The sequence below is a fragment of the Diabrotica undecimpunctata genome, chromosome 5 (genome assembly GCF_040954645.1).
Source record: "Diabrotica undecimpunctata isolate CICGRU chromosome 5, icDiaUnde3, whole genome shotgun sequence".
Lineage (NCBI taxonomy): Eukaryota > Metazoa > Arthropoda > Insecta > Coleoptera > Chrysomelidae > Diabrotica > Diabrotica undecimpunctata.
The window spans coordinates 122,163,564-122,235,652 of NC_092807.1; the positions used below are offsets into that span (position 1 = coordinate 122,163,564).

The window sequence follows — 72,089 nt, forward strand, 5'->3', positions numbered from 1 at the left end:
ACGTTTTAGCACTGATAATAACTTAAAAGAAATAAATATTTGTAGACAAGCTTTTATGTCTATTCATGGAATAAAGAAAAAAAATAGAGATATTACAAAATTCACAAAAATGACTGCAGTCGCCCCTAAAGATAAAAGGGGAGAAAATAAAAACCATCCTAGAAAATTGGAATCCCACGTTCTTGCAGCAATATACGAACATATAAAGTCATTTAAAGGCAGGAAAAGCCATTATAGTGTGAATGATAGTAAAAAATTATACTTACCTGAAGAGTTAAACATAAAAAAGATGTTCAAAATGTTTTGCGAGTTGAACCCTTCTATGAAAATATCTTACGAGTCTTACAGAACAGTATTTAAAACAAAATTTAACATAGCCTTTGGATATCCCAGAACTGATACATGTAGTTCCTGTGATGAGTTTCTTATAAAAATAAAATCTCTTCAGTCTGATGTTTTAAACAGTTTCGATCTTGCTCAAAATGAACGATTGCAAAAAGAAATTACGAAAAGAAAGCTTACAATAAAAAATGATGTACACAAAAGAAAGGTTGAGGTATTTTACCGTAGAGAAAGGGATGCGAAGAAAAAAAGTCGAACCTGTGTGATTCAAAACGCTATTTGTCTCGATTTTGGAAAAAAAATCTGTGTTCCAAACATAACAACAAACGATGTTTACTATAAGAGCCAGCTAAACGTCTATGCCTTTAATGTCCACATTCTATCTACAGCAAAAAGTGTGTTTTAAATTTACCCGGAAACACTTGCGGAAGCGACGATGTATGCTCAATGCTGAATGAATTTCTATGAAATTTTCTCGATATACAAGTAAGATCGCTTGAAATATTCTGTGGGGGGCAAAATAAAAATTTCACCATGTTTCGTTTTGTGCATTATATTGTCCACAATACACGTAGACTTGATTATGTTAAAGTTACTTTCCCTATTCGTGGGCATTCGTACATGGACCGGACAAAAATATGGGCTTAATAAACTTTAAACAACGAGCTAAGATTCCTTCAGATTGGGCTGAAATTTTTAGAAGTGCTCGTGCAAAACCATCGCCACTTGACGTTGTGAAAATAGATCAATCCTACTTTCGAGCATAGACAAATTTTTTTAATACTAAAACAGATTATTTGAAAAAATGTCCTTTCAGTTCCCGTCCAATTCGAAAATTAAAAATACGTCAAGAACATCATAGACTAATATATCACCGGGAGTCCTATAATGGAGCATAGGAGTTAGCAATAGTGAAGAAAAAAGAAAGTAAGCGAAAGGGACCTGTGCTACTACAAAATGAATTTGAACTTTCTCCGTATTCTTATTCAGGTATAAAAAAATATTAATATCTTGGAATAATATTATTAAACAACATTATTTTTAGGTTTGATACCAATCTCGGCTAAAAAATTTAAATGCCTACAACATTTGAAACGATTCTGTGGTGACGAAGCAAAACAATTTTTTGATAACCTGCCGCAAAAAAGAATTAGAATTATTTCATATTAATAACTTTTGTCTACTTGTCATTTTAACTTTTTTTTTGGACTTGGTCCCTTTAGACCAATAATGTTTGATGGTTTGACCAATTAAAGCTTATGTTCTATTTTGCATGATATCAATATAAGTGAAAAGATGGAGCAAGCGATAAAAGGCAAAATCGGGGAGGATCAGGCAGGCTTCACGACAGGAAGATCATGCATAGACCACATATATACACTTGAACAACTCTTAGAAAAGAAAAAAGCAAAAAATAGAAATTTACTTTTGGCATTTGTGGACCTGAGAAAGGCGTCTGACTCTGTACCAAGGTCAGAACTATGGGAGGCAATGTACAAATTAAAAATACAAACGGAACTCATAGAAGCTACAAAAGCTCTGTATAAAGAAAATAAAGTGTCATCATAGGAGACTTCACCACAACAAAAGGGCTCCTGCAGGGTTGTTCCACATCTCCAGCCCTATTCAAAATATACTTAGAGAAAGCCTTGACTACATGGAAAAGAAAATGCGAAGGCATGGGAGTACCGGTACGGAACGGATACCTATATACATTAAGCTTTGCAGACGATCAAGTAGTTATTGCACAAGACCAAGACGACCTCAGCTACATGATGAAGAAACTACAAGAAGAATATACCAAGGCTGGCCTAGATATTAACCTGGCGACAACAGAGTACCTATCTACAAGTGAAGAAGACATAGAAGATCTACAGATTGATGACAACGTAACAATCAAACGAAAGGATAAATTCAAATACTTGGGGTTTATAATCACGAAAAAGGCAACAACAGAGGAAGAAATTACACAGATTAGGACAAACAAGAACAGCAATCCGCGAAGTATTATGACATGAGGCTGAAAATTGGATCATAAACAAGAAAAACAGCAGTAAGATAGTAGCAACAAAGATGGAATGCCTGCGAAAATGCTTCAGAGTAACAAAAATGGATAGAAGTAATGACGAAATAAAGCACAGAACATCAATAGAAACAGATATACTATATAGAACAAAAAAGACTTAAGTGGTATGAACATGTAAGAAGAACTAGCGACAGCAGATGGATAAAGAGAATAACCGAATGGAGCCCCATAGGAAGGATCAAAACAGAGTAAGACGAGTAGACGACGCCATGAGTAAGAGAGGCCTAAACGATGGAGAATGGGACAACAGAGAGAGATGTAAACGGTTGAGCGAGGGAAGGCAGTAGAATCCCTGAATATATATATATATATATATATATATATATATATATATATATATATATATATATATATATATATATATATATTAGGCTTAATATCTTGTTTACTTTAAATTGTCCCTTAAGGTGTTTTTATCACATTTTCATATTTAATAAATTCAAATAAAAGAAAAAATAAAATAAAATAAATTATTCTTTTCTTATTAACTTAGATTCATCAACTTACATTTTATTAACTATTTGGTCAATATCACTTTTACATACTTAAAGTAATTGTTCCTTTTGATAACTTGTTTGGTAAAATTTTAAATTGAAATTGATTCATAGAATCTTTTTCATTCACAGTTCCAAATGCTATGAACCTTATAAATATTATAATATATGATATTTTGGATTGACCTCGCATGCTTTGTTCTTTGTTAACAAATCAATCACTGGGGGGAAAATGGTGATCTTAACCACCTTTTCCTTTCATTTTTTTTGGCTTTTTAACGACAAGTTGTCAACCAAATTTATCACATTCTATGAATGTACCGCTCTATTGTATTAGAGGTTGGTATTTTGCCTTGCTGTTCTGACATTTTGACCTCAAGGCCATATCTATTCACGTTGTTTGCGTGGGTGTTAAACCTATAAATTCATTAACCTGCGAGATTCAGTAAGCTTAAGACTGGTAACTTCATTTTTTATCTTTATTACTATATTAATCTTAAATAATTCAATAATGTTACCTAAAGTCAAAATTAAAATTTACCTAATTATAAATAAATTTTTGGAAGTGCATTCTCATGATCTTTCTAGTTCTTTACACATCAAAAAAAAACCTTAATGTTTTTTACATAAGTTTTTATAATAACTTTTTTATATACATGTATGATTATCACATGTTCTTTTGCTGTGCTAATTTTGTTAATTTGTAAACTATACCTAGTTTCAATTAATTGTTTTATACAACTTTAACTTTAAATGTCCAGTTTCGTAAGCTTTTTCATATTTTTAACATCATTGACTGCTGCATGTCTTTGTAAGGTAACACACATTTTTTAACTTATCTATGGATGTTTGGTTTCATATTGTTCTTTTTAGATGAACTGATGATGCTTTCTGAGCAGAAAGCGAAACGTCTTCAATAAATAGATGAAGTAGCCACCTTCTTTGTCTTTTATTTCTCCACTTTGACCGAAAAACCCACCACTCTTCGAGTGTACCTTAGTTTATATATATATATATATATATATATATATATATATATATATATATATATATATATATATACATATATAAAGTTTAATTTCTTGTGTGTGTCTCATTAATTATCCAAGTAACTGATCTAATCAACAGGGTGCATGATAACTATCAATAATTTATTAATAACTGGTTTTAAAATTTAACCTTCGTTCATAAACATTTGGTGACTTAGTTCTTACTTACCATTCATCGGGGAGACTTGTGAAGACTCGAACTGAACAGAAAGTCTGTTATTTATTTGGCAATTATTGAAACACAATATACCAGCGTGCGCGAGTAGCGACCTCTATATGGAGAAACCTGAAGTCAAGAGACTTCTCATCGATGGCAATTTATGTAACTTGCAAATCCAAGCTTTTAAGTAAACATCATTTTCAATTCAAAGTTGATTTTTATTTTAACTTTTTTGATTATTAACAATAACAATATTGAAGTGATTTACATATATCTTAATAAAAGCTTTACAATTTTAATAACCATAATTGCACATTTTATTTTGTATTAAATTGACTATAATTAGATAATTATTGCATTTTGATAAGTCATATTGCAAAACTAAAATAAAACAAATTTTATTCAGCTGGTTATATAAACTTCTGTCACAAATGACGAATTAGATGTTTGTCATTTTTAAAATTTATTCTATATACTACCGCTAATCCAGATTACTACAATTCTAGTTATATAAATAATTAAAACATTTATTCAGTGTTGGGTAATCCGTTTTGAATCGGAAAAACGTACACATACGTGTCACTCAGCCACTGCGGAGTCCTTCAGTTCCCAACAACTAGTTTAAGCTGTATATAAATGAGATATAAATGTGATATTTCAGTCTAGTGTAGCAAAATAGCAACGTTGCATTTACTTAACCTCACACCAGTTTATTGTCATACGTGAACGGTCGTCTTAGCTACAATAAACGACATTGCAAAGAGCAAATAAACTACAAATTATTAATAAAACTATTAAACTATAATTAACGAGTAAAATTTATTGACGTTAATGTTTTACAAGTAGGATATACAAATATTAACAATAATGTATAGTATTTTTGCAAATTACAATCTAGTGCTTTTAGTGCTCATATACAACCCATACTTTTATATGGATTCAAAAATACCGATCAGTAATTAACTTTTTATATTTTAGACATGAGGCTTACGTTCTTTTACTGAACCATATCCCACACGGCGCGTCCCAGTAGCTAATAGAACACGTTTTATGTATATATAGATTCGATTTTAATCGATTCGATCCCAATCGATAAGATTCGATTCCAATCGATTCAATTTTATTGTATTTTATTAATAAATACACATGGGATTGCATTTACTACTGCAGGTAGTGTGTGATCGCTCGATTTGTCGTTACAGTCGGTTTTATTTTTTCACACCTCCGCGATCCACCGCTATTTATAATTTAATTTATTATTTATAGTTTAATTTGTTCCGTATATAACTAATAAGTCGTAAAAGACGTAGAGTAATGCCAACTAGATACGAGAGTGTATACGGCACAATCATATCCGGAGCGAATAGATATTTATTGAAAAATTATTTTACGATACTGAAATTATAATTGTCTAATGTTTGCTTTTATAACCACAGTAAGTATAATAACCACGTTTGATTGCGGTAATATTTACTATATTATTATACTATATAATTGGATACAAGTCCCTAAGTGCCAAAATATATAGCCGATGTGGTTAAAACTGGAGAATTTCTGTTATGCACATTTAAAATAAATGAGTTCTTCACGACGTCATTTGCCAAAAGCGTTTACACAACCAGCTGCAAAAAAGTTTGTATAAAAAAATTTTAGCCTTTACTAAAATAAGCACACTGGAATAATTAACCAATATAATAATTAACAATTTTAGTATGGTGAAATGAGTCATTAAAAAGTAAATATTTTCGATTTACAAATTATACATTAGCAGTGTCAGAATAAATGTATATCTATATTTTTTATGTTTTTAGATGTAACTACAGATATAGAGCTTTTCTGTTAAAGAACAACAATACTTCGTTTGGCAAATCATGTTTTAAAGAGTTGGTACACAGCTCCAACTTACTACGTGTGTCAGTAAGTTACCGTTTTGTTTAAGAATAAAATAGAGACAAATCTATAACTTCATTACGATACACAAATACCGGTATGCTACTCAAGGAATAGAAATGTGTACTCCGACGCGCATGACGTCACCTGCGAAGCAACAATGCAGGGTACTACGGTGTTTTCGAGATGTAGGATTCCCTGCACCGGTAAATGTATTTGTGCATCTTGCGGTAGATGAATTGTTTTTACAAAACCTCCAAAAGATAGTTACTGGAAATAAGTTCTAATTTTTCAGTTATTTAATGATTGGCTTGATCTATTAAATTTTCGATGTAAGTTCGTTGCCAATTCTCTAACACGAAATGCATATGGTACAAATTTACGAAATGCATATGGTACAAATTTAGATAAGCAGTGACGTCTACTGGATGAAATGTCAGAAATGGTCAATTCAATGCGGGTTGGTAAACATAAAGGACTGCACTTAATAATTTCACAAATAATATATACCTCAGCACAGAGGTTAATGCTTCTATCATACTAACAAACTTTGAACTATGAGCTTACAATAAAATTTAATCTAGGCCATTATTGCAACACTTAGAAAGTTCAATTAGAAAAATATTATTTGCAAATTTATTAAGTGCAGGTTTGCAGGTGAATGGACTTTAATTATTAAAATATTACTCGATATAGTTTTACAATGTCTCAATTATACACGGTGAAACTATAAAAGGTTAAGAAGTTAAGAATAATGTGAGGTTACAAATTAAGGGAATAATTTGTGATTGAACACTTATTCCATTTCAAAAAGGGATCGTGCTTACTAATAGATCTCTTAAAGAGTTACTTCCTTTCCTACAATCAAAATACAACGTTGACTATGTTTTAACTTTGAGGTTGAATCAAGACGTGCTAGAACTTTTTCCTTATATTCGAGGAATGGGTGGTGCAAATGAATCATCCTCCCCAATAGATTTTAATTATAGATTAAGGTGGTATATTTTGGGAAAACATTCGGCGGCGATCTTTATAGAATGTCGCAATACGATTGAAACTAGTGAATTCTGCGTAAGTAACAGCTCGATAGAAAGTCAATTGCCAAGCGATATTTCGGTGTCAGAAGATATTTGCTTGAAACAAAAAATGCTGTCTAATTTGGTAGAAAAAACTGAAGGTTCGAAAGAATCTCAGTCTGAAGAGGATAAAATACTTCAAAATACATTTATAGAAGCTCACTACTTGGAGGAGGATCATATAATTGACGATGACATTTTGAAAGTCGCAGACAATTATGAGGTGAAAGAAAAAATTCATCGGGACTCTTTGAAGTATGTTGCTGGTTTTGTTGAATACAAATTCAAACATAAATATAGTTTAGGAAACCCTACAAAAACTTATGAGGTATATATGGAACCAGATTGGCTACAGACAGGGTCTAGAGGTTCTCTTTTGTACCCAAACGAAGAATTATGGCAAGATACACTAACAATGGAGTCATTGCTTTGTACAATCCATGGAAGCTCTTTATAAAAAAAAAAAAACTAAAATATATCAACAGCTGGCACATAAAAGTTTAGCTCAGCTTGAGAATACCACGATACCATTTGAGGTACTCCTATGTTTCAGAAGGACACGCACATACATAAGATTAAGAGAAATGAACAGACAGATTAGTTTCAGTAACTATCAAACAAAAAACTCGACACAAAAATGTCAAAGTTTATGAATTGTCTTCCAGATTCATATTATATCACAATAATGTAGTATAAATTATTCAATAAATGTTTATTATGAATTGTCTTCCAGATACATTACTGGAACATTGTAAATGAATCTAATTTTGGAAAATGCAAGTCAAAGTTCGAAGATATTTTGTAACATTCATTTAAAACAATTTTCTCTAATTTTAAATGTTACGTAAGTGATTCAGAAAGTTTTTAATATTTAACCATTCTACATACTTTGTTCAAAATACACGATTTTGGAAATATTCCAGTAATGAATGCGACCATCGAAATATGTATAAAATATAATTAATTTTTATGCTTATTAATTGAAAAGCCATTATTATATTCCTACATTAATATAAATAGGTATACACACTTTATGTAGCGAAACGATGATAAATGTTTTTTTATTTTTCAATAATCAGAAAATCTATATCCAAAAAAAATTGTAACATTGTAAACTACATCTGTAAACAACTTATTATATAAAGTGCCAAATATTCATGCTTATGTAAAAGTGCTTATATATATATATATATATATATATATATATATATATATATATATATATATATATATATATATACATATATATATATATATATATATATATATATATATACATATATATATATATATATATATATATATATACATATATATATATATATATATATATATATATATATATATATATATATATTTTTGATTGCCTATATATTTGATATTAACCTGCTAACAGGGCAAGCGTCAGTGTTCTAATAGAAACTTTGTTTCGCAGGTGACGTCATACAGTGCGAGAGAGATAGAGCTAGCGTTCGCAATAGCATACCGGTATTTGTGTATCGTGTAACTTAATGAGGAAAGGAGATATGAAGATCTCATATTCATAGAAGGTTGTCTTCCTTGTTTGGAAATAAGTTTCATTCAATAATGCAGGTTCATAGATTCTATGTACTAATCATAAAACATAAACCCATAAAAGTTTTTTGTTTACTATAAAACACTTTTTCTTGTTCAAATCTAGCCTTGATGTGGACTCAACTTGAAAGTGATTAAATGTATTGTTGTTATTAGCGTGTTTTTACACACACAATACAAAAAAAATCATGTACCCATTAAATTGCATACGATTAAATTGATTTTAAAAATTAACTGAATGTATAAAGTCTTTTTGTGTTCAGGTAACTATAATTGCGCCAAACTAACTATATTCTGAACTTAATTTAATAAACTTTAGAGTAACTAAATCAAGGCATCTGTTTATAGATTTTATGATGTAGTAACATAATTGTTAAATATGACGATAGGGTGCCATTTTGTAGGATAACTTTAAATCAAATCATATGGCAAGTAGTATATCATTTAAAAGTTCTATGTCACTCAATATAGTTCTAGATTTTTGTGTTATTATTTCGCCCATTTCAAAATGACGACTGTTATATGTTGGATAGCGATAGAGTAGAAAAAACTATGGATATGAATAATTTGATAGCATTTGATAACAGCTTCTATTGTAAACGCTTGAGATCAATTTATTTTTCCTGCTTGATCTGTCAAAATAAGACGTCATCGATACTTTCCTTAAAAGATGATATACGGCATATGATACACTATTTTAAAGCTCTTTTGTAACTCAGTATGGCCACTGTGGCCTCAAATGGCCACTGTTGAATTGTTAAAAGTATCTTAAATTGACTTCCAATGAAAGAGTATTTTTTTCTTGTTTGTAGGACATAACTACTGAGTAAAACAACAACTTTCCAAGTCTTGTATTACATGCCATACATTTACATTTAACAAATATATCGATAGTCATATTTTGACAGACATCAATAAAAAAACAAATTAATCCTAATATATTGTGAGAAACTGTAATAATAAATAAACCATTTTTGTATACATAAAAGACTATCAGAGATTATTAGTAGTAGTTCACGCTTTTTCCACGAAATCGCAATTGAACATTGAAATCCATTATGAAAACACATAACAAAACCACACAAAGATCTAAAAACATATTGAGTATCACAAGGATTGTATTTTTAAAATATTCACCTGCACATCACATACAATTCCAGCAGGCTAACATTATGGTATACAAATATAATATAATATAATTAAGCTAATATACAATTTTGTTTTATTTAATACATTCACCATACTAACGAATAATAACACAATACAAGGAACAAAATTAACCAAAAAATTTTTATTTTGGTATGACAACTACTTAATAAAAATGTCCAATAATGTATATTCAAAAATCAAAGAAAACAATAATATATTTTATTCAAATAAGACTAATTCGGTTCTTCGGAATGAACAAACTCTTTTCACTAGTAAGAATTTATTAAAAAATCAATTTAAAAATGGAAAAACTGATTTTCACACATGTTTCCAGCTATAAACAAATAGTCTACAATAGTTATAGCTCTGATATTGTCAGTTTACATTGAGTTTGCATTTTACAGAATTGTTTTACAAGAAATCGTATCAATTTTTCTATTTTATAATGTTATATTTACTAATACGTTCTTTGATCAAAAGCCAAAAATGTTAAATAAAAATAATTTACAATAAAACCATCGATGTGGTCCATTTGAGTGAACTTTGATAGGTCTTTGCAGTTAATTTTATTTTGCGAATATAAAACCGAAACCGAAATACCGAAAGTATTGGAAAAATCTGTCCTGTTGTAATCTTTCAACAAATCTCAAGTCACGATTATCATCACGATCCTGCACGTTCTCATGTCAAAACCACTCAAATGACGAGTTCTAAAATAAATTAAGACCATAGATAAACTAATTTCTTATAACCTCCATTCTAGATGGTTGAAAGATACTTCAATTAGACGTTTCCACATAAAATCAAGCCCTCTAGGCAGTTCTTAAAAAATACCATGCATATTCAGCTTATTATACAGGGTAAGATGGATGGTAACAAAAGTCCAGATCGTTGTAGAACTTATTGGATGAAGAACTTATGATAGTGGTACGGAACCAGCCCAACCTGTTAGTTAGACATGCTATAGCTATCGAGGATAACAAAACAAGAACAACTGATATAACTAGCAACTAAAATAAATTATAATCATTGAAAATCGAAACATTTTTTGATTATAATACATTATGTATTAGTTGTTTTTCGTAATAAAATTTAATTCAATTTAACCTTGTTCCAACATATACTTAGTAGAGTCATCGATAAAATAGTCAAAATATGACTAGCCGAAATTGGACATGTCGCTTTTGTATGATCAATGCTGTCGATTGCGATGTTTATGTGCTTGGGACAAGAGGCCACTTTTCAACACATAGGGCCGGTTGTTCGAACGCTAATCAAAACTTGATTGTAATCAAATATTTAATTAAAATCAAATACGTCACATTTTGAAGTTATGTTGATTGATTTATTTTATTCAATTTTATTATTTTGCGTTTTAATTTAAAATAAACCATAATTAAATTCTTTCTATGTTAATTTCATGTTTTTATTTATAAATCAATAATAATAAGCAATTTTTAATAATTTTGACAGTTACTGTGACGTATTTGCTTATAATTAAATATTTGATTACAATCAAGTTTTGATTAGCGTTCGAACAACCGGCCCTCAACGTACAATATACTGTTACGAACATACTTTTGGCATGGCCCAGGTAACGGTTGCATTGCATCTCTAATACTCTCGAACTTTCGCGGCGTATCGAGTGCGAGAGAGAATAACCGGTCACGTAGGTGAATTAGAGGTGGGACAACGCCAGAATATTCTCGAAACCAGTAACTGTAGTATATATAGGTAACAATGTTAGAAGTAGAGTTAGTTGATAAGAGAGTACCGAACTGTAAACTTATAAATAAATATATGTATATAAATTCGAACCGCTCGTTTTATTTAATCACGCTACAGTGGTGTCACGGTGTGAGGATAATTGATTTGTTTAAAAATAAATTCAGCAGTGACTTTTGAAAAAGACTTTTGAACATTTTAAAAAGTACGCGTGCCTGACCAAAGATGCTGCTAGTACAACTCTCAGTAAAACAGTTGCGTGAGCAACTAGAAGAACGCGATGAAGATTGCAGCGGGTCCAAGAAGATCCTCCAAGAACGACTGAAGAATGTTCTTAACAAGAATGGAGATGACCCAGAGACATTCCAGTTTCAGTCAGCGGAAGAAGCAGTTTTAATGAAGATAGAAGAAACTTCTAAAAAAATTGAAGAAACTTCTAAAAAAACTGATGATAAATTCGAGACTGTTTCCAAAAGATTCGATGAAACGTCTCAAATGATAGAAGAATCTTCTCGAAAGAATGACGAAAGATTTAATGAAACGTCTCAAATGATAGAAGAATCTTCTAAAAAAAATGATGATAAATTAGAGAACGTTTCCAAAAGATTCGATGAGAAATTCGAAAATGTATCTCGAAGATTCGACGAGAAATTTGAAAATGTTTCTCAAATAATGGAAGAAACTTCTAAAAAGAACAATGAAAAATTTGAAGAAGTTTCTAAAACATTTGATAAAGTAGAAGAGAAGATCAAACAGTTAGAGAGCATGATAACTGATACAAAAGTGCTACCACCAGTTAATACAATAGCCTTAGATCCGGTAGTGAAAGAAGAATCACCTAGAGACGAAACGACACATAATATGAGATTCAAATTGCCACCATTTGATGGAAAGTCCTCTTGGTCCATATACCTTAGACAATTTGAAGCTATTTCGACAGCCAATCATTGGACAGAACAAGAAAAAGCTGTTTCCTTGACTGCTGCTTTACGAGGTGATGCTGCAGATATCCTAAGATCGATTCCTAAGGGTCAAGAAAAATGTTACCAGACCTTGTTCACTCGACTAGACAAACGTTATGGAGATGCCCATCTACAACAAGTCTACAAGGCGCAACTAAGAAGTAGAATTCAACGAGCAAGTGAAAATTTGCAAGAGTTTGAAGCAGATGTTGCTCGTATAGTGCGGTTGGCTTATCCGGAGGTACCAGACATTATTTTAGAAGAAATTGCTGTAGATACCTTCGTCAATGGGTTAAAAGAAAGTGAATTACAGAAAGCTTTACGACTAGCAAGACCGAAAGTTCTAGATGAAGCGCTCGCTATTGCCTTGGAACATGAAACAGCTAGTCAAACTTCACGGAGTCATCGGGTAAGAACCATTGAAGAAGGCGACGAACCAAACGATGAACGTCTGGAAGAAATGGTACGAAAAGTAGTTCGTAACACGATGCCGAAGAGACGCGAGCCCAGATGTTGGAATTGCGGTGACGTAGGTCATATTCGCCGTAATTGCAAGAAAATGATACAACAGTCGGAAAACTAGAACGGGTCGACAACAAGGGGCAACTGCCGACCTCGAGAAACACAGCCCCCACAGTAACTGTGAACATTACGTCCTCAGGTGGAATTCATAGCTTGTACATAGAGGGTCGTATCAATAATAAATGTAGATCGTTTTTGGTAGATACAGGTGCAACGAGAACTATTGCACGGCCAGAAGTAGTACGAGGCCATCTCAAATTATCGCCTGCAACAGTAAAGCTTAGAACAGCAACTGGTGAGATAATTAATACATATGGCGAGGCTAATATGTCAGTATCCATTGGCCAGACCACAGTGAAACATACAGTATTAATTGCAGAGATCTCCGATGAGTTCATATTGGGAATGGATTTACTAAGGAAAGTTGGGGCTGTATTGAATGTCAAAGATGGAGTTCTCGAGATCAGTGGTGAAGAGTTGCCGTTTCATGAAGACAAAGAAGATGTTATCAGCTTAATAACTACTTGTGACGTAACAATACCCGGTAATAGTGAGAAAATTTTGATGACCAGACCTGATGGTTACTGCCGAGAGGGAAGTTTAAGGATGGTCGAAGATGTGAATAATGCCGAGTTCCTAACGGCAAAAGCTTTGGTGAGAATTCGAGATGTCGTTCCTGTAAGAGTTATGAATTTAAAGGGAACTGCTATTAAGTTAAGTAAAAGAACTTTGATCGGACAGTGTGTTCCCGTGGCTTCGATTTGTTCCATGAATACTAATGAGAAACCGTCGAAATCTAAGTATCCAAAGGAGCTTGTTGAGACGATGATTAAAACGTGCCAAGATCTTGATGATGAACGAACTAAAAAAGTGAAGTCTATGCTGATAGAATTTCAAGATGTTTTTGCCATGGATAAGAAGGATAATGGCAAAACAAGCATAGTAAAGCATAAAATTAATACCGGAGACGCTCAGCCAATCAGACAACAACCTAGACGACTTCCATTTGCGAAAAGAGATGAAGCCGAAGACATCATCAAAGATATGAACAAACAAGGGGTAATTGAACCATCAAACAGTCCATGGACATCACCAGTAGTGCTAGTAAAGAAGAAAGATGGTTCAACACGTTTTTGTATTGACTACCGACAGCTCAATGCAGTAACTAAAAAAGATAGTTATCCTTTGCCCAGAATAGACGATACTTTGGATACACTTTCTGGTTCTCGTTGGTTCTCCACACTCGATCTGAAAAGTGGATATTGGCAAGTAGACATGGAGCCAGCTGATCGTGAAAAAACCGCATTCTCGATAGGATCAGGGCTTTGGCAGTTCACAGTTATGCCCTTTGGTTTATGTAATGCCCCGGCCACATTTGAAAGATTAATGGAGGCAGTTTTAAGAGGTCTAACATGGAAAACATGCCTGGTTTATTTGGATGATGTAATTGTGGTTGGAAGATCCTTCGATGAACATGCCAATAATCTGACAGAAGTCTTTCAACGATTGAGGGCAGCGAATTTAAAGTTAAGTCCAAAGAAATGTCACTTGTTTCGACGAGAAGTGAAGTACTTGGGACATATTATAGCAAGTAATGGTGTAACAGCTGATCCTGAAAAACTTTCAGCAATTAAGGATTGGCCTGTACCAAGAGATAAACACGAAATTAGAAGTTTTCTTGGCCTATGTACATATTACCGACGTTTTGTCAAAGGATTTGCCAACATCTCCAAGCCATTAACAAAGTTGACAGAAGAAGGCAAAGAATATACATGGAGCGAAGAGTGTCAAAGAGCTTTCGAAAACTTACAAATGGCTCTAACCAGCGCACCGATTTTAAGCTACCCTAGACAGGCAGGAAAATTTGTGTTGGACACCGATGCAAGCAACAGTGCAATAGGAGCTGTTCTCTCACAAATCCAAGATGGACAGGAGAAAGTCATCGCTTACTTTAGCAAAGTCTTGTCAAAACCAGAAAGAAACTATTGCGTTACTAGGAGAGAATTGCTAGGCGTAGTAAAGGCTTGCGAGCATTTCCATAAATACTTGTATGGCAGAAAGTTTCTTCTTCGCACGGATCACGCTGCTCTAAAATGGCTTCTACAATTCCGTAATCCAGAGGGCCAGATGGCAAGATGGTTAGAACGATTGCAAGAATATGATTACGAGATCGAACACAGGGCTGGCAGAGTTCATTCAAATGCTGATGCCCTTTCGAGACGGCCGTGCAGTGCAAACTGTAATCACTGTCTTAAATTAGAAGAACGACTTTGCCCCGTGAGACGAACCACCGTCATTAATGATCAATGGCAGCCTCAACAGCTACAAGACGCTCAAGCAGATGATCCATGTATAAAAAGAGTATTGGATTGGATGCGTCGAAGTGAAAGACCTTCTTGGCAAGACATTAGTGCATGTAGTCCAGAAGTCAAGTGTTACTGGAGCCAATGGAATTGTCTAGTGCTGAAAGATGATCTTCTGTATAGAACCTTTGAGAACGATGATGGCACAGAAACTAAGCTTCAGTTGATTGTACCTAAAAGTAAAGTGTCAGAAGTATTGCGTCAGTTGCATGACGGAGCATCAGGTGGACACTTTGGTATCACGAAGACTCTGCAAAAGGTTCGAGAACGGTTCTATTGGGTGAACTGTAAAGATGATGTAAGAAGATGGTGCCGGAAATGTGAACTGTGTGCAACCAGTAATGGTCCAGCTGGTAAAAAGAGGGCACCCATGAGACAGTACAATGTTGGTAGTCCTATGGAAAGAGTAGCAATCGACATTGCAGGTCCACTTCCAGAGACAAATGATGGAAATAAATATATCCTGGTAGCCATGGATTATTTTACGAAATGGACTGAGGCCTATGCGATACCAAATCAAGAAGCTGCTACCGTTGCAGAGGTACTTGTTAAAGAATTCTTTAGCCGATTTGGTGTTCCTTTGGAGATCCACTCCGACCAAGGGCGAAACTTCGAGTCAACCCTTTTCCAAAACGTTTGTAAATTGATTGGTGTCAATAAGACCAGAACGACACCCCTGCATCCTCAATCAGATGGAATGGTCGAGAGAATGAACCGAACAATGGGTAAACACCTGTCCAAAGTTGTATCAGAACATCAAAGAGATTGGGACCAGCACATTCATTTATTCCTAATGGCCTACCGCTCGGCCGTGAATGAAACTACGGGCCAGACTCCAACCTGCCTGATGTTAGGTCGTGAAGTTCGTTTACCCTGCGACCTAGAGTTTGGCTGCAGACCTTCCGAAGAACATGTTGCAAGCGAAGATTATGTCGACCGCCTGAAGTTAAGAATGAACAACATTCATGAACTTGCCCGACAACACATCCAGATAGCCAGTGACAGAATGAAAGATCAATATGATTCTCGATGTAAGAGTGAAAGCTATGAAGTAGGTGATCTTGTTTGGCTTTATAATCCACAACGTCGTCGAGGCTTGTCTCCCAAACTGCAAAGACAATGGGAAGGTCCATATGAAATTAAAAAGAAAATAAATGACGTAATATACCGAATTAAGAAGTTGCCGAAAGGTAAACCAAAAGTAGTTCACATAAATCGTCTTGCACCATATGCTGGCTCAAATGAAACAGAAGAAGCACGAACCCTTCAACATGAGATCAAAGATGACCGGCGACCAAGCTTTAATGAATTTATGTCAAATTACGCAGAGAGAAAGAGTGCTAGATTCGGCGTGACCACAGAAGTTCAGCAGGATCTTTTTAGTGTTCCGCATAACGTCTCTCTAGCCCACTGTGTTGCCCAAGATCTTGAGATGACTAAAGGAATCTCATCCGTATTTTATAAGAAATTCGGTCGTTTGGACGAGTTAAAAAACCAGCAGCCTAAAGTTGGAAGAGTACTGAGATTAGAAGATGGTTCCCGATCTTTGCTGTATATGGTGACCAGGAAGTCTTATACAGACAGGGCAAGCTACGAGGATATATGGCGTGCTCTAACTAATTTGAAAAAAATTGTGTGCAATTACGACATCAAGAATTTGGCCTTACCCAAGATAGGCCATGCACTAGATAATCTGGACTGGAAGATTGTCAGAAGCATGCTTGAAGTGATCTTCCGAGACACCGGCGTACGAATTACTGTGTGTTGCATTAACCCGATGGGATCGTATCCTTCAAAGTCAGTAGACTGTTATTTCTTTCTAAAGGGTTCATGCAGAGCTGGAGAGTCCTGTAGATTCCGCCATGCTGTGCCTACCGGAGTTGCTGATCGGGACGATCAGATTTAAGAGGGGAGCAGTGTTACGAACATACTTTTGGCATGGCCCAGGTAACGGTTGCATTGCATCTCTAATACTCTCGAACTTTCGCGGCGTATCGAGTGCGAGAGAGAATAACCGGTCACGTAGGTGAATTAGAGGTGGGACAACGCCAGAATATTCTCGAAACCAGTAACTGTAGTATATATAGGTAACAATGTTAGAAGTAGAGTTAGTTGATAAGAGAGTACCGAACTGTAAACTTATAAATAAATATATGTATATAAATTCGAACCGCTCGTTTTATTTAATCACGCTACAATACTATTGCAATCAATTACTACTGAATACCATGGAATACGCGGTTTGTTCGTTTGATCAAAGACGTGAAAATAACAAAAAAATCAAGCAAAAACTTTAATATGACGTATTGATAATTTAACATTAAATACTGAAAAGAACACTTATAAAAAATTATACAAGAATTAACGTGACCTTAGTCATGTATAACATAAAACTAATTTTAAATTTCACAGGTATAACAGATAGATTGATATATTAATTATCTTAATTCTAATCTAATTTAAACAATTTTATGGTGTATAATAAATATCGCAGTACGTTTGGAATTATATTAATATAACAAGTGGAGTTAAAACGGCAGGTATGGAAAAAAAATGATTACCTTCATAAACATTAACAAAAACTCGCAAGCTTAATAGTTATTTTTAAGTTTTTTTCAATATCCTACACAATAAAAACATTATTGTCATGTTTTTCAAATCGTAAATTTTCGAATTCATAACATTTCGAGAAGTATCTATTTCAAAATACGGAATATAGTGACACTATGTCATTTACTGCGAAATTATATCTGTCAACTTTGGGACAGTCTAAAATTGATATACTGAAGTGCTGCTTTTATTTTTATTTAACACTTTTTTATCGAAAGTTTCAGTTCTGCTACTTTCTACACCTTCAAAGAATAATTTGATATCAAAAAATATCCTTACAGGAATACACGATTTTACATAGCCAATAAAGCTCCAAAGAAAATCAATTGAGATAATAGCCTACTGAAGGACCCAACAGAAAAAAGAATAGATGCCTTTAAAATGTATATATACAGACGGATGCTGAGAATTCTATGGGCAAAAAGAATTACTCATTACGCATAATCAGAAAGAGAAAAATACAATATTTGGGTCATGTGGTGAGAAGTGAAAGATACGAATTACTCCAAATCATATTGGAAGGTAAAGCGCAGGGCAAAAGATCAGTTGAAAGACGCCAGAACTCGTGGCTGAACGACCTGAGGAGATGGTTTGACCGGTCATCCACAGAAATCTTTCGTCCAGTAGTTTCCAAAGCTACAATTGCCATTTGGATCGCCAACCTTCGAAAGGAGACGGCGCAATAAGAAGAGACAACCCATCAAAAAAGTTAATGTTGACAAGGAAATTGACAAGAAAAATGAAAAACTTTGTTCGCAATATACGTTGATATAAAACTTTGATTAGAAGGTAATTACTTCTTTAGGAAAAAATACATTGATGAGATCGGTAGTTACTTTGTTCCGTTCAGTCAACTTGGGGATATTTTGACACATTCATTGTCGGAAACATACGACACAAAAATTCCTACACTCTGTTGCATATGCATATGCAATATGTATGCAATGTTCCTTTCATTGAAAAAATAAGTCGATAAAAATTTAACTAAGATAGCACAAATTACTAGAAAAATTGGGAGTGAGATCAGTGAGCCGAGTATAAATATCGCTACCTTGGAAGAAGACCGTCATATCTCAAACAAAAGTGAAAATGGTTTACGTTATTGAACAGGTGTTAAACATTATATGTTTTGTGTGATAACGTCAGAAAGCTATTTTATGCCTATGGCCATCAAACGGTAGAAGTGTCGTTATTGTTAATCAAAAAGTTGGTTCGACATTTTGCAAAATATTATCATATTTTAAGATATGCCGTGCTTTCTCAAAAATACAATAAGATAAAACAATACTGTCTGTGAAGAATAAATGCATTATTTTGAGTTATGGCAGTCTTGTAAAGAAGTTGAAGTTATGGTTAAAATAGTAGTTTTAAGTAGTATGTTTAAAATAGTAGTGAGTTTTAGTATTCTTTTGAGTTGTCAGTATTTTAGAAAATTATTAGAACTTTTTGAATTTTTTGGCTTAATTATCTACAAATTATTTCGACTTATGACGTTCTTAAAAAAATCCAGTTGGAATTATTTCAGATAATAAAAGTGTCTCAAGGATTTAGGGGTAGACTCATGCTAAAGTTGACTTCTGTCAAAAACAATGAAAGGAGTATATTATGGAAAATTAAAGAATGAATTTTTAAAATTAAGACAGGTATGTTGTTGTTGTTCTTCTGGGGAATAGAGTTTCTAAATGTTGTATTTTGTTTTGTGGGATCAGTTTTTACAATAGATAGGAGTTCTTGATATTTATATAAATAAAGTGATAAATTCAATTTCTGTGTTTCGCTTTTTACAAATTTCATGTATCCATTTACATAATATAACTTCCTTGATATAACAAATAACAATAATAATTTTTTATGTATCTTCCATGAAATATGTAAATCCCTGACTGATCTGACGTGATTTTGCCGCCGAATGTTTTGATTTACTTCGTATACATTCAATGATTACGCACGTGCAAAAAACCATCGAACCAATATTATCAAGCCATCATCATCATCAACTTTGGCTCGGCAATCCAATCGATATTATCAAACCGCTTATAATAAAATTTAGAAGTGAAATTCAAAGATAATTATTTTAAGATTCCCAGTTATCCGAGTATTGTTTAAAGCAAATATACCCATAAACATGAAACGATAAGCTCAAGTAATATGTTATGACATCCTTGACAATTATCCAAGGAACTACGAGAAATTTAAAAAGCATAAAAGGAATTCTAATTAGAAAATAAAACAAATGCTGAAATGTAGTACAAAAAATTTTTTGAATATCGCGGTGATGGAAGCCTAACATAATTACACGTAAAACAGGTCGCGATGGCGACCGACAAAAATTAGTTTAGTTAGTTTCAACGTGGTCGCACGTCGGTTTTTGATGAGTCACGCCCATCTGCCCTAAAAACGGCTACCACGGAGGATAACGTGTCAAAATCCAGGATCTCGTATTGGCAGACCGCTTATTGAAGGTGCGTGAGATAGCTGAGACGGCATTTCAAAAGGCCGCGTGAGTCATATCCTGCATGAAATTTTGAGCATAAGAAAGCTGTCAGCGCGATTGGTGTTGCGTTTCTGATTCCGGACGTCAAGCGCAACCGTGAGACCACTTCAGAGCAGTGTTTGACGCTGTATAAACGCAATCCGAAGCGTTTTCTTGACCGTCGACGAAACATGAATCTACTGGTTCACACTAGAAACCAACGAACCGGAGCCACCGTTTTCTGGGATTCACAAGTCGTGATCTACATCGACACCTGAAAGCCAATACAGTGGTTGCCACTACTTTGCAAACCTTGAGAAAACGTATTTTTCAGACGGGTTAAAGAAGTTGGAGCATCACTGGGTCAAGTGTATCGAGCGAAAAGGAGATTATCTCGAGAAATAAATCGCCCCTTTTCCAAAAATTCCGTTTTTCTTTTATGAACTAAGTACTTAACGGACAGACCTCAGATATAATTATTGCACGGGAACTACGAAAAAATTGGAACAGGCACAATTCTTTAATTATTGCCTGCCCGTTATATAAAAGCCAGCTTGTTAATATTTTAATTTTTAATCCTAAAAATAATATGAATAATTAATAAAAAATATAAATTTTCTTCCCTTATTTGAATTCAGTATCTACCAATGAAATAAATGTATAGCTAATTTTTTAAGTGAAGTTAGCAAAATAGAATAAGTGAGAATTTTTTCAAAACAAAAAATACCTATATTGATTATTATTTTAAAAAGTGCATAATTCTCGTTATATTTGCACTGAACATCTAAAACGAATTTTATAAACATTTTCTTTCACTTCACTCATCCTAATAACTAAAATTTTTAATCCATATCTGCATTGTAGATTCTAAAAATAGTAACATACATACGACACGACGAGAGAAGCATATGATTATGTAAAATATCATTAAAGACTTTAAAGGCAGAGATGTAAAAATAAGTTCACTAAGTGAGTACTTCCAAATATGCTTTTGGTACCAGTCCTTGGTTGTTCTTGTTATTTCTACCCATGTAGTAATCTGGATTCTGTATGTCTCTCACTTGTATCACCTAAAAAAATAAAATAAACTAATACTATAATAAAATACACAATATACATGGTGTCAATATATTAGTATAATATAGACTAGTAAAGAATAGTATAGGTAACGCCAACTCGGATGGTCGTAATTTGAATATTATCGCACGAGCGGAGAAATCAAAATTTAAAGTTACTTCGGATGCCACGCCGTAGCACTAAATAATTTCAATATTCAGTAGCGGCACAACAACTGAGAAGTTGTGTGTTTCTTAATTCTTCAAATAATATCAAACGTGTACAATTATTTTATAAATACGAAAAATGAAATGGACGCAAATAGGTAAGGAGCTTTAATGCATTTAATATTAATTTGTTGATTTTAATCCTCTAAATCAGTGTTTCCCAAATAAACGGTTAAACGTTAGAAAAAAAACTCCTCTAATGTGGCAATAATAAACGGTTAAACATTACAAAAAAAATTGATAAGAATTTCAAAATTGAAATACTGGTTTGACATGCGCTCCTAATATTCTACCGGCGACGTTTCACGGTCAGACGACACTTCTGAACTGGTTTAAGACCGCCCTCTCCTTACTACGCCAAACAAAGTGTACCTACGGACAGAAGTGATTAGTCATATTTCATTCTTGTATTGTGCATTTGTGTGGTCACTCGATCCTTGCGGTGTCAGTTTAGTTCGCGCAGTATTTGCAGTTATTCGCCACTTGTTATTCGAAATAAAATTCCTAGTTTTGTTGTTCAGCAATGGATCGCTGGTTGAAGAATGGATCCTTCAGAAAAATAGTTAATACCACTGACACAGTCACTCCAGTAAAGGCAGTGGCTTCAACATCGAACAGGTATGTGTATTATGATAAAAAGTTAACACTTTCGGCGCCCATGAAAAATCAAGGCATGTCTTCAAATCCCAACAGCGGAAAATGCTTAACGCATTTTATTACTGGTTATGTTTGGCGTGGACCCTACGCATAAATGTTTATAGTGCAGGTACCAATAACGTATGTGTAACGTCATTAGCATTTTGTAGAATTATTTATTTTATTTAGTTTTTATTATTGAAGTATAAATATAAACATACAAATTATACAAATTCAAAAATAAATACATCTAGCCTTCGTTGTTCCGAGAACGGAATATTTTGAAATACTGCCATACTGTGCGTCCACTGTTAATTGAATTGTTGTTGCAATGTGCTGAGGGGAACACTTGCGATCACTGCCTTATCAACTTGATAAGAACAGAACATTATGCTAAATCAAGCATTTCAAGGTCTCGAAGTTCAATTTTACATCCACGTACACCTAAAGAGATATATTTTGCGGTGCACCTCTCTTTTCTATAAATACAGTAAGTACACAAAACTCCGAACCACGTGCACTTTTACAAATTGTAAACAATTACCAAAGTGCCCATAAACAAGTGAGAAGCCTACTATAACCCCAATTTTGCTGAGAGTTTATTTATATATTTATGCATACCTACGCCGTTACATATACGGCACAGGCCCTGCTGCAGAACATGATAATGTCGTATATGTCACGGCGTGGGCGCTGAAAGTGTTAATATATGGATATTGTGATTATCCAGAACCAGATTTGGATGATACAAGTTTCCAATTGTCGTGTTGAAGCGATTACTGACGTGGAAATAATTCGACAGGCTGAAGAGTCTGTGGAAGAGATAGTGACGCCAAATGCCCCAGAAGTGTTCAACGAACTACCTTCTTCTTCTGTGAATATCAGTTCCACAGGAAAAAAAATCGGTAAAAAGAAAATACAATGATTCCTACTTGGAAATTGGATTCGCTGAGACCGGTGACAACAAACCACAGTGCGTAATTTGCGGCAAAGTGTTGCCAAACAGTTCAATGTTTCCAGCTAAAATGCGTCGTCATTTTGAAAACTAGTAAGCACGGTATCTTTGTCAAATAATACAATCTCGTGCCGCATCGGAGACTTGACAGAGTATGTGAAAGCTACCTTACTTTCTCGAATAAAATCTACCAAGTTTTCACTACAGATAGATGAGTCAACAGATGTAGCTGGGTTGGCAATTTTAATAGCATTTGTGCTGTACCAGCACTTGGAGTAATTTCAAGAAGATCTAATTTTGCAAATCATTGGCAAGTAACACAACTGGTGCCGAAATTTTTAAGTTATTAGAAAGCTTTTTCACAGAGAATAGTATTCTCTGGGATAATTGCGTCGATGTGTGTACAGACGGCGCGAAGGCGATGACTGGAATTACGTCGGGCGTCATTTCAAGAATAAATGAAAAAGCTAAGGAATGCAGCAGTAGCCACTATATCCTCCACCGCCATAGCCTCGCTGTGAAAAAAATGCCACCTTCCTTAAAAGTAGTCTTGGGCGAAACCTTGAAGATAATTAATTTAATCAAATTACGACCACTGAATACAAGGCTGTTTAGAGTGATATGCGATGACATGGGCAGTATACATTCGTCTTTACTTCTTCATACGGAAGTAAGAGGGATTCGCGGCAAATGTGTATCTAGGCTCTTTAAAATAAGAGCTGAAGTTAGAACCTTCCTAATTGACAGCAATTTTGCCTTGGGTGATAGATTGTGTAACGAGCATTGGTTAATTAAATTGGCATATTTTACAGGTATTTTTAACAAGGTCAATTAAATTAGTCTCTTAACGCCAATGATAAAATACAAGCGTATAGGAAGAAATTAATTTTTGGGTAGAATCGGTGAAAAATAAAAATCTGGATAGCTTTTCACTAATCACAGAATTTAGAGAAGAACTGGAATCGAACATACCTGAAGCTGTATGAATGCCTGATAGATTTGATATCGGATTCTGCGATAAAATAACATTTTGAAAGTAAATCGCTAGTAGTTTTTTGGTGTAAACTCAGAGACGGATTTAAAATTTTGTCAGATAAACATTCTTCACGTTAAAATGAAGACATTACGTCTTTTAAGATTTTAGAAATAGGATCTGTGTGTGTTCATTTTATTTTTGTTTTTCGTTATTTCGTGTTATATGTAATTAAGTTTCATATGTTAGCGTTTGAAAAAAAAAATTGAATAAAGCGAATAGAAAATGTAATGGTTAATATCCCCCCCTCCCCCCCCCCAACTAATATCTCTCGTCCTCTGGTTCTCTCGGTGCAATATGGTAAGTGCTCCCCACGGAATTTCTGTTATGAATAGTGCTCCTCGACCACAAAACTTTGGGAAACGCTGCTCTAAATCAATGATAATTTTTTATTTATAAAGCTCCACAGGACTTAAGGCCTAGAGATGGAGTTTGGTTCTAGCAGCCAAACAGTGCGGACGTGCAACCGAGCGATCGTGACGTCAGTGATAAGAGAACAATAGGGCTTTCATGGTGCTTATCAGCACCCTGTGTATGTAAGCACAGTAAGTGATTGTCCTTTGTTTTCTAACAAAGAAGAACAGCGAATGAGCCGTTGTTATCAGTAAACCGTTGGAGACCGTTGAATTTATTGGCGCCTCCACGGATACCGGTAATAGCGGTAATTTCTGAAAAATACACGGGTTAACCACAGTGGGTCCGCAAGGGATGACACTGCGAGGCTTGGAATAGTAGCAATTCAAGTCGAGCAGCAACAGCCCCCTGCCCCTGTGGTATAGAGAACTGCAAGTGGAACCCTCCCTGTCAACACAGGGAGTGAACCTCCGAGTAGGCTCCTGGGACGGCACCCAGAATCCGGACTGGCAGCGCCCAGCACGGACGAAAAAAACAGAGTCTTCTAAGTAAGATAATAATCTTTTGTTTGAACTATAGTTCACTGCCGTAAGGCTACATGGCACGTGTAAACTCCCCCCCAGACAGTCCCGACACGTCCGTGTCGGAACAGGAAGATGAAGTAAGCGACAATCCCTTGTCGCCCACCCCTGAGGTCGTTGTATCCGAAACATACGAAATGCTAAATAATGAGCTAACAGAATTAAGATATGAAATTAGTAAACCGCGAGATTACGCACAAGCATCAGAGGACATCATGGATGATGGTACCCAGAAAAAAAGAGCCCTCCCTGTCGACTCGGACGAAGACTCCGACGAATTGAAAAGAGTGAAAAAACCCGACCTGGAAACGATGGAGAAGATGGATTTGTTTCAAGCCATCGAGAGACTAAACAGAATTATAGAAGTGCAGCACAAGTGTTATAGGAAGACACAGGAGGAACTGCAAGCACAAATTAAGGAACTACAAACAACAATAAAAGAAAAAGACGCTGAAAACAGACGCCTTACGGACAAAATAATGGCCCTACTCGAAACGAGAGAAAAAAATAAAAAAGTCGAAACCGTCAAGAATACAGAAAAATCTAAGAAGACGGAGATTCCGGTGAAAAAAACGGAATCCAAAACAACCAAAGCAACAAAACAACCCGCTAAGGAATATATATATATATATATATATATTTTCGCCGTTTGCTTGATTTATTGGTTCAATTGAGCATGGTATTTTTGCAATCTACAACTCGTATCAGGTATCAGATAATTAAAGGCCAGTGCACATGGCTCGAAAATGGCACCTATGGATTTGTGTTAATAGCTTAGATGCGGCGCCCTGGAAGACAATTTTTATGATTCAGGCGCCTTTAGTTGACATCAACATTCGCTGTTTCTGTTTATATATATATATATATATATATATATATATATATATATATTTATATATATATATATATATATATATATATTTATATATATATATATATATATATATATATATATATATATATATATATATATTCGGTTTTTATAACGTCTTACGACGTTGTCCGACTCCCAAACGCCACTGTATTCTGTCTTGAGTTAGGTTTTCGTCCAGATTTCGAGCGCTAATCGCTTTCCTAACTCCCAGGTTCCAGCTCTGTGGTGGTCTTCCTCGTTTCCTCTTCTCTGGGGGTTGCCACTTAGGAGGAACTGCAAGCACAAATTAAGGAACTACAAACAACAATAAAAGAAAAAGACGCTGAAAACAGACGCCTTACGGACAAAATAATGGCCCTACTCGAAACGAGAGAAAAAAATAAAAAAGTCGAAACCGTCAAGAATACAGAAAAATCTAAGAAGACGGAGATTCCGGTGAAAAAAACGGAATCCAAAACAACCAAAGCAACAAAACAACCCGCTAAGGAATATATATATATATATATATATATATATATATATATATATATATATATATATATATATATATTCGGTTTTTATAACGTCTTACGACGTTGTCCGACTCCCAAACGCCACTGTATTCTGTCTTGAGTTAGGTTTTCGTCCAGATTTCGAGCGCTAATCGCTTTCCTAACTCCCAGGTTCCAGCTCTGTGGTGGTCTTCCTCGTTTCCTCTTCTCTGGGGGTTGCCACATCATCGTTTTTTTAGGTAATCTTTCGTCCCCCATTCGGCTCACATGCCCATACCATATGAGCTGTTTTCTCTCAATATCCTCAACTATAGTGCCCTCTATACCCATTTGTTGTTTTATCACTTCATTTCGTATTCTGTCGGCTCTTGATATTCTCATCGATCTTCTGATGGCATCCATTTCCGTGGCTTCGACCTTTTTCTTATATTTTTCGGTTATTCTCCATGTCTCAGCTCCATAAAGTAGGCTAGTTTTAACCATTGTCTCATAGATGTTCCATTTTCTTTTCTTTGATATTTCTTTACTCCATAGAATTCCGTTCAAACATGCTATAGCTCTTCTTGCTTGTACAATTCGATGTTCTATTTCTCGTTCGTCTTTTCCACTGCGGTCGAAGATGACACCCAGGTATTTATATTCGTTGCATGGATTTATTTTTTGATTGTCATCGATATCGAGTTGTTCTGCTTCAGCTCCAATTGAGAGGTATTTTGTCTTTTCTAAATTGATATTTAATCCCCATTTCTGGTATTCTTCAATTAGTTTTCTAAGCATGTATTCCATGTCATCTTTGTCATTTGAGATCACCACCTGATCATCTGCAAACTGTAAAGTATATATGTAATCCTGATCGTTTAATTGTATACCCATTCCTTTGGAAGGGGTATACGCTAAGGAAACCGAGAAGAAAAAAATCGAAGAAAAACCAAAAACTGAAATAAAGAAAGTTAAAAACCACGAACCAGAAGACAACAACGAAATGGACACTACCAAACAAGATGATTGGAAAAATAATGCGGTTCAAGAAAGTGACTGGCAATCGCCCAAATGCAAAAGACCAAGGACAGTTGTCAGCGTAGCTGAACAACAGACAGAAATAATAAAAAGGAGAAAAGAAAAGGAAATGGATTCTAATATCAAACAAATCCATGAAAAACGTCAAGACAAAGAAAAAAGGATGCAACCAGGCACCAGTAAAACACAAAACACCGAAGTAAATACAGAAAAGACTACAAAACCTGCGCCAAAACCACCGGCCATAATTTTGAAGTCCGTTAATGAACACCAGCGAGTTTTCCAAAAAGCCGCTGAGAAGAAAATTATCTCCGTGAATAAGTTTGCAAGATCGGGAAGGACGGTCGTAATACAAACGAAAGCACGTGAAGACTACTTAGGAATGGTCAAGATCCTTGAAAATCATGAACCAAAATTGGAATTCGTTGCCTATCCAATAGATGGCGACAGAATGAAACGTGTAGTAGTCAGAGGGCTGGCCGCCACTACTGACCCAAAAATCATACAAAATGAACTACAGGAACAAGGCATAGAAGCCACTAGGGTGATAAACATCATCTCTAAGAAAGAGGACAAAAAGCCGCTACCCATGTTCTTGATCACCATCCGTGAGGAAGACGATCAAAAAATTAAATCTTTAACTAACATCTGCTACATGAAAATACATGTAGAGGACGAAATCAAGAACACAAGGGAAACCATGCAGTGTTACAACTGCCAAGGTTACTATCATAGCTCCAAGGCGTGCCATTGTGGAGATAAGTGTGTCAAATGTGGAAAAAACCACATTAGCAGCGAATGTGATATGGAGGGCGAATTCACTCCTAAATGCGCCAACTGCAACGGTGAACACACCGCCAACTACCGCGGATGCGCAAAGGCACCAAAAAGAAGAGTCCCAGTCAGGACACAGCAAAGAAGTAAACAAATAAACAGCAAACCCACCAATAACGGAGTAAGCTATGCACAAGCAACAAAAAACCAGAAAGAAAGCGAATCCACAACTGCAGTTACAGAAGCTGCAGCTCTCATTGCAAATTTTAACAACGATATCAACGCCAAAATGGCACACTTCTCCACAATGCTGGAGCAACTCACACAAGTTATGACAATAATAAGCTCCTTCGGTAAGCAATGTTAGTACACCAATCGGGAGATCTACGCATTGGGTCTTGGAACTCAGGTGGATTATACACAAAAATAAATCTTCTGGACGAAATCGCAAATCGATTAGAATTAGATATCATAGCTCTACAAGAAACCAAGCTGGTGGAGAGGAAGAAAACAAAATTCCCAGGCTATGATATCTACAGGACAGACCACCGAGCGAACTCGGGAGGAACAGCCATTATGGTCAAAAAAGGAATAGAGCACCAAAACATACCTACACCTGATGGTTTGGTCACAATGGAAGCCACGATAGTACGACTAATCGCTGGAAACGAGACACTGAAAATCGTCTCAGCATACGTTAGGCCTAATGAACCGATCCTAGACGAGGACCTCAACAAAATCCTGAATTCAGAAGAACCCACGATAATCATAGGAGACTTAAATGCGAGATCACCGAACTGGTACGACAGAAGGACAAATCCGAATGGCAGACGGCTCTGTGCCTATCTCGAGACAAAGAATAACACATATGCAGTCGGACCAACGGATCCAACATGCTACAACGGAGTAGCAGAACCCACTCATCTTGATATTGCAATCCTACACAACGTGGGTCAACAATATGAAATACATTCATTAAATGAAGGCGATTCCACTCATAATCTAATCGTCCTGACCCTAGGCGCTATTGATATTAAACAATTGCAGCCTCACAAGAGAAGTACAGTAAACTGGCCAAACTACAGAAGAATAGTGAGCGAAAACATCGGTGCGATACCCACTATAAACAACATCGCCGAACTAGAAGATAGTGTGGTTAAATTAGAAAACACAATTAAAAAAGCCATCGATGCCAGCTCAAAAGAAATTGTAGTTAATACGATAAGCGGAAGATTCAGGGACATTAGTACCGAACTAAAGGACCTGATCAAAGAAAAAAACAGAAAAAGACGTAGAGCCTACCGAACAAGAAATCAAGAAGACAAGAGGATTGCAAACGAGCTGGACAGAGAAGTCAAGAGACAACTGCAAAATCACAGAAACGAAAGCTGGGATAACTATATTCAAGAGCTAAACCCAAACAAATCCGGTTTCTGGAAACTGTCAAAAGTCCTACGAAAAGACAAAAAACCGATTCCACCGCTACACGGAGAAAATGGAATCGTCTACATAGAAGATGACAAAGCCGAAGTACTAAAGGACGAATTGGAAAAGGCATGTCAAAATAACGAACATCCGCACGAAGACATCGACTTTACCATCCAAGTCGAAAACTACGCTAGGAGACTAAAAAAGAGAAAGGGAAGAATAGGACTAGTCCACACGTCCCCCGAAGAAATCAAAAATCTGATTAAAATGACAAATGCGAAAAAAGCACCAGGACCGGATAACATTACCAACAAGGCCCTCAAGAATCTACCGAAGAAAGCAGTAGTATACATCACGAATATCGTGAATGGCATACTAAAACTGCGATACTTCCCGGATAGATGGAAGGAAGCCCACGTAATGATGATTGCTAAACCGGGAAAAGACGGCACTTTTCCACAAAACTACAGACCGATAAGCTTACTCTCATCAGTAAGTAAAATCGCAGAGAGAGTCATTTTAAAAAGACTCAATGATGAATCTCTAGCTTTGGGATCTATACCAGAATCTCAGTTTGGATTCAGATCTGAACATTCTTGCGAACTTCAGGTACTGAGACTAACAGAACACATCACTAAAGGCTTCAACGAAAAGTTGTACACAGCAACTGCGTTCCTCGACGTGAGTAAAGCGTTCGATAGGGTATGGCATCTGGGTCTACTTTATAAAATGAGTAACCTAGGTTACAGTGAGGCGATGACATGTCTTCTTGCGTCATACCTGGCCAACAGAAGGTTCAGAGTTAAGATAGGACCAACACTATCTGAGCTCGGGACTCTGGAGGCGGGTGTGCCCCAGGGGGCGGTGCTGTCGCCTTACCTGTACACTATCTATACTGCTGACACTCCGACAGACCCCAGAACACTGGTTAGTCTGTACGCGGACGATACAGCCATAGCAGCCAGTAGCAGAGACCCAAACCTGGCTGCAAACCACCTGCAAAGTGCTCTGAATAGATTCCAAAGATGGTGTATAAAGTGGAAAATTGCACTAAACCCCGACAAGACACAAGCCGTTATGTACAAACACAGAAAAAAGAGACCAGACAGGGAGATCACGGTAAGAAACACCCCTGTAGAATGGACGAACGAGGCTAAATACCTCGGAGTCACACTAGACAGTAAACTCAACTTTACAAACCACGTCAAACAAACTGTTTACAAAGCAAAAGCACTAAGAAGTCAACTCTCACCGCTAATAGGCAGAAAGAGCAAACTTCGCTTTAAAACAAAAATGAGAGTAGCTAACAGCATAATACTACCCTCCTTAACTTATGCATCTGCCGCCTGGGGACACACATGCAAATCCAACAGAAAGAAAATCCAAACAACACAAAATTGGATAATAAGAGAAGCTTTGAACCTACCAAGCTACGTACCGCTAAGATACCTCTACAGGGACTCAGGAGAAAAAAGAATATTAAGAATCATGGACGAAAGAGCCCATAAGATCTTTAACGAAGCCAGAAACCATCCTAATACAAAATTAAGAGAGTTGACAAACTACGATATAAACCACAGACTGGTACATAAACGGCCAATGCAACAGCTCATAGGATATAGGAATTAATAAACATGAAGAAAAGAGATAGCCACAGAGTAAACTGAAAGAAAAAGGTAGACAGTGAGCAACAAAAAAATTTCTTTAGTTTTTAAGTACAATATACACCGAGGTGTGTGCAGGCACTATACACCCGGGAATGCACACCTCAATCACACCTACACATAGCTGATAGAATAGAACTAAGTTAGATATAGGTATATACACGGAGTGTGTGAGAGCGCTATACACTTGGGAATGCACACTCCATAGTTAGGTTAGCATAGGTAGATAAAAAAATAATAAAATGCTCACTGGCTAACAAAGCCACGCCAATAAAAAATTTAAAAAAAAATTTAAAAACGCACCTTACTTAACACCATCGTTAAAAACCGGGAAAAAGTATACGAACTGACAACGACGGAAACTAGCATAACCCGCGAAACCGGGAATTTTATCATCTGATTCTGTGGCTAACCGCCATATAGAACGGAGATAATTAATAAACCGATGAAAAAATGTTTAAAAATATAAAAATTTTTTTTGAAAAAACTGTATGTCGATTTCATACAGTTACGAATTTAAAAATGATAAGCAATATAAAATATAGTCATAGCCAACAGGCACAGGCCCTTCAGGCATAAAAAAAATCGCGAATTCCGAGCATTGAGACCATGTGCGGCAAACATGAGCTTGATGGCCGGACAATCCCATCGGGCGCCCAGCCGACGAGGAGAACAAAATTCATTTTTGTCAAATCGTCGGCTGAGCGAACGAGCACACACAAAACACTTCTGGTCAGAGAGCCGCTAGTCACGACTGGGGACTCTCTGACCAGAACACACGAAATTTTTAGGGACTCCAGTCCCGACGTTAAGATAAATAAAAAGAAACAGTAAAGTAAATAGGGAGAAAAGCCGACATTTAGGCTACCCCTACAGTTAGGTGGCATAACCACAATTATTAAAAACGGAAGGTACTTCATTACCCAAAGTACCTTAGTAAATTCTAAGATCATAAGCCTCCTCACGTTATTAACATGCTGAGGAGGGGTGGAGGAAAAGCCCGGGGGTCAGATAGGTACCAACTCGACTAGCGAGGTGTGACCGGTTTGATCTTCGAACATGTGGATCCCTGTCTTATATTGGTATACACATGTTCCTAGGGGTAGGGTTGATCACCTCGTGTGTTAATGTGTGTGTGAAGGCCTAGAGATGAAAAATTTCTTTGTTTTAATTGTTTTTTATCCAATTAACCAATACTTTTTATTTTCAGTTCTCGATATTACTTCTCTGTAATTCTTCGCATACGCTGCTCGTCTACCCATTTTTTTTTATCTACCTTTGCTTCTCTTTTATTTTTCGTTTTTCCAGAGCAAAGAAAGTCTTAGGATGTCTCAATGGTATACTGTGGAGTAAAGAGATAACGAAAGGAAGGAAATTTAATATATATGATACCATGATTAAAACTACTCTTCTTCATGGCGCTGAAACATGGAGAATTAGTGAAAAGAACAAAACGCGAATAGAAGCAGTAGAGATGGATGCAATGAGAAGATCTTTAGGTATTTCCAGACGAGACCGAATCAGAAATGATGTAATAAAACAACGTATAGGAATAGAAGGAAATATAACTCAAGATATAGAGAAGAAACAATTAAGGTGGTATGGGCATGTTCAACGGATGCCAGCATCAAGACTCCCCAAAAAAGTAATAGAATGGCAACCGATAGGTCGACGGAAAAGAGGAAGACCCAGATTAGAATGGCAACACGGCGTAAACAAGTCCATGAGCGAAAGAAATTTAACAACAAACGACTGCGAAGATAGGAAGAGATGGTGTTTAGGTATCGGACACTGTCGAAAGACTTTCTAAACCGATGTATATATATTTTCCAGAGTACTATTTTCGACATACTTTTCTCATTCTTTCGATAAGCCCTAAATATCGTATTCTACTTCTACTTCATCCCCTTCATCCCCTATCGTTTACTTCGTTATTCCGTTTACTATTTCTTGCTCTGTATATATTTCTGCTACTATGTGATCATCTACAAATTCATGGTTTGTTTCCATTACTACTTCGTTTTTATTTTCCAATTATGTAAAATAATTTTGCCAATCTGTCATTATTCCCTTGGTTCATTTAGTAATATGTTCATTATTTTTGATATATGGCGAAAAAGCTCTTATTTTTTGTTGAAATTTTCTTTTATCGCTTTGAGTTGCTTATCAATGTATTTTCTTTTTTTTTATCTACATGTTATGTCTGTTTAAAATTAGAAGAATTATTCCTACAACATACCAATCATTTTAGTACAAGAGAGCAGACGGTTTCTGGATAATAAAAACAAAGTAGTCTTTTTTCCAAACCTATATGAAAGTCAACAAATTTTCCAGAATATCAAATTAAGAGATATTCGGCGTATAGTAGGAATATTTATCCTTACTCGTATTTATTATATCGCTAAAACGATTCCAAGAAAAGTCTTCAAAAAAAAAATAACTCCGTATGAAGAAGTCCAGCAGAGTTAAATCGGTGACTTATTGAATAAAGAGAAAGATCACCGATTTAACTGTCCTGGACTTCTTCATATGGGGTTATTTAAAAAGCAAGATCTATCTATATAAAAGGCTAGGTCGACAAGGCACACTGTTTGTCCGGTAGGGTAACTACGCCACCTAGGAAAGAAATCTGAACTACCAACATCTAACATTTCAATCATAATTTGTTCTGGAAACGATGCGGTTAATTTATTGCTAATTCGTTCTACACATTGATGATTCAAATATCCTTACTCGGAAATTTTACTACTTCATCAGTAATAATTTTTTTCGTAAAATTGCTAAAAATATAGGTTACTGTAATTGTAAGGTAAGATTTACATATATATATATATATATATATATATATATATATATATATAGAAAATAAAAGCATTGCTCCTGTAGTGATCCTTTCCCAAGTTAACATGCTTCTTTTCTAACTTGGCTGCACCGAACTGAAGACGACCAATAGTCAGAAATACGTATATACGGTTGTCTTCCATTGATATACCTTTTTTGGTTTTCTGTTTTGCGAGACATGCCATTACATTTATATATATATATATATATATATATATATATATATATATATATATATATATATATATATATATATATATATATATATATATATATATATATATATATATATATATATGTACAAGCTATACGCTCCCGAAGAAGCTCAAGCTGTTTTTTTACTTGAAGATCCTTTTTGTGTGGGGGATCATCCCATTCTGGGTTTGGTTTTACAGTTTCTGGTGTGACTTCGTTGTTTCCACTACTTTTCTCCATTCGTCTATCTCTTTGATTGTCCTTTCCATATTTCTAATTTCCATACTCCTTAAGTCTTCTTCCACTTGTTGTCTCCATCTCAGTTTAGGTCTGCCTCTGGTTCTTTTACCTGGTGGTATCCATTCCGTTATAACTCTTAACGGATTGCTCTTCTCTCTTCTTATTATGTGTCCATACCATCTAATTCTTTGTGCTTTTATTGCTGTAACTATGTTTTCTTGACCCATCCATTCTTGTATTTCGTGATTCACCCAATGTCTTGCATCCTCTTCGTTTACATATACATTTATTATAAATATAAAATGACGTTGGACAAACGTCAACGTTTTACCTAAATACAATTAAATAAAATTAAGTAAAATTAAATAAAATAATTAAAATTAAATAATTAAATCTATCTATAGAAAAAGCTACAACCACAACTCACGACATTTCAATCATTTTTTTTTCTGCAGCGGTACGTTTAATTAATAGTACTAATGATATTAATTACATTTTAATATAATTAATAATATTGATTACTGTAATTTTAAGGAAAGATTTAATAAGCAAAATAGTTTAAAGCTTAGGGAAAAAACTTAACTACCAACTGACGTTTCAACCTATGAATCAATCATATTTTGTTCTTGAAACGATAGCGTTGACGATTTCATGATGTTGATGATTAGTAATTCATTCTACAAATTGATGATTCAAATATCGTTTAGTCGGAAATTTTACTACTTCATTAGTAATGATTTTTTTCGCAAAATTGCTAAAAATATATTTTAGGTACTATAATTATTGTATTAAGATTTTTATTAAGCAAAATATCTTTTGAGCGTTTTAAAAAAGGGCATTACATAATATCTCCGTTGTTATTAATCCGATTGGAGCGTGTGATGCGTTAAACGAAAGCGGAGGATATAACTAATATATTAAGATAGAAAAAATAACAAACAAAGCGAGTATCAAAAAGGCACTACACAGTATCTTCATTATTAATGAACGTATAGTGACTTACAAGATATCATAGAGCACTATGGATGAATTCAATTATTCGGATTATCTATGATAGTAGAGCCTTTCTTGTGATTGATATCTTAACTGATAACTAAAACTTATAAAGTATTAGAAAGGCTAAGGGAATAAAATTTTAAATCGAACCCGAGTAAAAGTGAATTCGTAAAGAAAGAACTACTATCCCCTTGTTTTTCTCGATGACTTGTCTCATGATAAATATATTATCGATTCATGACCTGGCTTTCCGGAATCCAGATCTACGATTTTTTTGTTTAATTTTTAAAAAATGATAGTGGTCGTTATACATAATGACTTAAAGGGTCTTGAACAAGGTAATGATGAAAGACTAAACAAATACTAAATAATCAGAAAAAAAATCCAAATTCAAAAGTCTATTATTAGACAAATTATTGATGTATTAAACGAATAAAGTAAAAAATTGTTATAAACTTACCTCATTTGCTTTTAAATTCAATTCCGTACTATCTTTAGCTTCATAATCATATAGAGTTTTAGCTCTCATCATGTCTTCTTCTGTGGGTGTGTTATTTTGAGTAGGACTTACGGGAAGACTACTGGATAAACTACACAAAAAAATAAACTAAAACGTGTTTTAACATGCCAAAATAGTAAAGATATCTATATAATTCGATATGTGATTTAAGTGTAATATTACCTTTAAATGTTTTTAATTTCGTTTGATAATCGTTTTACTATGTAGGCCAACGGAACTACATGTGACATGAAAAATATAAATGTAGTTTCTTAATACCAAGTATTAATCTATAAAAATTTCTACATAAGTACCAGATAACTTGGGGAGATAATACAGAAAATAGCAGACAAACTGATGATGGAAACCGATATTAAATTATAATTAAATAACATTATATTAGTACAACAAGTAGATTGGAAAACAATTAAAGCATGACATACAAGTTGGTACCGCCAAATCGAGAACTGTACAAATATGTAATCTAAAACTTAATAGGGGCATAATAATTGAAGTAAATTATAAATTCTATATAGGAAACTGTGAAGTTATTGAAGTAAATCACATGAGAAACAAAGAAATATATTACGATGTTAGTTATATTGGTGCTGGGAAAATTAAATTATGTAGGGCACTTGGGCTACTACTTGAAACTACAAATGTTTATATAATTCTTTACTCAAGGAACAGGCTTTTTTCGTCGACAACCATCACTCCAGCAAGATCTTTTAAATATACATGCTTTTTGTTTTACCGAAACTTGGGTTTCGTTCAGGAATAAAAAATGGTATAGAAATAAATCGATTCCACGAGGCTAGGTTCCAGATCTTTGGAATTGGAATACAATTAATCCACTACCACGTCCATTCCACATGCAATGTATCTTACAATTTAAGTGCAATTTAAGTGTGTTATTAAGACATTTTTCTTAAATATCCAGGTCGTCAGCCACTTTTTCATCTTTGTTTGTTCAGTCACCTTTTGTACGTCGTCAGCCACTCGTCAAGTCAGTCGTGGATCTGAAAATAGTACAACCCATGTGGTTACAAACTTAACTACCTAGCTCTTTCCTATTTCCTAGAACCTGTCCTATTTACAGAGTAGCAGACTGCTTTGTAGTCTATAAATATGTGCAAACAGTGCATCTCGTGTCCCCAGACCTTTTCTAAATACCATTTGAGTATTACTTATGTCTTCGTCTATTTCCATATGAATTACTTTTAATAATAATTTCAAGACTATGTAGCATTTTCATTAAGGCTATAACATATAACATTTTCACAGCTACAGGAAACTTGAAAAATTATGAGACTTGTAATAAGCATCCAGCACACAAAATATATGGCAGTACCACCAATTCATTACAGACAGATGCAGAACTTAATTATAGATGAACAAGCCATCGAAGTTGTTGAAGTAAAAAATCCTAATAAACATGTTTATAGTATAATCTAAACTTTTTTTTATTTTTTTAAATAATATTCGATATAAAATATGTCACAAATAGATTCTGAATTATTCTAATTTAATTGATATTTCTATCTAATAAATTAATCATGCGATACGAAAACTAAAAACATTTAAGAATTTAAAAACTGTTGCAAAGGAGAAAATTATTATAATACGATATTGACTATATAAAAAACATGGATAAAACAAACTAAGACGTTCAAGGATTTTTTTGTATCATATGATCAATTAACCCCTAATGATAAAATCGAAGAATGCTACCAAATAGAGCATTGTGTTTTTTAAATCGAAGTAAATTTGTACACTCTTCGGTTTTTGGACTATAACTCAAAAAAATATGAATTTCCGACGAATTAAATTTGTGGTCGAAATGATATATTTTAAAGTTATATTTTTTCCAACAAAATAAATCAAAAAAACATTTCGAAAATTTTGATTTTTTTTTTTAAATTTTGGCTAAGGGTCTGTTTTGAGTATTATACTGACTGAGATATAAATAAGCGTTTGGAATCGGCCGTTTTTTCTAAATTTGTTTTTAATTTTTTTTTTTTAAACTTACTTTTCATTTATTTTATAGTTTGAGTATTAAAAAAAATAAAAAATATTTCATTTTTAAAGATAATTAAAATGTAAATTCTGATTTTAAATTTACACTTCTCGAAAATTACTTTATTCAACGCCAACAATACTACATTACTTAATGCAATGACAACTATAAACTTCAAAATACAACTGTTCGAAACTGTCAACAATATGTGTTAAATATCCTAGAAAATACTTCTTTTTACTGCCATAACACTGCTCCCTTATTTACAGTTATTCACCTCGAATAACTGGACTATCAGCGACAGACTGAAGTCACCAGGGTGGATCAGGACTAACGGGAATAGGGACATTAAAGTATCACAATCTTTTTAAATATCAACGAAACGAACATTGAAAGGTATTTAGAAACAGTTCTACAAGAATTTAATTAATCATTGCCACAATTCTGATTCAAAATTTTGTCCTTGGTCAGAATGTAACTCTAAAGGAACACCATGCGGTGAAATTTCAGGCCATTTTGAAAAATAATCCATTGCGACCATTAAGTACTTGTTTCTTCTCTCTGTCATCGGAAGTGGCCCGAGAATATCCACTGCAAGTCGTTCAAAAGGCTCTCCGGCAAGATATACCCGGCCATTTTACCACGACTTCTTGTTCTAGGGTCTTTTCTAACGTTACATAACTTGTATTTCTTATACCAATCTTCTACATGCCGCTGATAATTGTAGAGCAGTAGAATCGGTTTCGAACTCTCACCAGTGTTGGTTTGAATACAAAAGGTCCTCCAAAAAGGGTGCTATGAAGTTCTTGTAACATATTGATTATTATCTTATATATAACTGTGGTCCTCCAAAGACTTACTTTTTCGGTTAGACTCTCCTTTTCTTCAAGCTGACACTAACTTTGAACCTGTTTTCTTAACTTTTCTATTTCATTTTTACTAGTTGCTCCCTCAGATGTGCAACTTCAGATTCCAGAGTATCTTTTTCACTTCTGTGGTCACTTACGGGAAATGGATTTCTTTGAGACATATATTTACTAGTTTTTCTAGTAGAACTATGTGACGGGCTCCTAAATATCGGTCTGGACGACCTTTTGATCTCATTATTTGGTTCTTCTGTCCTTGCCTGTGGTCGGTGTCTGCAATTATTTTGCAAATGGCATATTCTTCCGCAATTAAAATATCTTCTGTTTTGATTGTTAGATTTTTGTTGAATATTCTGCAGTATACTCAATATGTGGGATACAATAAGTTGTTTATTATCTGTGGTAGTGACTTTCTCATTTTCTCGAAATCTTATTTCTTTTAATTTTAGGCGAGATCTGGAAATGCTTTTCGCCACTTCATACTCCTGTGCTGAGATTAATGCTCCATTTAGCGTTTGATGATGCTGTAATCGAAGAGCTTGTTGCATTTCAATATCCTGTATGAATCCATCCATCTATGAATGCTTGTATAACAATTTGTACCAGAAAATCTTTAGGTGCCTGAGAGTAGGACAAATGCAATAATCTTTTAATATCGGCTTCAAATTCTTGAAGGCTTTAGTTATGCGGTTGATATCTAACTTTCAATTGACTTAAGAAAAACTGCTTTAGATACTCCTGGCCATATCTTGTCTCTAAAGCTTCAACGTGATAGGTATAACTAACTGGGTGCATCCTGGGGAAGAAATTTAAAAACGGTTGCTGCCTGTCCTCAAAGCAACACCACCAAAGAAGCTGAAATTTATTTCTCATTCCAGTCATTTGCTCTAACTGCAGCTTCGAATTGAAAACGATAAGTTTTCCATGCTGTTTGGTCATCGAATGTGGGTGATGGAAGATGATGAAGCTTCTGAAGTTCAGATTCGATATTAGTTACTGAAACAATATTATATAAAGAAGCTTGGGTATTAATTTTTATTTCTAACTGAACTATCTGTCTTTCTAAATTAGATTTTAAATCATTTTGCTGTTGTTTTAAATCGCGTTGTTGTTCTATTTTATCTTCAAAATCGTTTTGTTTTTCTTTTAATTTATTTATTGTACAAGTAATTTGACTTACCTCTAACTTAAAATGCTCGTGAAATTGAGATAAACTATGTATAATTTCTACCTCTGCTTTTCTGTGCCTCATCTCTTTCTCTTCCTCCTCTTGCCTGCGCTTCTCTTCCTCTTCTTGCCTACGCTTCTCCTTTTCCTCTTTCTCTTCTTGTCTAAGTTTCTTATTTTCATATTTCTCTTCTTGACTACGTTTCTCTGTCTCTTCTTTCATTTTCAAAACCATCATGCAAAAGGTCCGGACGTATCCATTTCTGTATCAAAATCTGTAGATCTTGTGTTTACCATTAACAAATGCTAAATATTTCTTTCCCACCAATGACACCAATGTTACACTTCTTGAAAATTACTTTATTCAACACCAACAATATTACAATACTTAATTCAAAATACATAAAATAGAAATAAAATTAATGCCAAATAATATGTACGTCAAACAAAATAAAAAAACAGCTAATTTAAAACATAAGTAAAAGCTAAGTTTATTTCTCAGTCAATTTTTAACCTATAAAGTTTTATAAACCAAAATTTTAACGAAAATTGTATATGCTTTGTTTTCTTTGACGAATTGTCTACACCTATTACCAAGTATACCCAAAAATATATAAAAAATTAAGTCTAAAATTAAAAAAAAAACAATTTTTCAATTTCTTTAACATTGCTCTGTATTTATTTTTCAAAAAAAAAAGTTGGATTGGAAAAACATATCAAAAAGAAATTGAATACTCTGCGAAAAATCTTCAAAAAATACATACTTTTGGGTATAGACACAAAGGCAGAAAAGGCGCAAATTTACCCCGATCTCAAAAACGCAAAGCTTAATTTTGGTATTTGGCAGCACTCTTCGATTTTATCATTTTTAGAAGTCAGTTAACCATATGAAACATTATAATATAGTTCCTTATTAAATGACATAGTCAATATCCTATAAAACAGCGTGAATAGAATTAAAATATTTAAAAGCATCAAACGAAGTCCAAAAAATATGAAAAAATATGTGACGAAATAAAAAAAGACTATAGGGTATAATAAACGAAAATAAAATTTATACAGCGGTGATATCATTATCATTCGAATACGTTAAATTAACGGGAGTGAAAGTGTCATATGTGTTTTCTGAATTTTTAGGAGTTAAAGTTTCAAGATCTTCACTGTTAAGCCGTAAGACAGGACCTGGCTTCGACATGCTGAAAAATCGTGCTTATTTCAGAAAGAAAAATAGAAAAGAAGTTAATACATAGTATATATAGTGCATACTTCACTAAATATCTACAAAATTATAATAATATTTACAGAGAATAACATAAAAGACAAAAATATTTTACTCGGTTTGGTTAACCCTTTGTGACCATTTATTAATATTTTTTTTGGAAATTACTAAACTTACTCAAATACACAATTATAGAATTATTAGATTTCATTAAAAACAAGATATTTAATAAAAATAATAACACTTAAATTAAATCAAACCTCAAATCACGTAATTCATTTTATAACGTGAAGAATCAAGTCTTAGAACATAATTCCAAATAAAAAATCAACAAATATCCCTCTAAGTTTAGTTACTTTAAATTTCTAATTTTCTATCGAAAATATTTATATATTTATCAAAACAAACAATATATATATACTTCATTTTGTGATATGCAGACAACTATTTTGATATTAAAATTATGTAAGCCCTTGTAAACACATTATTTGGATAACGTTTATTGATAGAGAATCAAGCGCTACAATTTGAAAAATGAGTTTGAGCATCTGGTATAGTTTGGTTCAAGATATAAGAAATTTAGCCTGAGGCTGGTGGTATGACCCAGTCGACCGCAGTATTATAATAATGAACAACACCTATTGTTGTTACTAATCCCTCAATTGTCTTTGCAACGGGTAACAATAGTTTTGGAACAGATTACGAGGATTGGACTTTATATCATTTACAGAACTGACTCGTTACCTATCAGAGCAAATAAATTGTTAAAATTAAAATTTCTACACAATGCTTCGTATTAAAAAATTTTTTGCTATACACGAATTAGTCATATTTGCTTACTCATCTGAAATTAAGTTGCTTGGAATCAATTATTATAAACGATCACAACCAATTTTCATGTTAAACGGGCTCATTACTTGAATTTTATGGAGTTAGAATATTATCTGTTTTGTGTCGTTTTCACTTTAAATAAAATAGAATATTGATAATGAAGCTTTCTATCTTTAAATACAAGAAAATTAAAAAATCATTAGCAAGTATATTAGTTAAAGATAAAGTATACCTATTATTATTATTCTATAGCTTTACACATTATAATGCTCGTGCTAATAGGTATTTAGTTATAATTAGATATCATTTATTTATCTAAAAAACATTATTTATGAAACATTATGAAAGGGGGCAAACATATTTAAGTTTGACAGTTGCACATTGAGGCACTTATTTTCTTGCATTTAGATCGGAGGTTAGGTCACGACTCTTAAGTAAAATGTCAGGAATCGGTGAAGCTAGTGCTTAGTGTAAAACACGTTTACATTTATCTGATGATGCCAAAGAAATTATTAGGAATGTTTATCAAACGGTAAAAGAAGATAATCCAAATCCAGAAGACGGTAAATTTCTCATCAAGGCAACATCTCGATTGACAAGGATGCCATATACAACAGTGTGGGAAATTGTTACAGATAGAATTCAACCTCGTAAAAAGCGGAGTGACTTTTCTACATATAAATCAGTGAATAAAAAAGACGCTGAGGTAATTAGAAAACCAGTTTATAATTTCTATTTAAAATATATAAATTTTACGATCAACTTGTTAAAGACTATTCTATTACGTATTCGCCTTCAACTTTATCAAGGTTTTTGAATCACATTGGTTTTCGATACAAGAAAATTAATAAGCGATCATCAATAATGGATTACCCTCGACTTATTTACTGAAGAAACGAATACTTGGATGCTATATCTAAATTTAGAGATGAAGGAAGACTGATATTTTATCTGGATGAAACATGGTTCGATATTGCTCAAAAAGGTTGGACAGACGACTATTAAGTGTGCACCCAATTATCCAATTAATAGAGGTCAGCGAATAATTATTCTGAAGACTGGATCCAAAAATGGCTGACTTGGAGGAGAAAGTTTTTTGGAGGCAAAAGAAATTTGCCTCCAAAAAGTGTCATTGTAATGGATAACGCGACGTATCACAGTGAACAAATTAGAAAAATCCCCAGTGTAGGCTCGACGAAAATACAAATATCGGATTTTTTGTATGAAAATGATTTGTACTTTGAAGAAACATACACAAAAAAAGAAATGTTGGAAGTTCATCACATAAAAGTATTTGAGAAACAGTTTGTTATAGACGAATTAGAAAAACGTGATGGTCATATTATATTGCGATTACCTCCTTATTACTGTGTTTTCAACCTATTGAATTAATCTGGAGCCAACTTAAGGGAAGTTTACTGCGAACAACTGCTGTCCCAAATTTAGTAGCCAATCGGTATCACATGTTGTAGAAGAAATAAAAGATTTCCCCAACACTGTGGCAAAATTGTGTTTCACATATTATAAAAACTGAAGACCATTACAGAACATTAATCTCACATATTAAACCAATAATTATAACAGTAGATGATGACGATTCTACTGAAGATGACAGCATAGTGACATAGAGTTGTAATTTGTAATTATTTTTTTCCATCTAAACTTATTTTATTTTTTTATGTTATTGTTTCTAATTTTATTATGTTATCTTTTTTAATTCTGATTTTTGCTACCACTCTTTTAATCTTTTACTGTTATGAACATTATTTTCCTTAATTTCTTTAATTTGTTCATTTCTCTTATTTCATTGTACTGTACATAATAACATACCTATAACTACATAGATATAAATACGTATTAAATATATGATATATTTAATTTTACATTTATTATTCCAACCCTATTAAGGGTCTGTTGTTTGTTGTAATACTAAATCGGTAGTGTGATCCCACCAGCATCAGGCAAAATTTCTTATATCTTGACGGAAACTATAGAAGGTCTAATTTATAGTATATCAAAACTTAAAGAAAACTGCATCCGAAGCGCCATCTTTGAACCGTTGAATGAACCAACATTGTCAAAACATTTGTTTTTCGTTTTATATAAAGATATCCACACAAACAATCTCTGAAAAAATGAGTTTAAGGTCCTGGTTTCACTAATTAATGATTTCTTTGAAAAAGGTTTAATTGTAGAGTGCCTAAAGACAGCCATTATTATTCCTCTTCATAAGGGTGGTGAAAAATCGAATGTCTGCAACTATAGACTTATTGCCTTACTACTGGTACTATCTAAAATTATTGAAAGACTTATAAAAGCCCGACTTGTCCTTTCTCGTTGAAAACAATATTTTATCACAAAATCAGTTAGGCTTTTTATCTAACAAATGTACCAGTAATGATATGTTTTCTGTACTACATGTGGTTTAACAATACTAAACAATATTTTTTACACTGCCACTATTTTTGTGACTATGCCAAAGCTTTTGATTGTTTAAATCACGACATTTTGATAAAAAAACTAAACTTCTACGGAATTCGAGGTATTTCTTTGAATTGGTTCCAATCTTACTTGCGGAATAGGAAACAACTAGTTAGAGCAAATGATACTGACTCCAGTCACAAAAGCATTGTATGTGGAGTGGAGTACCACAAGATTCAGTATTGGGTTCTCTACCTTTCGTTGTGTTTATAAATGACATCAACTAATTTAAAAATCGATGGAAAAATGTTTCTTTTGTTGATGATACTAGTATCACCTGCAGAAACTCTACTACAACTCTTCATGCAACTATAACTTCTGAACTACTTAAAATAAAAACCTGGTCCGACTCTAATTTACTCTCTTTTAACGTAGTTAAGACAGTAGCATTTTCCTATAAAGTTGATTCTGTAAAAATTTTTGGCATTTTTATAGACAGCAGCCTTAAATGGGGGCCTTCATATCGATTTGTTAAGTAAGAAACTAGCATCAGCCTGTAATTTAATAAGATCTGTCTCATCTTCGATATGGTCTTTGTTTTTGGGGTTCTAGTACAGCTGTCCAATTTGATGTTATTTTCAAATTACAAAAAGGAGCAATACGGTATCTGTTTGGCCTCACAAGAACAACACATTGCAGAAGCTACTTCAAAAATCAAGCGATTTTAAGGTTTTAGGTACTTCGTAAGGTTTTATTATGCATTTGCAATTTATTTAAATTTTGCAATTGATTTTTTATTATCTTATATTTTGTGATATTGACGATTTGTGTAATTTTAGTAAATTTTAAATCGTTATTGTTATTTTCTGGCTTTTTGTAAGCTTTGTCCATAAAATTGTACAATTTTCAGTGATAATAAAGCATATTTCTATTCTATTCTACTATCAGAAGGGAATTCAAATGATTAAATTATATTTTAATTAAATAATCACTGTGATATTTGTTACTTTTCTATTAATTTTATTAATACATTTATTTTATTGTTTCTTCGAAAAAAGTTACTTATTCTTATTTTAATAGACGCGCAATTTTTAATTAGTGGTTTCGGATACTTATGTACATTTATAAATAGCCACTTGGAGTGAAAATTAGAAAACTAAATAAAGAATAGTATCTACCAATTAGATGTTTAAAAAACAAATTAAATATTAGCATAATCACATAAATACACTACTTCTGTTAGTAAATGCAGATATGTAGAATTACAGAATGTATTAGAAATAGGTACACAGAAACTTTTTTAAAAAATGTGTTATTGATGTCAATGTAAGTAAAATCTTTTGTCTGGCATGCACATGTCTGCATCAAGAAAATTTCCGATCCTGGGCTACAACATCATAGACATGAAAATTTTGTCTCTAAGTAGGAATATTGAAATTAAATTATTTAAAGACCTAACTAATTATATCGTATCTTTTCAGCTACATTCCGCCACATTGTTACTTCAGAATTGTGATACATTATACGAGGATTTTTAAAAAATTGTTAATCTACTATAGACGCAAACTTTGAAATATTTTATTATTTAATACACTCTCGTTTAAATAATTTATTATAATGAACCTGCAACGCCTCTAGACCAAAAAAAAATTATCTTGCTCTGCAAATCAGACCTCTACAGCTTCTATCACCGTTTTGTTGGAAGAAAATTTATGATCATTTAGACTTTATTTCAGTTGAGGAAAGACACCGGTCAGATCTGTTAAATAACAGGGTTGTTCTAGTTACTCAAACCTTAAATCAGGAATTGTTTGCATGGCAAAATGCGATTTATATGCGGGATATTGTCCTACAAAACAAAATATTTTTGGACAAGTTTTAGGGACTAATTCAACGAAATTGCCGCCGCCTGAAAACAGGCCTAGCACTAAAAGGGGAAGAATTCGATATTTATAACACGCCAGACAAAAAAATTTAATTACCATATTACAAATAAAGTGTATACTCGTAAGTACAGTAGAACCTCTGTTGTCCGAAATACAGGGTGCATATAAATGTCAATTTCTTTTTTCAGAGTAAAAAAAAATGAAGGTAATTAAGTAAAAAAATACACTTTTAATGGCATTTCGGTTAAGAGAAGTTTACTGTTTAGAACTATAAAGTTATCAATTTGTAATGTTACCTTGCAAGTTCTCTCTGTAAATCAGTCATAATCGTTGTACACTGTGAGTAGAATCTAGCCTGGGTATCTACAAACTCGTACAAATATCTTAAATGGGCTGCATGAGAACTACTCACTCCTTCTAAAAGAAGTTTGGTAATTTCGGCTTGTCTATCAAATTCTGATTGAGCAATTCTTAACTCTCTTTCGGCCTTGAAAAAATAAAATTAACTGAATACAAACGGCTTTTATTATATAAAAATCTAGATAAAAAAGTTGTTGTGCATTCTGGTATATGAGATAAGTGTGGTGTTTTATATTTATATTTTTTAGAATACCTGTTCCAGTGCAACTTCAGGAGAAATTCCGTCCTTTTGCTGAGTGCATGAAAATATTTTTAATTTTAATTCATGTTCGAAAATTTCTATGTATTGGGTATGAGGTGCTACCTCGATATATCATTAATACAAACAGTGGCGGCTCGTGGTAATTTAAAAAGGGTGTTCAATTAAGGATTGTAATTATAGAAACGGTGAATAAGCGCCACAGGCGAAAAATTTTTGGTGGCCTAGCCCTTTATTGTCTAAATTTGATATTATTTATTACTGTGGTTCCTATATAAATCCAAAACCAAAAAAGAAAAATGAGACAAGTTTTATTGTCACATGCAATACATTAAATCAATGCGACTTAAAAACAAAATTTAAACTTTAAAAATAATATAAAAATGTCAGGGTTCTTTTGTGTTCAATTTATTGAGTTTATTCATTTTCTTAATACAAAAACTCCTTTCTTCGATTTTTGTCTTTTGCAAAACATTGATAACACGAGCATTAAAGTCTGCAATTGTGGAAATCGACTCCTTTTCTATGATTAACATATCAAGTGAATTTAAAATGTTCTACTGCATTGTATTTCTCAGTAAAGATTTAATCCTTTTCACCGTAGAAAATCAACGTTTACTTTCGACACTGATCATTGGAATTGTACAGATTAATTTTAACAACACGACAGTTTCACTAAAACCTTCGGTCAGGTTTCTATCGATAAGAAGTTGTAAGATTGCCAACGCACTTCCCGCATGATGAAAATCTTTTCTGTCATAAATAACACACAATTCACTTTTAAGTTTTTCTTTCTGAAAAAAGTTATAGGTTAACGTAATGGTATCAAAATCATCGGTAGGAAAGTCTTTTTCATATTCGTTGAATTTTTCAGAAAAAAGTTTTGAAACCAAAAGATGTTCTGTAAAATGAAACATATCTTTGGCCTGATTAATCAGGATACCTCACACTTCTTTTGTTTGTGCAGAATATGATACTGACTGATGTCGCTTCTTCGGTGATGAAGGTAGACGATATAAGTTACGAATATTTGAAATGGCTTTGTCTAAACTGTTTAAAGATCCTTTAACGGCATCGAAAGACCGAGATTGAAATTCTATAAAAAAGATTTCCATAGCGGGGCATTTTTTGACCGAAAAATGTAAGCCAATAAATGAAACTTGCATTATTTAAATATCCCAGCAACGCCTCTTGGTTTAAAGGGGGTAGTTATACGCGAAATATGACGCTATATCCTGTTTGCGTCAATAGCTTCTACTACTCATTTCCGACTCTCACCTCCACGCGGTGAACCCCGGTAACCTGAGCAAGTCTGGTCCTTCGAAGATTAGGGGGTTAGGAAAAAGGTTAACGACCTCTTCCCTTAAAAAAAACTTATTGTTATGGAAGCACAAAGAGGAAAAGCCGGACTGTTTAATTCACGACGACCTAGCAAACGACAAAGGAATAACGATTTACGGATCATGCCTTAGACGCTCTTAAATTGCTAACACAAGAACTGGATAGAATGAAAGCCGATGTAATAGCGATTCAAGGGATGAGATGGACTGGTTCAGGAATTATCGAGAGAAAAGACTACAATATATACTTAAACTGACATAGCACCCGACACGAGTTTGGCAGTGGTTTTCTAGTCAGTAAAAAAGCAAAAATCACCCATCTTACTTAAAATCTATTTGGACAGATCCTTAGTGAAATCGGTAAAAAAATTTAGAAACATGGGAATAGCGGTGGAAGAAAACACGCTATATACACTTTTCTTTGCGGATGACCAGGTAGTAATTGCAGAAGACAGCTACGATCTTAGCTATATGGTAAGAAAACTGCAAGAAGAATATGAGGTGGCAGGTCTAAACATGAATATGACAACATGTGAATATCTCTCAGTGGAAACAGATGAAATATGTGACCTAGTCTTGGAAGACGACAAAATCAAAGGCGTGTAATCCTGCAAATATTTGGGGACTTTACGGTTCGGAAGTTTGGGATGTCACCAAAGCTAATAGAAACAAACTTATGACGACAGAAATAGATTATCTGAGACAGCTGCGGTAGATCGAAACTGGAGAGAGTTAGAAATGAACAAATAAGAAACGAAATGAAAATGGAGCGAAATATCAATGATGACATAGAAAGAAAACAATTAATCTGGTTCGGACATGTTAAAAGAATGTCAAAGTACAGATGGCCTAGAAGAGTACTGGAATGAATCCCTCCTGAAAGAAGAAAGAGAGGACGACCACGGATAAGTTGGCGCAACGATATTGATGAAGCAATGGCGGCAAGAGACTTAGAAGAGGCAACTGCATATGACAGAAAAAGATGAAAATTGCGGGCGGGGAAGCGGCGAACGCCGTAATCAATCCGTTATTATATATAAAAAAGCAAAGATTCATTCAATAAGACAGTTCCTTGAGAAAACATTAGAATTTAACATTGAAACCCATCACCTATTCGTCGACTTCAAAGCCGCATACGACAGTGTCAAGAGAAAAGTACTACACCAATCAATGCGTGAGTTTGGTATACCAGAAAAACTTATCCGATTAACGAGAATGATAATGTCTAACTTAAAATCCAGCGTTAGGAAACAAGAAGAAAGTTCTCGATCTTTTGAGATAAAGGATGGACTCAGACAAGGAGATGCCCTGGCTTGCCTCCTATTTAACATTGCCTTGGAAAAGGCAGTCCGAGACATACGAATTAAAGGCGGCGGCGGTACTATTTACAATAGATCGATATAAATCTTAGCATTCGCTGATGAAATTGATATAATAGGGTGAAGCAAGCGAGATATTGAGCAATATTTCCTAGAATTGGAAACGGCGGCAAAACAGGTCAGTCTAGTCATCAACGAAGACAAAATCAAGTACATGTTAGTTACTAAAAATCCTATAGCGAATGACGAACGGGAAACAGCATTTGAGAGTCATATCTTTGAACGTGTTGACGGCTAGTGACTACTACTAATAAAACAAGGAAGAAATTAAAAGACGAATAAACCTTACAAATAGGGCATACTACGAACTCCAAAAACAATTCCACTCAGCACTCAAGAAATATTCAAAGAAAACCTAAAATTATTTTATACAAAACACTGCTGAGGCCAGTCCTCTCATACGAGGTGGAAACATGGACTCTAACGCAGAAGGATGAAAGACTTCTGGGAATATTCGAGACTACTTATCTAATGAATAAGATAATTCTGTACAAATATATCTGTTATATACCATACGAGTTTAATAAAAAGTTTGTAAATAAATCTAAACATAAACTAAGATCTATAATTTAATCAAACAAACGTACCGTTGGCTGTCCTAACATACTCCTTGCTTTTCTAACCCTGTTCTTACAAGCATCCAAGTCCAACCTATCAAGATAAAAAACATTAATAGAGAGAATTACAAACCAAATTTCTACTGCACCTTTTGACTTCAAGTAAGTTCTTTTCTTTAATAATAGTTTTCATCTCTGTTTCTAAAAACTTCCTTAAAGGTTGGGTGAAACACATCCCAGCTGATCCAATAAAGTCTCTTTCAGTTTGGCCTAGCTTTTGTTCCCACTGACCTAATAAAATAAAATACAAAGATAGAAACAATACCAATAAAATAAAGTCAATCTCCAATCTCCCTCCATATTTAATATATATATATATATATATATATATATATATATATATATATATATATATATTATTTTTAATTATATTATATTATAATTATTTTTATGTATACATGAAAAGACATACAACTAAAAAGTATTGTACAAAAAATTGGTGGTTTTCCGACCTTGCCAGATAAAATCTTCTAATAGTTGTTTATTTAGAATAGAATACATTTAACATTTTTTTAATAAACAAGAATATTACAAGTTACGTGAAAAATATGACACAGTGCACAATCCCGTGAAATTAAATAGAATGTTTTAAAATTTAAGCAGGAGGAAATACACTACTTATTAAGTTACATATGATAAAAGGACAGGTAGCTGTTTTGACAGGTAAGCTCATTGTATGTTAAAAATATTTGGCAAAGAAATAATTATAACTATAATTTTATGTGTGTTTTGTAAACAAGTATGCTGAATATATTGGACTATAGTCGTCTCTTATGTTGGTGAGACTGTGTAAAAATATATGTAAGTATCTGTAATAAAAGCAGGCAATACAAACAATCTACCAAGAATAGCTTTAACTACAAAATTATCAATGACTGAGAGGTATAATAATACAAAGTTTTAATATTCTCATCGATATTTACATTCAGATGTGCCTGGTATTATGTTGATTATGTTGTATTATGTGAAAATATGGGTAGTCGCCCAGTTGAAATTTTCATCGAACTGTTGATCAGTCGGACATCACTATTATGACAAATCATCTAACTGGAACCCTCTAATCAATTGGAAGATTTACAAAGCTGTGTAGTAAAACATAAGCACATTTTCAATACCTGAGACAGAGGAGAAAGGATTGTGGCAAATTCAGACAAATTAATTACACTTAATTGAACATAATATGTTTCCAACTATTGAAGAAAGCCTTTGAATTGGTTCGAAAGGACATTCTCTCATGTTCAGCAACAACACTTTGATAATTTCTTAAAGCCATTAATTTTAAGTACAAAACTATAGACAAGTGCCAGATACTAATGGAAATTACAAGAATAATTTCACTAAGAAACAATTCTATCAGAAAGATAACTGAATATCGAAAAATGAAACGAATATTGTTTATTTAGATGAGACCTGGTATGATACTCATGAAACTGTGAAAAAAATTGGACGAATAACAAAAAGTGTTTTAATTGAGTACCGCTGCAGTGGAAAAAATGGATGGAACGACGATGTATTAATATATCTGTAAAAAAATTAAAGACGCGTCTCTAGATTATCATGAGGATATGAAAAGTTCAATTTGTGAATCATTGTTTGAAAAATCTTTTCTTTCAAAATTACCTAACCATACCGTGATTATCATGGACAATGCATCATAACATTCAAGATTAATTAGAAAAATTCCAAATATTACTTGGAACAAATTACAAATTCAGGAATGTTTATTTGAGGAAGATACATCACATCAAGAATTTACAAGAGACATCATATAGTAAAATATATACAGGCAATTAAAAAACTTAAAAATAATAAGACACCAGGTAGCGATGGTATACCCGCAGAGTACTTAAAACATGGAGGAGAAGCGTTGTACAGTTCTATATACAAGCTAATTCAAGACATTTGGCGAGAAGAAACAATTCCAGATGAATGGAAAGAAGGGGTTATTATACCAATACACAAAAAAGGAAACAAAAAGCAATGTACTAACTACCGGAGAATATCACTCCTAAACACCACCTACAAAATCCTTGCAAACATCCTGCTAGAAAGAACCAAAACATACACATAAGGAATCGTTGGAGATTATCAATGCGGATTTAGACCGGGCCGCTCTACCATTGACCAGATATTCACAATAAAACAGATAATGGAAAAATGCTGGGAGTTTGATCGTAAGCTTCATCAGATGTTCATAGATTTTATGAACAGCATTACAAGCATTTGATGGAGTATGCAGGGCCAAGCTGTGGACAGCGATGCAGTAACTTGGCTTTCCAAAAAAACTAGTCAGGTTGATACAGATGTGTATGGAACGGTTACGATGTAAGGTGAGAGTTGGACAACTGAAATAAACAATGGACTAAAACAGGGAGATGTACTTTCACCACAACTCTTCAACTTAGCTCTGGAACACATAATCAGAAGTGCAAGAATCGAAAAACCGAATACAGTATTTCATCGGAAGGACCAAATTTACTACTGGCATTTGCAGACGATATCAATCTGATAGAACACACACGATTAAGGATGAAGGAGACTTTCGTGAGGTTCGAGAAGGAAGCAGAGAAGATGGGGCTTCAAATCAACGAAAACAAGACGAAATATATGTATATGAGCAGCAATAATCAAAGCAGAGACAGAATCGGTCAGAACATCATCATCGATGACTTTAACTTTGAGCGCATTAGAGAATTCAAGTATCTTGGGACAACAATAACTGAAGACAATAAAGGATCACAAGAAATAAACAACAGGATCCAAGCTGGCAACATATGTCTTTTTACCCTCCAAAACCTTATAAAATCGAAACAACTAACAAAATATATGGAGACACAGGTCTATAAAACAATCATACGACCCGTTATGATGTATGGAAGCGAAACGTGGACGATAACAAAGGCAAACGAAGAGAGACTATGTGTTTGGGAAAGAAAAATACTAAGGAAGATCTTTGGCCCAGTGCTGGATGAAGCATCAGGACAATATAGGATAAGAACTAACAAAGAGCTCGAAGAATTTTACCCAGATGCCAACATCATAAAAGAAATAAAGTCCAGAAGACTCCAATGGGCAGGACACCTCAGAAGACATTCTGACGAACGAACAGTAAGACTGGTGTGGGAGGAAGTCACAACTGGAAGGAGACCACGCGGACGCCCTCGTCTCCGGTGGCGAGATAATATAGCAGGAGACCTAAGCACTATGGGCGTGGAGAATTGGATGGAGGTTGCTCAAGACAGAAAACAGTGGAGACATGTTGTCGAGTCGGCTAAAACCCACGAAGGGTTGTAACGCCACGGAGTAAGTAAGTAAGTATCATATAGTAAAGAGCAATTGTTGGAAGTAGCTCATAGTAGACAGTACCCGAAGGCATATGTTGTGGATAACTGTGATCTCAGTAATGGGCATACCATGCTTAGACTTACTCCTTATTATTGTACATTGAACCCAATATAGTTAATATAAGCTCAACCTATAGGAAATATAAGAAGAAGAAATGTAGCTCTTTTCAAAGAAATTTTCATCTACTATTCTCCAGTTAATTAGAAGAGATGTCACAAAGATCACAGCAACCAATTGGAAAAATGTAATCAAACATGTAATTACCGAATTAACCAAATTAACTATAAATTTAGAAGATGCTAGTGATAATAGTGACTCTGGGTAGATTAGTAAGTAAACTTAATGTGAATTAGGTGTAAGTTGAAACCATTATTTTTATTCTAATTGTAGATATTGCCATTTTGCTTATATATCTTTGAAAATAGGGTACAAACACACTTCTTGATAGGACAAAACAGTACAAAGTATTTAGTTTAAAATAGTCGAAGTAGAGGTTAGGTTATTATAACATACCTGCTAGGTATATGAAAAAAGATATTTACAAAAGTTTTAGACCTCTTACCCATTTTAAAATTATTGAGGTAGTAGTCTTCTCTAACACTGTCAAATCAAAGTTGTGATTCTTTAATAGAACATAATGTATTTGATTTTAAAAATGAATTGTCCATTTTTTCCTGATTACAATAACATAAAAATTATGGAGGACAAAATAGGAAGTTTTAATACTTATGAGCAGTTGTGTTAATAAAACGTAAATATTTGATCATACTGTTAAATTGTATGTGATAATTACTTTTATTAACAATTTTTTCATATAGGTATTATTATTTTACAATAAGTTCTATTTTGTTGAGTTGATAAGTGTTATCACTATCTAGATATATCATAGATATTTTTTATTTAAACTTTATACAAAATGAAAGTTTTTGGTAAAATAAAATATTTGCCCACATAATTGGAGGGCATGTGACAGTCCCATTTACACTTAAAATGAAATGTTTGCAAAATAATAACTTATTTTGCAAATAATAACTTATTTTGCAAACAGATAAAGATTTATTGTTGTATTGTTGAAAAAATCATCTTACTGAACAACAGGTTCCCACTGTTAAAAAGTTTCAATTAAAATTTGCAGAAGAATTGAACTATAAAAGTAGCAGAGAAAGTATAAGGCAGGAATTTCAGCAGTTTGGGTTTCATTGGAGAAAGACATCAAATAATCGAAAATTACTGGAGAAACACAACATTAGACATTTAAGACTGCAGTATCTCAAGAACATTAAAAAAGCTTCATTCAATTCATAATAAAAATGTAAATGCATTATAGAATTGTTATCAATTTTACTGTGAAACAGGTAACAAATAAAAAACCGAAAAACCTTTGAAACCTGATTGATCTGACAATGTTGCATAACTGAAATTCTCCATCTGTCTGACCTTGGGGATTTCAGATATTTCTGTCGACCTGTAATGTATTGATGAAAGCTCCAAGAAAAGAATTTTAGAGCTCATATTGAATTTTAATGGTCATATATATTCCAATTTTTTCTACAGATCAAATTGTTCATTAAAAAGAAGAATTTTTTGAAGGCTATAAATAATTCAGTATTGGTAGGGTAAATTGTTCTTCAGTCTCTTTCTATTTATCATTTTTCTCTTGAACTGTTCAATATCATCTACCAGCTGTTGTACAAATTGTAATATAGCTATCTATAAAAATAGCCCCATATATTTTAATAGTAGGTAAGTTAGATAGTGGCCTTTAAAAACAGCATATAGTCAACTAGAATTTGTTGTAAGATTTCCAGTTACATGTAAATGGAAACTTGAAATCACCAAGATGGTATATATGAATTAATTAATCACAAAAATTAACAAAACTGAGCAATCAACAGCTTGATTAAAAATTAAATTTTAACTAAAGCCTACTTAGTAAAGAATTAAATAAATTCGAAATTGTTCACATTTTGGTACAAAAAGATATTTATGAAGTTTGGCACAAAATGTTTTGATCTGTTAACACTTACCAACTAATCAATTCAAAAGAAAAATACAACACTTTAGCAAAGAAATAATGAAATTAGTCAGTCATATGTGTCATCTCTTAAGTTAGTGTATAATTTAGCTGTCAGAGGAATTTATTTTTTATTTAGCATATGGCATATTAAGAACACAATGTGTTATATTATGTCATAATTAAAAGCAACAACAGAAAACTTTAAGAGAGTAGGCGAAAATTTCGGGCCAATGCTTCTTAAATGCAATAATGTTTTTCGAATCCTGAGAAAACTAACAAATATTTTTGAAAAATTTAAACGCAGAATGAAAGATTACATTATTACCGAGTGTCGAAAGTCGCTTAGAATAAACAAAAAGTTTTTTTGAATGAGATATTTAAAATTAAAAATCACACTAAATTTTCTCTTTTTTATCACCCCTGTAACTTATTAAAATAAACATTATGGAAGTTTTCAGGGACTTTTGGCCCTCAGTAATAATGTGTTCTTTTATTCTGCGTTTAAATTTTTCAAAAATACTTAGTTTTTTAGGATTCGAAAAAAATGAATGCATTTAAAAAGCATTTTCCCGAAATTTTGTGCCTACACTCTTAAGTGGAATATTACAAACGAATGTCTAATAATATCAATACAATCTAAAACATTTTTGGATATAATCTATTTGGTTAGATTGGGAATATTTTAACTGAATCATTGTTGTTCAAAACATATAACACAAAAATTTATACTCTAGGCATTAACAGCTTAAATGAATTTACTGTTGCAGACTCCTTGCATTGAAAAAAGAAAAATAATCATTAATAGGAGTGTATACTCACTAATTTTCATTAAAAATGTCCCATTTGTATATGCTGGTCTATAAACAACTATAAAAATTCAAAAATAAACCTTGTTTTAATTGATGCATTTTTATGTTGTTAATAAACTATATAGTAGGGTTGTATAGTAATTTCTAGCCACTGCCAGTTAGTAAAAATTTAAGCAAAGTAGCAAAAAATAATAATTAAATTTACTACAGTTGAGACTGGGATTAGCAAACGAAATGTATTAAAGTTTGTGCTATACCTTTACTTATTTATTTATTTAAATTTGTGAATGAAATTATTCAAGGTAATGAAAGTAGTGTTTACAAACATAATAAATATTATCTTGGTTTGTGTTTGTATATTTATAAAATTAAATTGTTGTATTTTTGTATTCTTGTAAAAAATAATTTGAAAACAAAATTAATCTCCCACTAATAAACTTGTTGATAGAACTAATTGAAATGCAAAAATTTATCTGTTAAATAGTATAGACTAAAATGTAACATCACTGTATTAAAATATGGTTACAATATTATAAGTTTTTCAAATTTTTAAGAACCTATTTTAACTGGTAGGAGAATAATAATATTAAAACATTGGTGAAGTAATGATAAAACAAATATTCAACTGAAACAAAATACACTTAGACTGAGGTATTTGTATGCCAATCTAACATTAGATTTGAATTACAAAATAACCAATTTACAATGATGAATAGGACATGTAGATACTGACCTACTTTGATTAAGGAACTCCCATAGGCTGTACCAGGACCCAAAGCATTACCTGCCTCTACCATATCCACTCCTAAATATTCCAAGTTGCTTAATCGTGAAGGTCGTTGCTTTTCGATTTTCTCATAGATGTAATCTTCAACTCTATTTCCAGGATTTGGGATCAAAACTGCTTCAGTGTTTTTTACAAGTTTTTCGGTAAAGTTCTTTGTACCCTCTGCTCTGTTCCAAAGATTTTCGAAATGGGCATCCAATTCTGTTTTTTCAGATGTGCCTAACTTTTCCTCAGTTAGCTAAAAGATTTTTGTAAAAAAAAACTGTTAACCACTAAAGGGTAAAAACGTACCTGTATTGCTCTGCTTAAAGCAGCTCCAGCATCTTTAACAATTTTTTTAACGTTAAAGTCCATGTTGCGCTTTTTATCTTACGATATTAAACAAAGTACTTCCTTGTTTCTTATCGTCTGTATTTTATCGATCTATTGAAAACATACAAACGGAAAACACTGACTGATATGCACAACAAATTTCTTACTAGACACTAGAATTTGACACATACGTCAAAGTCAAAATTCCAGTAGTTCCAGCGTTCCATTTAGGTGTTGTCTTGGTTGAGAAATGTATTCAGACAATTTATTTGAAATTTTAAATGACAACATATTTATAAAAAAAAACGTAAGAGCTGAGGAGTTGATCGAGTAGCTCAGTAACTGTTGATACTGGTCCCAAGCCCGGATGAGGAGGATACGGTATCCCGTAAAAAAATCTAGATACCAATTCCAATAGAAAACGGAACTTTTGACGACACTCAACGCAACCAGATGAGGATAAAAATTCGGGGAAAATAATTGATTTACTGACCCGATATCAAGCACATATTACTTCTCTATAGAAAGTGTAGATTGTAGATTTTAAAGAGCCTCATTGTCCTCGTTGGGGACTCGTTCCACACTGCAACACTTTCACACTTTTGTGTGAAAGATAACAGCCTTTTGTTGTAACCGCTATTGTCAATCTTTAAGTACTTCCAATGTGTAGAGCTAAAGATTACACGCATTGATCAAATAGACTTTTATATGCCTAATACGAAACTAAAAAGACATCTGTACAGATTTCCTGAATATTGTGTATAAACTATAACTTATACTATAACTATAACTTATAGAAGTAATTTATTGTTAGTGTTTAGATCATTGTTTCATTTTTAATATTTATTGGTGCTCTGTTAACTATTTTCATAATTTCTTGGCAAGGCCCTACTTGATTTATCTTCCTTCTTCTCGTACACTCCTTGTCCATTGCGGACGTTGGCTATGGCAATTCGTATAGACGAGCGGTTTACTCCTATAAGCAGAGCTTAAACCAACTTTTTTTTTCGTTTCTACCACACCAAACCTTTTTTATTCAATTTTATCAATGTTTCAAGTATAACAATTTTTCAAGTTCAAATGTATTTTTAAAAAAAATTCCAAGTGGGCCGGAAATTGTTATTAGCAAATAATTTCTGAATCGATTCGAGTAAAATTTTTTTAGGCGTATCTCATCGAAATAAATACTTTTTCTATCTTGGTATGTTTTCGAAAAATGCTTTCTTATCGAGGTATTTGCAATTTTTTGTTGAAGAAATGCCGTAATTTGTGATTTTTGGGATTTTTTTTTTTTCTAAAGAACTACTAGGGGAAATGCGGGTATTACCGCCCAGCGGCAAATACCGCCCACTCTATACAATATGTTAAACATAGAGAAATAGTAACTTTGACAACGTTGAAGTGACGTCACGATACTACCGAGAGAAGCGAGCAACAAGATCGCCAGCCATAAGCACGTTTAGTTGTTTGACAGAGATAAACGTGTTTTGTGTGGTGCTGATATAATATTTACGTGCTCGAAAATAATTTGTAAGTAACTTATTTTTATACTTAATTTATTGATTTTTTTATTAATTAGTGACCGGTCCTCTTATATATATGAATCGAAACAAATTCTTTCAATATTTTGAGAAATAACGATTAACAATTGTTTTGCTTATAATATGGCGATGGCGGGTAATTTCGCCCAACTTGGGCGGTATTACCCTCCAGTGAGCGGTATTAAACATTAATTTATACATTTTTAATTTAGGATAAAGAATGCCAAAGGCAACGGTGAATTCACGGAAAAAGGCAACTTGGAGTGCAGAACAACTTCAGGAAGCTATAAATGCAGTTAGAAACGGAAAGGGAAAAAGGCAAAGTGCAAGAGAGTTTGGTAATATAGGATTTCTATTTTTTAATCCATTTTCTAATGTTCTTTTTTCAGGTATCCCATATTCTACATTAAAAGATAGACTAAATGCCAACAATGCTTGTGCAGCACAACTAGGTCGTAATCCTATATTTTCCAGTGAACAAGAACAGCAAGTGGCTGATCGCTGCATTTATCTGGCGAAGATGTTCTATGGTCTAACGGCCACTGATTTACGAAGAATCGTCTACGAGTTTGCGGTTAAAAATAATATTAAAAACTGCTTTAACGATGACAAAAAAATGGCCGGTAAAGACTGGCTTCAAGCTTTCTTAAAACGGCATCCAAATCTTAGTTTGAGGAAACCCGAGGCAGCCAGTTTAGGGAGAATTTCGGGTTTTAATGCTGAAAGTGTAGGCCTTTTTTTCACAAATTTAAATATAGTCCTAACAAAATATAACTTTCAAGCCTGCCGTATATTTAATGTCGACGAGACAGGTATTACCACGGTGCAGGTGCCATCCAAAATTATAGCCCCAAAAGGTGTCAAACAACTGGGAAAAGCTGTAAGTTGGGAGAGAGGTCGAAATATAACTGTGTGCTGCTCAGTAAGTGCATCAGGAATATATATACCACCGATTATTATTAGGATCTAGAATCCGAATGTCAGATCAGCTCAAACGCAATGGACCGGTAGGTGCCATATATGAATGCTCGGCCAAAGGCTGGATGAATGAAGATTTATTCTTGATTTGGCTTAAGCATTTTAATAAACACGCATCTACTTCTAAGGACAACCCAGCATTGCTGTTGCTTGATAATCACAGCAGTCATTGTTCTTTATCTGCATATGAATTTTGCCGTGAAAATGGGATCATTATGTTATCGTTTCCGCCCCACACGTCACATAAGCTACAGCCACTAGATCTGACATTCTTTGGGCCGCTAAAATCTGCCTATTCAAGTGAATGTTCTCTCTATATGAGACGAAATGTTCACCAAAAAATAACACCATTTGATATATCGGAAATTTTCAATCGAGCATTCGTTCATGTAGCCACCATGGAAAAAGCTCAAAAAGGCTTTGAAATAAGTGGTATTGTTCCATATAGACCGAATATTTTCACGGATGAAGATTTTTTGCCTTCCACCCTTTCTAACATTCCCGCTGTCGAACTACAACTTCCTGAAGCTAATATTACTCCCTATACCTCCAAACCAAATCGAGTACCTTCAAAAGATGCAGTCTTGGAAATAAATGAACCTGATGTTATTCCAAGTACATCAAAAGTCATCGAAGCTCAGGCAGATGTCGCTCCTTCATCATCAAAATCGGAGCTAATAAACGAGAGACAAGGAGATAAATCTATTGAACAAATGACACCGTTGTGCGTAGTGAATGAAAATAAATTAAAAAAGAGGGGTAGAAAATTAGGCATTTCAAAGATTTTGACGGCAACTCCAGAAAAAATAGAACTGGAGCAGAAAGAGAATAGAAAATTACAGAAGAAAGGAAAGCAAAAACTTCCTGTCAAAAACGTCAGCAAAAAGGTAAAACGCGCCACGAAGAAAGTCAAGTTTGACGATAGTTCTTCAAGTGCTTCATCCCACGATGAAATGGAAATTTGCAACGATCATAGTTCCGATGATCCCAACAGCGACATAGAAGAAGAATGCATGTATTGAGGTGAATATGGAAAATCTGAAATGTGGTACAGATGCGGAGTTTGCCATAAATGGGCGCATAAGGAATGCAGTGGTTACGATAATCACAAAACTTTTGTATGCGATTATTGCAAATAGAGTGTAGTTTTAAATGTTTTTATATTCGTTTTTTTTTTAATTAAGTAGTTCTTTGAATATGTTTTTTTTACATAATAAATATATAGATGTTGTTTGTGAGCAAATAATTATTTTGTGTTTGATTTTCATATAATGTAACCCTGGGCGGTATTATACCATCACAGGGCGCAATTACCCGCATGGTCGGATAATTCCGCCTGAGTGTAGGTTTGTGAATATAAATGTAATACTCCGCAAAATAAAATAAATCAACACTTTCAGGCTTAAATAATTAGAAGTCGATAACATGACTGTATTTTGACAGTTGAAATTCTGTTTCAAGACCTATAGTTTTTGTTTAATTCAACCAATTGCTTAAGTGGGCGGCAATACCCGCACTTCCCCTAAATGAATTAAAATTCTATAAAAAGCTTTATAATCTTTAAACCTTCAACTACAAGTAAGAATATTTTTACAAGGATAAATAATGGTTTATATCTTGCTGAAAACGGGAACCAAATATTTCGAATATGCATTTCGAGCAATCTATCGCTGTACGTATACGATAAGAAGAGTATACGGTTGCAGCGATACAGACGCGGCATTTAGAAATCTTTGTTTAAATTAAAAACTATATTTTTAACAAGATAGAAACTACTTACCCTAGTCAAAATATTATTACTTGTACGTAAAGGTTTAAAGAGTATAAATATTTTAATAGAATTGTAATTGATTTAGTAGTTTTTTAGAAAAAAAATTACATCACTAATTAAGTCATTTTTCCAACAAAAAATTTCAAATACCTCGAAAAGAAAGCATTTTTCGAAAAATTACCGAGAGAACAAGTATTTACTTTGATGATATACTCCTAAAAAAAGTTTACTCGAAGCGAGACAGGTAATTGTTTTTTGTTATGTTATTTGATAATAACAATTTCCGTCCACTTGGAAAAATAATAAATTACATTTGAAATTGAAAAAATATATAGAATTGAATAAAAATGGTTTGGTGCGGTAGAAATACAAAAAAAAAATAGTCAGCGAATTCTGTTTCTAAGCGTCTTTTTAGGGATAAACTGCTCGCCACTACTTGCCTAAGCGGCAAATCTTGTTAGCAACTGGTCTAAATAGTTGGATAGATGTTAGGCAGAATCAATCGCGCAAGCTTTTTCATCAATAGATTTATCTTCTACCCGGTCCTTTCCTTTCATCTACTTTTCCTGGAGAATGAGTTACCGAAGGCGGTATTTACTGTGTCTCATAAAATGATCGAAGTATTTTAGTTTTCTTATTTTCACTGTAAACGCAATTTCCAGTTGTTTACTGATTCATTTCCTGTTCGTCTTAAAATGCCCCTGCTGGTAAATATAATTTTTTTCTTAATAAAGCTTGATCTTGCTTTTTCAATTCTGGACCTAATCTTTGTTGTCATGTTCAGTGCATTGTGGACAGTTGTTCCCAAGTATGTAAAGTTCTCTACATGTTCTATAGGTGTCCCATTCAATGGTAGATTACCATCAATTTTGTTTTCGAGATATTTACTTTTAATCCGTAATTTTCAGATAGCTCACTCACTCTTTGTAGTCCATTTTGCAGGTCTTCGCAGCTGTTGGCTATAATGGCAGTATTGTCGGCATCTCTAACGATTCATCATTATGACTTCTGTAGCATCATAAAGTACCCAGTCAAAAATAGCCTAGAGTACAAATTAAGAATGTAGGTGACATTACACGTCCTTGGCGAACTCCCTTTTTAATTGGGATGTTTTTTGACAAGTCTTTATTGATTCTTTTGCCTACTAATTCCAATAGGTATGGACCTTTTATGATTCTGATATCTTTCGAATCTATACCTGCATATTTGACTGAGTTTTAATAATTTTTCTTTTTAATTTTACATTGTCGAACGCCTTTAAGAAATCTTTGAAACACAAAATACATCCCGGTTCATATCTTTATATGTGTATTTGAAGGAAGAAAATAGCCTCTTGGGTCTCAAAACCTCAAAAACTGGATTTCCGCCACCTTTGAATTTTGCGAGTGAATGGTTGTGCATAATTTTAGTGAATATTTTTATTATATTTATCAGTCTGATTAGTCAATATTGATCACAACTCTTTGTAAGCGGTTTCTTGGGAATAGTGATAAATACTGAGTTAGTCCATTCCTGAGAAATTTACCACGATTGTATATGTTTTTGAATAGTGGTAGTACAATATCAATGAATTACCAGTCCGTATCGCATATGCATTTAAGAAGTTCTTCGTGAATACCATCAGGAAGGTTCCTTGTTGATCATTGTTGGCCTTTTTAACCTCATATTTCTTCCTTATTATTTGTGAAGGTTTCTGGAAGCTCATCATGAAAAAGCATTTTTATACGATTCCCAGACTCAATAGATGTGGGGTATTCACTAATTGCATAGGTTACCTATTTTTCGAGTTGTCATTTGTCTGATTTCCTTATGTATGTTGTGGCAATCATATTTTTCTTTCAGCTCTTCTATTTCCCTACATTTTTCTCCCAGCCATATCTCCTTTATCATTCTTTTAATTTGGCAATGTTATCCGGATCTTTATTCTTATGATTTCTTCCGATGTCCATTTGTTGCAGAATCTCTTCGGTCATTCAGCCCTTATTTTTTATATAACTTGCCTTCTGTTGCTCTTTGTATTTATTTTCGATCGTCTGTTTGGTCCTATTCCGTTTTCTATGGTATCATCACTTAATATTGTTATGCTCGTTATTTTTATTCTATGCGTGCATTCTCTCTTGCACTGAAGCGACTAACGCACTGGTTGAGTAGTATCTCTTAAGTATTTAGACGCATGCGATAGAACAGCTGATATTGAACTAAAAGCGAAAATTTTATAATAATGGAACGTATACAGATACAAGTTTAACTTTATACATCAAAAGATCAATAATTGGAGGAGAGAGATTTGTTTCTTCATCTGGGAGTTTTATAACATCCGTTTTTCGAATAGTGTGTCTATACCTTTTTGGAGATTGATATGATTACTAGTTATCCGAGATAGGCTTTTACTCAGGTACATAGGTTTTGAAAAGCGTAGTCAATATTATTTTAATTTTGTGTACTACATATACCGATTTAAGGCTGTTTTAGCAGTTCAAGCCAACTGCGATTTGAAATGGGCGTATCACTTACTTTTCTACACTGCTTACGCGAGACCATCTTTACTCAGTGCCGCCGGCCGACGGGTAGTTTAATGACAACAAATACATTATTCTCCATTCAAATTAATTTTAAAACGAACTAACTGACCGTACGTTCATGAGATTTGACGTCACGAAGGCGATAACGATGAAACTAAGCCCAATAATGAGTAACACGTTTCACTATTAGATTTCAATATTTTTTAGCAATTTTCTTTAAAGTTGGAACACGCTTTTCTCGATTGTTACTGGACACAGAAAGGTGAAACAAAAATCAACGATTACAGAAAAAAAAGCTCTTTCGAGTGATGGGCGTAAAAAGTTTGGTTATAATAGAACGTTAAACAGTATATTCCAATTTTTCAACAGAAGTTTCAAAAAAATAAAAAAAGTAAAACCATCAGTTTAAAGGCAACATAATTTCGAATAACGTGTCCAAATTTCAAGACATTTTGTCAGTAAATAACAGAGAAAACACTGTCCCTAGGTTTTGATGCACCGATAAAACAGCCTTAAGCTTAGATTTTCCAAGTTTTTAAGTTATTTTGCCTTATCTACATATTGTTTTCAACCAGCTTATGTATAATTATCATTATAATATCTTGAAAATACATTTTATGGTTGTCTATTAAAAGGAGATCAGTAACAATCTAACAACTCAATTATACGGCGCCTGTTGTACAAAAGTGTTTAACAATTGGGCGTAATGAAGCTACGACGTAAAAAATTGTACAGCTTTTAAACTGCCCCTAGTACATGTGTATATCGAAGATGTACATGTAGACATTACATTCCAAACAAGCTATTTTATCTTTACTAATGCTGTTCTTAATAATATCTTAACTTAGTTTTGGACCTTATTTGTCATTAAAATCGTAACCAATTCGATCATCAAACGAAGAGGATTGTCCTTCAGTCCACTTTGCTGTAATCGTTTTTTACACAATCACTTGATTTTGGTCAATGCTTACTGCTATCTTCATTTAATCATTTTTGTAATTGGTTTAATGTATTCTAGAAATATTCTGAAACTGCTTTCTTGTGGCATGTCGTAAGTAAAATATTTTTATATTTTTCAAATAAATTTTGCAAGCGACTAAAAGCACGGCTAGTTGCTAAACAAGATCAAGGCCAAGTAAGTCAGCCGTAAGTTTGAAAAATATAACCGCTTATCGTTTAACAACCAACGTTTTGTTATGATCATAGACATAATAATACAAATAGACTGAGCGCTGTAATACAGACGAAATATAGAGTATGATCATCTCTTTTAAAAGTTTGAAATAAAACTATATTCCTAAGGTATTCGGTAAATATATTAAATAAATATTTCATAATATAAAAATAACAAATGGAAAATGTACCAATTTGGTATCGCCATACTGATGTTATGTCATTATCCTTAAAAAGAAGTTTTATACTTCTTCATTTCTACCATAATAAGATGTATATTTACAAGTTGTGACCTTATTTGTGGTGTTAATAATTTATAAAATCTGTGATAATATTGCACTAATTGTGTAAGAGCTAATTGAAGTAAACTAGAGCCAGTGACGAGATTCGGAAATGATAATAAAACTTCTCTGTTAAGATCTTCCAGCGATCTTTTCCAATTAGTAGTAAAATTGGTCACAATATCAACTGATTTTGGTTCTAATGCTTTAAGTTCTATAATTTTTGAAGTCTCAAAATAATGTTCACATTCTTTTACATACTGGATCATTTCACCAAAATGTGGAAATAAGATCTGTTCTGCATATTCTCCACTTCGTGCAGATAATCTTGATTTAAATACTTCCGCTTCCTTTGAATTATCTCGAGTCCTTTCCATGATTATACTGAGAATCATATCGTAATTGTTTATTAAAAATATCAATTGGTCTTTACGTTCTGTGAAAACACCAGCCATTCTTAAAATAAACATTTCTACTTCCTCTTGAAGTTCTGCTAACAGTTTACTAACCAGCTCGTTGGGAAAGTTTTCACTTATACTAACTAAAGCTGCACTGAACTCGGCATACCTTCTTGCAATCTAAAAACAAAATTAGTTAATTACTTACAAATGTTTAAATGTAAAACTAATACAATGTTACAAGAAAACATTTATTATGTTTACCATCTAACTTCTCGACTTACGTTAATATATATCATATTATACAGGGTAACCTAAAAATATTAGCAATCGGTGATATTATGGGAACTACAACAGATATAGTGTCGGGAACAAATATTTCGAACCTACATCATCCAAAATAAATTTATAAAAATTATTTTTAAGTGATAAATATGTCTTAGGGAGCGCAGTGTACATTTCAAACAAGTTAAATGAATTTTTTGCTGAATATACCAATATTTGCTAAAAACTATATTTACTATAAAGCAACAACCTTACTTTGAGGTAAAGCCTTCTAAACCTTACTTCTTGGTTATGTTAAAGATACATGTCTATTTATTTTAGACCACTACTCAAATACATACATTTCTATCTTTTAGTGTTAGAAACGTAATCATATGTAATACTTTTTAATGTTAGAAATTTCAAGTAACCATACCATGAAAATAATAACAGATCCTATTTATTTGATTAGGCCCATTTTTAAGATGAAAATAGAACGGAATAACAGCTCGTACAGTTTTCCGAATAATTCAAGGTAACAAAGAACCGATTCACAAAGGATGTACAAAAATTGTATTGGCATTATTACAAAAAATAAAATCGGAAAAATTCCTAATATTTTATTTTGAGAACGAATTAATTTTGAATTTTTTTAAATTTCCTGAATTTCCTTTTTCCTGAATTTTAGGAAATAATTAATACATAAGTGGAAAATACTTTAAATGAAATATCCTTAAAAGTATTAAAAAGAACAGCACATGAAATGATTTTTCGGTGTATATACAGAAATCGGAAAAAAAATTAATCGAGAAAGTTGAATTGGTGTGACTATTTACAAAAAAAATGGTATAGTAGGCAGTACAGTAGACTAGCCGGAAGCTACATATTGTTTACTGTATTTTTAAAATTTAAATAATACTTTTAAAATTGAATAAAGTAATTTTATTATTTATATTTTAAACAAATTACATTATATTAAAATAATTAAATAAATTATTATGTTTGCTCCTAGCGGCACGTGCTAACGTATTAACCAAGCATACATTGTTTACTTCTGACAGACCTGTCAAATTCCTTCAAAATATTAAATTAATAATAAAATATAAATAAATTATCGTTTGATAGTAAATTTAATTATTTACTCCAGTGGTCAGGGACGAAAATGCCACTAAACCGCTAAAAATCATACATCAAACACAGTTTACTCACATTAAAATAGAAACCAAGATCTCGGACAGTAATATAAGAGAGGCAAAGATATATTTTATCCCGTGTTAGGAATATCCCCATTATTGTAAAAACTATTGGTTGTTAATAAAGTATGTTAACTTACATAATGTGGACCTAATTCCAGATTAAACTTTGTGACATCGCATTCGCGTATACTCTTTATATTCAACTGAACAACATACTCAAATCTGGGCAGAAGAATGCTCTCTAAAATATCCCAGTACTGGTCTAAAGCTGGTACACATCGTTTATGACACATTATTTTATATCTCAGTACCAAATGAAAACATAAAAATATGGCTATGGAATCGTAGCAAGATGAAATGTAGCTTTTTAAGTTTTTCTGAAAATAAAAAAATATTTAGTCTAATATGATTATACTAATAGTTATAAACACTTTGCTGGTAAATAAAATTAACCTTGAATTATTTTAATTAGAAAAATATTAACCACTGTCTTCAGTTACTATACATAAAATTAAGTTGATTTTGAAACTTGGGGTGGCACATCAGCCTAGCGTAAGTTTCATCTATCATTATATTGAAGATTGACGGATTCTTTGAGCTCATTCACTAAATATTTTTACCTATAGAGCGTTTCACGTTAAGAAAATAACATTGCGGAGATAGGGCCATGTATTTCTAATGGACGATAGAAGCGCAGCGATGCCACGATGAACACAAGCACGATTCAGGGTTGTATAATTTGTATTTTCGTTTTCACAGACATGAATTAAATTAATGTTTTTTAACGTAATTGACCAAAAGTGTCCATTCGAAACAAGAGATGAAAAGTAGGGAAAATGATTTTAATTAAATAAATAGTATTTACAAAAGATAATTTTATTTTATCATATTTTAATTACAGTAACGACAGTTTATTTGTTTTTCGGTAAGAATATCATATACCATGAATCATAGAAATCAGTAGAAAATATTGCTTAGTTAGTATAAAATATTGCTTATTGTCATCCACTTTGCCGGCTATTGAAGATTTAAAAGCAAATAAACGGATCGCTTGGAATGCATATATCTAATTACTAATTGCAACTTAAAATAATAGAGTGTACGTATGTCAGCGATTTTATGTCGTTCTCTGAGATTACATAATGATAATAAAATAAGGCTTTGTGGTTCTTCAGTTGTTATTCTGACTTTACAGTTAAATGTTAATTGAAAATGGAAATTCGAAAAATATATCGACAATCTAGTAAACCGCATGCCAGAGAGTTTTGGCAACACTGATCTCCATAAGCCTAATGTTATTTTCTTAACGTGGAACGCTGTATAGTAGTTAATGTAGAGGTAATGGATATTGACAAGAGCTATGAGTCATGCCGATGCAGTACACATGTTTATCTGTTATTTACAAGGTCATAGCTCTTGTCAAAATTTATTACCTTTTTTTATACCCATAAGCTTCTTTCTTTCAGTTCATGCCTTCATACAGGACCTCCATGCGTACAAAATCTTCTAATCCAGAACTTCGTTGTTAGCCCGATATTGCATGTTTCTATAGTATTTTTGTGTCAATTTGATGTCATTTTTTATTTGTTGATTAAGTATTCTTCTTATATGAAATCACACTATTATTATCTATTATCTTCGTATCATCATTCATCGTCTTCGTTTTTACATATTTATATTTTCGGTGGAAATATTTAGATATTATATGGGCTATAAAAAACGCTTTTCGTTGTTAGGTAGGTGTTACGGAGCTAGGTAGTATTTTAGATTTAAGAAGATATTGTACAAATAAATAAAAGTAAATATATCGTAAAACGTTTTAATTTAACGTTACAGTGGTGTTAGAGGTGGGCTTATTCGTTTAAATTAATTATAAACTAACAATACACTACAAAGCATCTACGAACCATCGTTGTATGTCAAGTTTTTCGATTTTTGATACATACAATTTAAGACTTATTTTTTAAGTTCGCGAGTATTCGATCAACGCTGCGGATAAAACATCTTATCGCGAAAGAGTAGCGCGAACAACTTAAGGAACTGAACTAATACTCAAGTGGTTCCATGAAGGTTCTTTGAGAACGATTTAAAACACTTCTTATCAACAATGGAACAGCCCTGAAGCGTACAAATTCTAGTCAGCAGAAGCGGAAATCATGAAAAATTTCAAAATTAATTCCAGGAAAATTTACGAAAAATTAAAAATTTCTAGAAAACCGATGACTAATTTAAAAATGTTTCTAATAAAATTGGAGAAACTTAAAATCATTAAAAAATATTTAGGAAGACAATGAAACATTCGTAAAAATTTCGAAAATGATCAAAGAAAACGAATGAAAAAAATCGAAAATTGGCAGAAAAATGAGATAATCTAGAAGATTCGAAGAATAAATTAAAAAAACTAGAAATTATGATGACTATAGGCTGACTAAGAAGAACAGATTGTTCCTTTAACTGCAACTTTACGAGATGATTCTGCCGACTATTGAGTCCAAACGATTGTAGAAGATGACGAACAAAACGATGAACGTCTGGAAGAAATGATTTGGAAAATAATTCGTGACACAATTACAGAGAAACGTGAGCCCATATGTTGGACTTGTAAAGCAATAGTTCGCAATTACAAAAAAAACTAACACAACAGTCGGAAAAATAGAGCGAAAAACTACATAAAGCGAAAATCATCGATCTCGAGAAGTAAAACCCTTATAGGCATTGTTAACACTTCTTCTGGTGGAGTTCATAACTTGTACATTGATGGTCGTATCGATAATAAGGGCAAATTGGTTTTAACAGATGCAAAAACAACCATTTCGTGATCAGAAATAATACGAGATCATCTTAGATTGTCACCTTCTTCTTCTTAAAGTGCCCTCTCCTCAATGGAGGTTGGCTACTACAATTTTAAAATCTTCTCTATCTTCAGCTGTTCTTATTAGCTGTTCAAAATTTAGCCCTGTCCATTGTCGGATGTTTCTGAGCCACGATAGTCTTTTCCTTCCTAGGCCTCTCTTTCCCTCGATTTTTCCTTTCACTATAAGTTGGGCATATTGGTACTTATTATTTCTCAGTATGTGGCCTAGGTATGATGTTTTTCTAACTTTTACTGTGTTAAAAAGTTCTCTTTCCTTGCCTATTCTATGCAGCACTTCTTCGTTTGAGGTATGCGATGTCCATGAAATTTTGAGCATTCTCCGGTAGATCCACATTTCAAAGGCCTCCAATTTATTTACCGTTGATGTTTTAAGGGTCCACGTTTCAACTGCATATAGAAGAGTCGACCAGACGTAGCATTTTGATAAACGTAGTCGAATTTCGAGTTTTATTCGAGAATCACAAAGCAGTTTTTTTATTTTTTCGAAAGATTTTCTGGCCTGTTCTATTCTCGATTTTATTCCTAGATCAGGATTTAGGCTGCTATCGATCCAACATCCCAGGTACTTAAATCTATTGACCTGTTCTAAAATGTGCCCATTTATTGTGCATCCTTGTCTAACTCCACTCCTAATTTCTACTTCTGCGGATGTGGAACCTTCGATCCTAACTCTGGCGTTTTGGTTCCAGTACAAGTTTTTTAAGAATTTGATGTCTTTTCCATCTAAATCGACTTCTTGCAAACGTTCTAATACTAGGTCGTGTCTTACTCTATCAAATGCTTTTTCGAAGTCTATAAAGCATATAAATATATCTTTCTGTTGGTCGTAACATTTTTGGGCGAGAACGAGTAAACTGAACTTCTCTCGTTCCCATGCCGGCTCTGAATCCAAACTGATCGTCTCCGATGATTGTTTCGCACTTTCTATAGATACAATTATGTACGATTTTTAGTAGGACTTTTACTGCATGACTCATAAGGCTTATCAGACGGAACTCATTGCAGTGTTGTGGGTTTGGCTTTTTTGGTAGTGGGATGAATATTGACTCCAGCCAATCTTGGGGTATTTTACCTGTATCATAAATGCGATTGAATAAAAGGACAAATATTTCGATATTTTC

The 72,089-nt window shown here is 33.4% G+C and overlaps 2 protein-coding genes across 3 annotated transcripts in view; both read right to left on the bottom strand.

Annotated features, from left to right (window-relative positions):
- Positions 1–17,358: 17,358 nt before the first annotated feature.
- Positions 17,359–58,150, bottom strand: EndoB (SH3 domain containing GRB2 like, endophilin-B). 2 transcript variants are annotated; one of them, XM_072532623.1, is made up of 7 exons: positions 57,949–58,150; positions 57,604–57,895; positions 50,789–50,930; positions 50,670–50,733; positions 47,041–47,231; positions 36,299–36,428; positions 17,359–21,546 (listed from the first exon to the last, which is right to left on the bottom strand). In XM_072532623.1, the coding sequence occupies exons 1-7, from the start codon at positions 58,009–58,011 to the stop codon at positions 21,442–21,444; spliced, it is 987 nt and encodes a 328-aa protein (XP_072388724.1). In that variant the 5' UTR covers positions 58,012–58,150; the 3' UTR covers positions 17,359–21,441. The 2 variants fall into 2 exon arrangements, with proteins under 2 accessions (XP_072388724.1, XP_072388725.1); XM_072532624.1 differs by lacking the exons at positions 17,359–21,546; positions 36,299–36,428 and adding an exon at positions 41,106–41,583.
- Positions 58,151–66,085: 7,935 nt separating this feature from the next.
- Vps52 (vacuolar protein sorting 52) overlaps positions 66,086–72,089 on the bottom strand; it is a 16,866-nt gene continuing 10,862 nt past the window's right edge. Inside the window, exons 4-5 of the mRNA XM_072532622.1 lie at positions 68,231–68,470; positions 66,086–66,813 (exon numbers count right to left, since the gene is read on the bottom strand). Of these exons, the coding sequence (XP_072388723.1) occupies positions 66,184–66,813; positions 68,231–68,470 (870 nt within the window). The 3' untranslated portion in view covers positions 66,086–66,183. The remainder of the gene's footprint in view (positions 66,814–68,230; positions 68,471–72,089) is intronic.

Coding starts and splice junctions, on each gene's coding strand:
- EndoB (XM_072532623.1), bottom strand. CDS start 58,011: ATGGACTTTAACGTTAAAAAAATTGTTAAAGATGCTGGAGCTGCTTTA. Junction 57,896..57,948: donor CTTTAAGCAGAGCAATACAG/GTACGTTTTTAC, acceptor AAAATCTTTTAG/CTAACTGAGGAAAAGTTAGG. Junction 50,931..57,603: donor GAGTTCCTTAATCAAAGTAG/GTCAGTATCTAC, acceptor TTATTTTATTAG/GTCAGTGGGAACAAAAGCTA.